The sequence below is a fragment of the Taurulus bubalis genome, assembly GCF_910589615.1.
Source record: "Taurulus bubalis genome assembly, chromosome: 17".
NCBI lineage: Eukaryota > Metazoa > Chordata > Actinopteri > Perciformes > Cottidae > Taurulus > Taurulus bubalis.
The window spans coordinates 12,988,187-13,060,275 of NC_136605.1; the positions used below are offsets into that span (position 1 = coordinate 12,988,187).

At 43.5% G+C, this 72,089-nt stretch overlaps 1 long non-coding RNA gene across 1 annotated transcript; it reads right to left on the reverse strand.

Moving 5' to 3' along the window:
- Positions 1-411: 411 nt before the first annotated feature.
- LOC306749307 lies at positions 412-52,425 on the reverse strand. Its single transcript, XR_013771179.1, has 4 exons — positions 51,883-52,425; positions 16,714-16,775; positions 3,275-3,339; positions 412-1,253 (listed from the first exon to the last, which is right to left on the reverse strand). It is a non-coding gene; the product is annotated as an uncharacterized lncRNA (long non-coding RNA).
- Between the last annotated feature and the right edge of the window lie 19,664 nt (positions 52,426-72,089).

A 72,089-nucleotide genomic window follows, 5' to 3' on the forward strand; every position in this document is an offset into this window, starting at 1 on the left:
TTACTGTGCAAAAAAGTTTTTTTGCACAATAAATTGTTATACCAATGAATTGACCTATTATTCACACTGCCGTTAGTGAAGTAAAACCTGTGATTCTCGATTACGATTCAGCACATCGACATTTAAATGTCACATTTTTCCACTTTCACTATATACTTCACTTTCACTTTGCTTCTCACTGCCTGAGCAGGAGAGAGAGAGAGAGAGAGAGAGAGAGAGAGAGAGAGAGAGAGAGAGAGAGAGAGAGAGATAAAAGAGTGATACAACTCCTGATAGACCTCCTCGGAGCAGATACTGGCCCAATTGGTAATGAAGCCAGAACAATTAATAATAATACACACCGTGAAAGCATTTTTCGGCTATTAACTCATAGATCTGCAGCTGCAATGACAAAATAAACTGACAGCAACGTAGACACACCTTTTGTTTTTATTTCTCTTACAGGGTTTCACAGACACAAAAACAATTATGAAGCTCTCAATCATGATCAGAACAAACAGCATGACAAGTCTATTAACCAAATCTACCGAGGCTGCCAATGAGATGTGGTGTCAGTAGTTGTATTCATAAGCACCTTGATTACAATGGATTCTTTGTGATCGCAATGGGAAGATGTCAAATGTCCATTGACAAAGTAATCCTTCTAAAAAAATGCATATTAATTCATTTTGCACAATAGGGAACATGTATTGTGCTCCTCAAGAAGATGCACTTTGTATGCGACTGCATTGGTGTAAGTGCTGTTTTCCGGCTGTAAAAATAATAGATCTTAAAAAAAAAAATGAAAATAACATCTGATTATTTTCCATTTACCGTTCCAGCATGTGTTGATACTGTATCCAGAATAACACAGTATATGTCACAACTGCAGCAAATGAGCAACTGCGTGAATAAACACTGAATATCAAAAGCAGATGTATATACAGGGGAATATTAATCCAGGTTCAATTTAGAAAGAGTCAAACAATGTGTAGATCCATTGTGGTAACGACGGTAATCGTAGAGTTGACTTTCCTACCGAGTGCCTCTCCAGACAGGGTTGACTGATCTGTTCCATAATATCTGAGCGACCGAATACAATCCACTGTCCTGCTGAGTTTATGTAACAGCTTCGCCGAGTCCGAGCTGCTGGCGCTGGATCCTGAGGGCCGGATTGTCAGTGATGGAGCTCGTGCTGTTCGCAGCCACGCCAGAAGCGAACATCTGCTGCAGGGGATGCTGGTCCGCGGTCCAAACCAGGATTTAGCCTGATCCTAGAAACAAAATACAGAAACTAATGATTCAAGGAGGCCAAAAAAACACTTGAACATTGACACATGTTTCCTCATGCCCTTACTTTTGGGATGGGCATGAGGTTTTAATTTTTTTCTGGCAACATTCCCTTTTAAATGTTAGAAGTAACTGTTAGGTGAAGTACTTAAAACAAGCAGAGATTCATAAAACACCCAGAATTGATCAACACAAAGTTCTTCCCCACCGATGCCTTCAGCAGGTTTGGCTGCTTTCACAAACTTTCCACTCAAAAAAAAAGGGGCTGGAGGATCCAAACTGGCATGAAGAAGATGCAGATGAACAGCCACATGCACGTTATTATCACATTACGAGTGGTGGCAAAAGGGTTTTTCTTCCATCAGCGAAGATACAAATCACCGAACTTTCTCACGTTGGAGCTTGAATACCAGAATTAAGATGTCAAACAAACCGAACATCGCTTCAGGCCCACAGAAAGTACTGATTCGAAATAAATGTTACATTTCAATGATTAAATAAATAAAAACAGACTTTTATCGAGAATATGTGTGTGAGAAGAAGATGAGAAACTTGTTTTACATCTGTTAAAACAGTGGGATGAACATGTTGTTGTCTAATGAGAGTGCTGTCGATCAGAGTAAAACAACTGATTTCTTCACCACAACAAGGTGAGAGAGGTAAGGTAATGCAGGTACGTGGCCTCTTGACAACCTGTAGCCTGCTTCACCCGTGCTTGTGCAACCACCCACAACATGTCATTACGTCGTCTGGCCCCAAACACACCATTCACTCAGCCAGAGTGGCGGGACCGGCCTGTCCCGCTTTGCCCGGGGAAGGAACAATGTGTCAGAGTAGACGCCCATCAATGTTTCTCGTCTTCTTTCTGCCTGTCTGCACCTCCGAGCCGGTTTACCTGCGACGAGTCACGTTCCACCGGCATACAGGATGTGGCCTGACTGGCGTAGCTCTTTCTTCATCTCCCTCCTCCTTCACTTCTCTCTTCATCCCCTGGGCCTCACACATCATCATCATCTCTCTAACTTGCTTCTCTAACCTAAGCCACAACCACTCTGTTGCTTTTTCTGTTGTTATATACCCTCATATTCTTCAGCTCCACCACTCAACAATCATCCTTTCACGTGATTTTCTCTATCGCTCCCTTAGCCCTCTATTCTGGTTTTTCCCTTCCCACGTTTCTCTCCTATGCCTCACCTTGGAGCAGAGCCAGTAGAGCAGCATCAGCACACAGAACCGGGTCCCAACCTGCCTTTGAGTCTCAGCCTGCCCGTGTACGCCGGTCTGTGCCTCGGGCCTGCGACTGAGGCCGGCCCCTATCGCCCTCCCTCATCAGCACATCTACTGTACCTGTCTGCTGGCACCCTGCCATTCATTCACACACACACACACACACACACACACACACACACACACACACACACACACACACACACACACACACCCCTCAGTTACCCAGAAAACCTGGAGGGGGGAAAAAAGAGCCCATGCAAGCCTACAATCTATAGAAAAAGACTACTCATGTCAGGGTCAAGCAAGTTTGACCTCCATGGAGAACACCCACGGCTACCCTGAGAAGCACACGTATACAGTACCACGCATTGAGCCTGCTGGCTGCCCCGCGCAAAGCCCATCAACAAGTTTCTTTGAAGGGCACCGACTCAGTGGTGGGCCATCAAAGCATATCTTCATTCATGTCCACTGAAAGGATCTGAGGCTCCTGAGAGACGCCGTGTTTGAAGTGATATCTCTGTGCCACTGCATTCTTTACCGTGCTGTCATGACTTGAGTTACACAATCAAAAAAAGCAAGAACATCGGCGTAAAGCCAGTGCCACCACCCTGATCATGTCTCGCATATATGTGAACTACTGCTATCTTTGTTTGAACAGTGGATGTGCCATACTCTGGTTGTTTATAGCAACTGGCAGTTCATAATAAGGCTGCACTGTGTGCGATCACATATTCCACTTGAAGATCAAACAAAACATAAAAACAGTCATCCTTACCTGTTGTATCTCTTGAGATCATGTTTCCATTACTCAGCCTCTTCTCTGTGCTCACCTGAGATCATCTGAAAAAGATTAAGGATAGGGAAATAAAATGATACAGAGAGGACCTCGTTCATGAGTAAACACATTCGACAGAAAACTGAGGAACCAGATGTAATTTGCTCTGCCCAAACTTGCAGCAATACTCAAACAAAATATTTATTTTTTCTACAGTAAGGGAGGGAGCAATCAGTTCGTTCCTCTGTTTTCACAGGCATGATGAGGTTACAGTGCAGTTGTTTTCAACCTTTTAGTCTCAAAACAAATTTGAGGATTCCTGAGATGATGAACAAAATAGGATAATGACAAGAAAATGCATGTGTAAGCAGTGATGATGGGCCATATATGCACAGTCCTTTAGTTTAATGGGACAAAAGACAAGTGGCTGGGGACCACTGGTCTAGAGCAGCGGTCCCCAGCCACTGGCCCGGTACCGATCCATGGGTCCCTTGGTACCGGGCCGCACAGGAAGAATGAATGAAAAGAATGTTGATTGATTATGTTTTATTTTGAAAAATGACCGGATACATCCGTCTGTGCGTCTGAGCCTCTTGAGACATGTCAAGAGGTCACGTGATATGTTACCCCAAAAATTAAACTTAAAAGTATAGTCAGAAAGGCAGAATCAAGGCAGAATATCCTGAGATCGCCAAAAAAGCTCTGAAACCCCTGCTTCCCTTTCCAACATCCTATCTTTGTAGACTGGAAATAAAGAACAGTCAGGTGTCGTTGTCTCCCGTCACCCCAAAATGGGACCGGCTCGTTGCAGAGAAACAAGCACAGGCTCCCACTAATTCGGCGTAATGGTAAATTGTATTTTTATGCACTTTATATTTGTGTTTATAATGTGTTCATCATTTTATTACGTCATATTTATCGCCCACACTGTGAAGGCCGGTCCGTGAAAATATTGTCTTACACAAAACCGGTCCGTGGCACAAAAAAGGTTGGGGAACGCTGATGCAGAGGACCAGCCGTTGGCAGCTGTATGGCCTAAACACGTGTCGCTCCACCATCAAAATCTAGGAAAAAAGCTTAAGTTATCACCCAACTGCCCCAACTACCTTCTTATAGCTATGTTTTTCGGCTCTTGGTCAAACAAACCTGGTTTTGTAATCACCACAAGACTCAATAACTTCTCCAGTATCTTTACAGATCATTAAAATAAGCCAGTAGTGACATAAATTGACTTAAAAGCTCTGCAGGAACTGGCAGGTCAGGAGAAGGGAGGCAGTCAAAGTGGCTTTTCCAAAGTACCATTTTAAATGACTTGAGCTAGTTATATTATACAAGGTTAACAAGTTCAAGTTGATATTGGATGAAGAAACTTCTCGCAATCACAGGTTTCTTCATACAGACATGTTTAGGACTGAAGCTGTGCTCTCTGGACCGATTACAGCTCCAGTCCCTCTTCATCCATTCACGGACAAAGGTGCTCTCTACTTCTGAGTTTCACTGTCCCAGACCTGTTACCGTGGCAACAAATGCACTGTTTCCGAGTGACACAAATCCTGAACTAAAGAACCTCCTTTCAGGTCGAAGGCTCCAGGAGTTGAGGGGAAAACAGCAATAACAGGACGGCGGGGAGAGAAACTGAATACCGGCAAATTGCTTCCCAAAGTTTCTGGGAGACACAGTAAAATGATTCTTTCTTTCCTCTCCCTTTTAAAATACCTTTCCCCGGCACCAGGCACTATAGGTAGTTGTGTGCTGTGCTGGTCCCATTTCTTTTCTATGCCTTCTTATATTTCCGTTTTCTCTAGCTATCGTACTGAGCTAAGTGAGTTATCATGTAGACCAGCAGGCCTGAGCAGCATGTGGCTAGGCTAAGCCTCCAGATGAGGTAATGTTTAGAGGGTTGGCGAGCCAGGGGAAGGGTTGGTCAGGTCTTGATTAGCTCAGGGGTATGGGGCTCTCTCGAATATTGGACACCCTTTTGTGTGGTGAGATTACCACCTTATGAAAAAATGCCCCTGCTGACACGTCTGATGGGATCAGAGCTTCCTGTCCGCTGCATCGTCCTGCTTATGAGTTCTCCACACACACACACACACACACACACACACACACACACACACACAAAGGAGAAAAAACACACAATCAAACACCAAAACTCACACACTCGTACCTCTCAAGGAAGACGCTGGGAGATCATACACACAACTCACGTGTTATGTGCAGGCTTGTGTGTTCAGTTCAACAAGCAAGTACACAAACACACCGACAAGCACACACACACGGCTGCAAACGTCACCTCCTAGGGCCCCCTCTCTTCCACTTGTGTAGCCTATATAATGACCACAACTGATGACCCCCAGATGGAAAACAACCTGACTTAATTAACAAGGCCAGATGACACACAAACACGCGCTCACTTGCTTGTACTGTGGTCGTCTCCTCCGGCCACCCTCCAATGAAAATCACATGATGGACCACGTCCAGCAGAGAATCTCCCCCCCGAAAAAAACATCAACAAACATTGTGAAAAAACCGAGAGGATTCAGAGGCAAAGCTTAAAGGGGATTTGATCCCAGCAGTCCTCTAGAGAGGGCTGAGGCTATAGGATGATTTCAATTATTTGATATAATTTCTGATGGTCCATTAGTTCAAAATAAAGCTCTGATTATGAGGGATGTGTATACAGAAAGTTACAAACAAAACCTGCATCAGAGTCTGAAGCAGAGCTGTACTTTTTCCAGATGTGTAATCGACTGTTAATAAGCAGTGGCCTTACGTTCATAAAACCTTTTCCCAAATAAAGCCAATTTAAAAAACGGAATAAATGCAGCATTTTGGTTTCAACCGGATAGCAAAGTTCAACACCTTTCTATTTCTACTGTTTAGGAGGCTGCACAAACAAACGCTCCTATTTCTGCCATGCACTTTGTGGAAGCAAATAAATATTTGTTGGTGTATACTCGCAAACATGCAAGCACACATGCATGCACACACACACACACACACACACACACACACACACACACACACACACACACACACACGGGACATGGCACAACCTTGCGCCAGTGGTCCTTTAAACCAGTCATGTGAAACGACCCGTTCATTTCTGCAAATCAGATTACATCTCCAAGCTGAGGTCTGCAAGTCCACACACACATTTAAAGCTTGGGGCTCACGTCCATGAAACACACACACACACACACACACACACACACACACACACACACACACACACAGCTTAATCAGACTCTGTCACACACTTTGTTCGCAAATTGCAAGTATCAGCCAAGGCCACGCTCAAAATGTAAAATTATAGGATATAGCAAATACAGCAGATATGAACTTTATGCTAAAGTGAGTGTAGCTAAGGACACAGATTCCCTTGAAGAACAAAACAATTTCTTTGTCAAGGAAAATCATAGAGCGCTGTGATAAGCCTCCTTTCAGCAGTGCTCGACTGCTGTTTGGCAGCCATGCTGTGGAATGAGCACATGTGGAAACATGTTTATAGTGTGTTTGGCAGGAATGCAAATGATAGATGATTCCCAAATGATTCAAGTCCTATTCAGGAGGTCAGGATCTATTGTATTTATTGTAATTATTCCATTGAGTTGGTAGATAAATAGGTACGTAAATTGTTGAATAAGCAGAGTAAGAGTGATACACATATTGAGCATGCAAAGGTTTCCATAATGTCTGCTTCTACTTTTAATGTCTCTTCACATTTTAGCTTCACTGATCGGATTTGCAATACAATGTAAAAGAAGTTGTTTGGCTGGCTGGCTGCTGGTGGACCGGTCGGCCTAATTAAACCCAGACAGTTGGAGGAAGTACAAGTCTCTGTCCCTACAGGATCTACATTAAGTCTCCACTCTGCTAATCAGAAAGCCCTTCAACTACATCAACATGTCCCTCTGGCCCAACAAACAACCAAATCTCATTTGTCTTCGTAACTTTTTAAGGAAGCTTAAATTACTTCTCTATCGGGTCTGGAAAATCAATCACGGCTGTCCTCTGCGTTCATCATAATCAGGGACATCCTAAACAGATCAGCTGTGTAGCTCATTGTCTGTTCTTCTTTTTGCCCTTGGTACCGTGGAGGTCAGAGGGTGGTAAGCTGTGGGTGGCAGGAAGTTGAGAGCGTTGAGCCTACAATGGGGTGTCAGGACTCTGTCAGTCAGCCCAACTCAAGTTCAGCTCAAGCGGGTTGATTCTATCTCCACAGTGACATCGGAGAAGTTTAGCGATGGAGACCGGCAGCGAGGCAAATGGAGGCGCAGAGGCACCGCTCCCTGGGTTAGATTGCACTGAATGCTCAGATAAGACGACAGGAAAGGGCGGCAGGGGGAGCTGGCTGGGGCTACTGTTACCCCAGGAAGCGCTCACTCATCCCTCAGATCACCTGTGGAGGTCAGGACCCGATTCAGTCACGCAGAGCCACCGGCCCGGAGGTGGACTCAATGTAAACGGCTGTACAGTTGGGTCCCTTCCACAGCAACTGTGTACAATCAGTTACTGTACTAGTGGTTTTACATGTTTTGGCCAAACATGCTGGCAACCTTTTTTCAAAGCACATCAAGTTATTAGATTCGGAATATAGGCATTAGTTTTCTATTTTTTTTTTAGTGCAGAAACATAACTTGCAGAGTGACTTGAAGCATAAATAATTGTAAATTGATTAAATGTGGGCTCTGGTAAAGATGATTATTTGACCATTATTTTTGACATTTATATGAGCCGAACAAGCGATCAATTCATTGATAAAAATAAACTGCTGGCGTAGTAAGCAACCGGATATGGAAATGCTGTGATGCAATTCAAGAGACATATGGTCAGTCCTGCAGCACACATTCCTGACAACACACACACGCACACACACACACACACATGCACACACACACACACACACACACACACACACACACACACACACACACACACACACACACACACACACGCACTAACGCACACACGCACCGGTAAAATAAACCATGCTGTAGTATCTTCATCTGGAGTGCATTTCCTGTCCTCTGGCTTGGCATATGCTAGTGGCTCCTTTACAACATAGCCACTCTCTGTTGTAGCTCCCCGCCTGCACAGAAACAGCAATCCAACCATTTGAAACAGAACTTTAGGGACAAGGACCACAACCTTCGACTTCTGTTCTGGGTGTTGAAAATGTAAAGTGATGAGATGCACTTCCCACATCTGGAAAAATCCTACATGGTGGATAATGTTGGTTTAGGGTATAGTTTTGACAAGCACCGTTTCCAGTTTTGCTTAATTCTCTCACCAAGAGGCAGAGAGGTGCAATCATCGGTGTCACACACTGACCCAAAACTCACTCGTGGAGTGGAAATTTAAGAGCATAATAAAGTAACATCAAGCAGCTCTTTAACAAGACAAATTTGACAGCACAACCCACCTCCCTTGGTGAGCATGCTGTGGAAAAAAACTAATTTGCGTGTCAAATTTTACAAGGTGAGAAATGAGAAGACACTTTAATTCAGGAGCACGACGGTGGTGATGAAACAAACAAAAATGTCACAAAATGATATCACCTTTTTAACCCGGCAGAGGTAGTAACCAGAAGTGGTCACGGGAGCTGTAAAGTGTTAGTTTTGGAGTGAAAGTAAACAGCCACTCCCATGGTGGGCCTGTACCCTACACAGAGTAAGCACATGTTTCCCATTGTGGTTAAAAGGGAAGGGGATTAAAGTGTAGTGCAGCCGGAGCCACAGCCATACACCCCATGGTGGGATCACAGTGCTCTCAGGTCTTTCAGTACTGCTGATGTAGCCCAGTTGGAAGTGGCTGGTGTGCAGGGAGAAGCAGTGGCCAGATCTATCAGATGGACTAGGCAGGGTCCTCTAGAGCCCAAATATGAGGCCTTCCTTTGGGGCTGTGGAGGCAGACATGTTACCATGTTGACAGAACCGCCTGACTGAGGCTTGCAGACACTCACACAAACACAGGCACGGTTAGGATTATGAGGAGGTGTTGAAACCGAGCGGATTTGGGTTTTCAGAGGCCCGATTTTGTCCCTATAAAAAAGAGATCACCTTCAAAACCTTTTTCTTAAAGACAAAAACAGAGGTAGAGAAAAACATTTTTGAGACTGAAACCTAAAGCAGAAAAAAATTGTGTTAATGTTCATTGGTTTTGGCTGCAAAATATGGGGTTTTCACCCCAGAGCGTCAGGGTCAAATAGGCCACATTCAGGTGCCACAGGGGACAGTTAAAGCAGGAGACTGTGACTGTGCAGCCAATTAAAGGACACTTTAAAAAAGGCAAATAGTGCAAGGGACATTGAGGAAGATATGCATAGTGGAGCATAACTGCACTTACCAAAAACTGCCAATTAACCAGCACCCCATGAAGCTCAGTTGTGACCGCTTCAGCTGGACAGCTTCCATGTGCAGCGAGAAAAAACACTTTCTGAGCAGCGTAACAAAGGAAGTGGAGGGAGGGTCAGACACTCTTTGAGGGTTTACTGGACTGGATTCAATTCAAAATTTGGACCCAAGTCATAAAAGTTCAAACTTGACTTGCACTTGACTGCTCCAAAACTGCCTAAAGACTTGCCTTGAGACTTGAAAACCAACTATTAAGAATCAAGTTTTGACCTTACATTAAAATGACTTCTTAGCTATGTAAACACCATGGATTGAAAATGAAAATGCAGCATCTTCGAATAGAACAGCAGAGAATATTATCTTTACATCCATGTCTGTCCAAAATGTCACTAAAATTGTGATAATTAGCATATGTATTCTTGAGTAACGGCCAAACATATGTTTTGTGAGGTCACAGTGACCTTTAACCAACATTTTATAATCAGTTAATCTTTCAGTGCAAGTAGAGGTTTGTGCCAAATATGAAAAAAGTTGCCCAAGACATTCCTGGGAAATCACGACAATGGTGCAAACGTGAGGTCACGGTGACCTCGATCTTTAGCCTCTCAGGTGGATGTTTGTGCCACCTTTGAAGACATTTACTCCAAGCGTTTCTGAGCTATCACGTTCACAAGAATGGACCAAACGGATGGACGAACAGACGGATGGACAAACAGACGGATGGACAAACCAAAAACATAATGCCAACGATACGGCTGTGGCCGGCGGCATCAAAAGCACAAAAGCAGTTACTAAACTAAACACATAGGTCATGTTACACATTTAAAACAGTCCATGTCAATGTCCGTGGCTTAACTCTTCTCAGTCATGCGACTATTGATGGTGCTTAATCACATTTTTAGTTGCCAGAGGTTACTCTTCGCTTTCTCCATTTTCAACTTGCAATTTTCTTATGGAGACTTGTGACTGGATGTGTCCTAAATGACACTAAATTACTACTTTGCCCCAAATCATGTCTAGTACACTTTGTGCCATCCAGTGAGATGTAGTTCTCACCCAGACAAGTTATTCCAGAAGGTTACGAAGTGTCATCCTTAAACTCTTGGCCTCAACACCCACACACTTTAAACAAAGATAATGTCTATGTCACTTACACTGGTGCATCTTCCTCTGTGTATGTTTGTGGGAGGAATTGGGGAGTAAGTTTTCGTGCAGATTTGCAGGACTTTCTCACCCACAAAAATAAGTACGGCATGTGCATAGTCGTGCTTTTGAAACTGGAAACAGATTTATGTAGTGTTAGGGATCAGCTCTTTAAAAGGTCACATTGAACAAGTTAGGTCTGCTCAGTAAGCTCTGCTCTCTCTCTGATCCAGGTGACTCAGGGCCAATAGTTTCACAAGACTCGGGACAGACACGTAAGCACTCCGACTACTTCATGACATCAGACATTTCTGATTCACAATGACGCCAAGCAGACATTCAGCGTCTTTGATTAATTAGTTCCTATCGGGCTTTTTTTGCGTTTCCTTAAAAAAAAAAACTTTCTGGAGCCCTGAATTTTAAGACCCGAATAGCCTTCAGCCGCAAGCTCAGCTGCAGAGCAGGATGCCCTGGCGTGGGAGAGGATATCTGTCCCAGTAACAGAGTGTTCCTATTGACACCGATTACATCATTACATGAGATGGAGTTAGAGGGGATATCTGTCAAACTGCCTTGATTACAAACATCCTTCAGCGACACATGTGAAATGGCACACACATTAAACACACATTGCATCGACGCACTAGAAGCACGACTTTGCATGCATGTGTGTGTGTGTGTGTGTGTGTGCGTGTGTGTGTGTGTGTGTGTGTGTGTGTGTGTGTGTGTGTGTGTGTGTGTGCATATTGTCCATGTACACATTAACAAAACACACACAACTCCTTGTGTAAATGCTGGGACTGCAACGGTGGAAAAAGGTGGGACGAGGACCACATCAAGTCTAATCCAGCCAGGGATTAGGAGCGGGCAAATATCACCAATAATAAACAAATGAGTAACGTTCTCGGTCTGTGTGGTTGCAAGGCCCGGGGCTCCAGCTAGAACCCGGCAAGATCTGGATCCAATCCCGGCTGTTTATCAGTGAGAGTAGAAACGGCCACTTGTGAAAACTCCATGACAAACCCATAATGGCGAACAGAGGAGTCCAAGCAATCGCTCCTCCCACTTTGCTTTACATCTCAGATCTGAGACTCAGCTTGATATTCAGACCAAAGGGGCCATTTTGTTACCACTACATTATTCACTGATATTGCCTTCTTGTTAGCAGTATGTTCTGTGAGGCGATTATCTGATTTTGCCATAAGCAATCTCCAGTGACTGACACATATCCAACTACTTATAACATAAAGCTTCTTCTTAGATAAATAATCATATGCTGCTTTTTTCTGTTTTCATGTAATTTTGAATTCAACATCTTTCGGTTCAGGAACCTTGTTCAAACAGAAAAGTTGATATCGGAATGGTAACTATTTTTTTTTCACCTTTTTCCTTAAATGTTACAGACTAAAAGATTAAATCGTAAAAATAATTAAGACAGATTCATAATCGAATCAAATTGGTAGCTCTAGATTAATATATTGGCCTTAATATGTTCCAATGTGACACAACTTGCCAATAACTTTGTTAAAAACGAGGGAAACAGACGATACTTTTATGTATCACTCCATGAGATTTAATATTTGAGTGTCTGGAAAGTCCTCATGCTTCAGGGCAGAAAGGATTTTATGACACAAGTCAACACAAGAAAGAAAGCAGAGCAGCACACCTGTTTAGCATTATTGACAAATATTGATTACTTGTCAAAGTGTCACCATGGAGATTATTGCAGAGGAATGTTGGACAGATAAAGTGGGTCATAAATTCCTTTAAGTAGTAACAGGGTCGGCACATTAGCGAGAGTGTGATACAACAGAGATCAAAAGTAAAGCAGTTTGTAATTTGGTCAGTGCAGTTTTCTGCAAAAAGGAAAAAGTGTGCAAGAGGTGAGAGGGCGTCCACTGGAAATGCAGACGCAGCATGTTTCCCTCCATCTGTTCTACCAGCTCCTTTGTCTTATGTGACATCAGATGAGATGCTCCAATAAGTCTCTACTTGGGTGAATGTTCGGAGGCCTTAATCTCACCGTGTGTGTGTGTGTTCAGAGCTATGTCTTCCCTTTGCTCTAATCCACCTATTTTGTTCCGCTCCACTGTTCAGATTCAAGGTGGAAAAGTGCCGAGACCACAACGTTTTGTCCTCTCCGTCTGTCTGGCCCACAGAGCTTTACCTGCTGAGCCCCGAGCCTCACCAAGCCTTCAGGACGCTGTTGCCTTAACCCTGTCCCCAAACATGTCCCTGGCATGCACAAAAGACATCTGGGGTGCGGCTGAGAGCTTTAGCAACAAAATAACTCTTTCAATCTGCACTCTGCATGGTTCTGACTGCAGGGCGCTGAGGTCGCCAATACCAAGAAGACTCTTACTGGACTTCCTCCTCCTTCTCCTCCACCCCTCTAATCCTGGCCTACATGACTGACTCCGGCTGAAAGCCCCACACGCCAGAGGTGGGAGCCAAAAGCACTGTGAGATTGAAAAAAAGACCACCTGCTCAACAAACTAAATTGCACTCACTCAAGGCAATGGGGTACAGAGAGAATGAAAAGGAGGGGAGCAAGAGGAGAAAAAAGAAGTAAGAATAAAAAGAAAGACAAGTCACTGCTCTCCCTCTGTGATCTAGGCAGACAAAAGAACAAATTGCATTTCTGCGTCATGGCACCCGAGGGTCAAAATCGGCATAGTGTCCCTCTCAGTGCTGTTTGTGTGCGAACATGCTGATAACGGTTCCATCAATTCCCACAAGAGAGCCAGAGAGGTGCACAGGCATATGTTTCAGCCTTTCATCTTGGCTTCTTTTGTATTCCGCTCCACTCTGTTGTCTCTCTCCTCTATTTGGCAGAATTGGCTGTTATTATTCCAAACAGCATTATCTTTATTAATGCCACAGGTCTCAGGACTGTGCACTCCCCGGGAGCTGGGGTCCGGAGAGAGCTGCAACCAATCTCCCTAGATAAAAGCTCAGCGGAGAGCTGTATGCAAGCCAGACGGCTCCAACAGGCCTTCATCCTCCCTCCTCATTCCCAGAGAGAGGTATAGGCCCTACAAAGACTAAGATGTGGCTTTAATCTTAGCACTTTCAGTCAGAAACATTTGAACTGAGATCAGCTTTCTGGGAGGCTATCAGAAGCCACCGGTCACAACAAACAAATCTTATTTCAGTAAATACATGAAATAATATTTTAAAATTGCAAAAAGAATATTATCCATAATGACCAAGTTTTAAAAACCTGGATATTGAGGGAAAGGCTCAAGTCATGAGCTGTTCCGGCTATAAGTCATGGAACTGTATCTTCTGGTGCTACAGTGTGCCCTCCTTTGCTACTATGGCTTATGTTGTTGGTGGCTCGTATGGACTTGGAGCTGAGGCAGTTTCCCGAAGTCAGCCATGCATGACGAGTTATTCTAAAGGTGGTGTGGAGAGCTGACGTGTGGCCGGGCCGGGCCAGGGCAGCGGCTGGGGTCTCGGCTTAGTGCCTCAAGCCCCTCGCTCCAGTGGTCACACAGCATCAGCTCCCGGCCCGAGCCCGGACACTGATTTATGGGACAGGGGGATTACCATCAAACCAGCCGTGAGGACCACCCAGATGGTGGCACAGGACGACAGCCGCACAAACAGACACAGGCGCACACATTCAAATATACTAAATATATTCGCACAAGCACTAACATTGACCTTTTTTTTTACACAGATACCCACAGAAATCCACAAACTTAAACAAACAGTGACTTGAAAGCAAGCAAAAGCGTTGCTACATAAGATGTTATTAAAGATTAAAACCCTCTGGAAATAAACAAGCATGAAAAGCTGCACATGCCATTTGTAATGACTCTGTTAACCACTCAAGTGCAGTGGGAGGGATTAGTTTGCTGAGGCTTCCTCATTACCACAAAGCGAGGGAGCCAACTTTGCTCATCGAGGTTCATATGTATCTACAGGATGTGCCTGGTTAGAAGTAATTCCTCTCAATCACGTCATACCTTTTCTCTTTTTTCTCACTTCAGTTTACAAAATGCATAATTAAAGAGTGACGACTTGTGTAATTTTCTATCTGAACTGATCCGGGTCCAAAACAAGAACGTTCCATGTAGTTACGGACGAACAGCTCAAACCCTGTCTTTCATCAAAACTTTTGTAAATTCTCTCAAGTTGGTGACAATGAACAATTGTTCTTTTGTTTGATAAAAAATGTCTGGACACATCTCACTTTCATTCTAAATGCATTCACCATCCTAATACTTTTCCACCGAGTCAAATTTTCTTCCAAGAACACGTGTGAATACACCGAGCAAGAGAGGAGAAGAAAAAAAGGAAGAAAAGCACATATTTCTCACTTGCCAGGGCGCAGTGCAGCTCAACCCCAAGGCACCAGTTGGATGAGCCGAACAATAAGAGTCAATGACAAATCGGACGTGGTGCATTCCTTGGGCAAACACCCACTTCATAAAGGGAGACGGGTAGGCAAACACTCACCTGCCCTAAGCTAATAACTCTTGCGAGGGCAAACACACACACACACACACACACACACACACAGACTTGAGCTTTGATATGTTGAGGCAATGATGGGAATCAAACTGCTCAAAATTGCATCAATATAGAGAAAATACGACACATTTCATCTTAGGGAGCTTTTTTTTGGGGACCAAAATCAAAGCAATGAGAAATGCAGGAGATCTGTGTCTCTTTGTAGTTGATACCGAGCTGTGTGACATGTGGAAATAGACTGGTACACATCTAGAATGTGTATGGCAGGCTTGCTAAGTTTAGAGTTTCTCTTAATTATTGAATTGCAAAACTAACCAGAAGATGAGATATTTTAACGAAGGCCAATGCATTTTATACTAAGCAGCACATTATAAACCAGATGCATGTACGAAGCCTCCTTGGTAGTGTCCATTTGTGATTTGTGTGCGTTTATGCGTGTGTGTCGTGAGATCATCAATGACTGCAATAACTTTTCAAATTAATTACTTAATTACTTTCTTTTTCCTCTTCGGCATTCTTTCCCAGGAGAGTAGAGCAAAGCTCGAGTGACAGCAGCGCTTCTCTCAGTGGGATGCACCCTCGACACTTCCTGACCATGTGACTTCCTTTCAGCTGCCTTTTGATTGGACGCTCACAGGCGACGAGAATGAAGAGAAGAGGGGGGCACTTGTGGCGGGGTGCTGGTTGGCAGCGGACACGAGAGAGAAAACAAATTCCTGCCCCATTGCCATGGAGATGAGTCAACAGCAGGGTTGTGGGGCACAGGCCGACCCGCTGTAGTTAACAATTCATCCCCGTATCCGGCTCCCAAATGATTGGGCAAACACGGAGTGCTGCGGAGTCAAAAGGGCCCAGAGGGGCTGAGAGAGGGGCATCACCCAGGGGTGACATGCTGACAGGCACACACTGGTCGGTAGAGGGTGGACCAGCTGAATGAGGGAGTAAGGGATAGGGGGCACCAGTAGGGAGGAAGGGGGGCTGATGGGATGTGGGAGAGGGGCTAAATACATTGAGTACTGCAGCTACAGCACAGTCCCAAAACAGTGCTGATGGCTGTGCTTCTAAGAAACTGTGTGATTAAATGCGTTAAAAAAAACATTATCAGGATGAAAACAATCTCTTTGGTACATCACAACAAATATATTCTTCATGTGAAAGCTAAATAATTCATATTTGTGACAAATGTCGTGAGATATAGTAGCCGAAAGAATAGTAACACTTAGAGTCTCTGGCATACATCCACTTTGTTACAGATAGTGAAAACATCCAACACACCTGAGCTGGTGTTTGACACATTTTCTTTGGAGAAAATAAGAACACAACATCACCTTATGGCCACTAAGCCGGGACACACGGGTAAGGCCACGGCCATAGTGTGCTCGTGGTGTTTCAGTTCTCTCCTGTAAACTTCTGCTGAGACTATTTGCAGTCTTTAGAAAAATATAGGCTACTCACCAGAAATTCCCTGGGAAGCAATTAAAGGTTGACATCTCATTCCAAGAACTTGGATTCCTTCACTGTGAAAAAAAAATCAAAAGAGGACAAACGTCACTTCATAAAACTACAGCATATAGTATTCCATTGCTATATCTGCTTCACTCCTAACTCCATTTGTCCAGCTGGGTTCATTTAGGTAAAACAGTGTTAGAGCATGTAATATGAGGCACGAATGGAAAATGGTTAAAAGTCTCAACCCACAGGACCAGGTTCCCAAACATTGACCACTTTACCGTGAAGCAGAGCGGCGCTTAACAATAATGGGTCAGGGGCAGAAATAACAGACGGGGCGGCAGGCAGATCTCATCAATGTCACATCATACAGAAGAAGCACCACAAATAATAAATGCTGTTCTTATAATAGGCTAGATGTAGTGTACGGTTCTCTCTCAGCCAGCATAGGCTGTCACTTAATGCACTGTCATGGTGGCAAAGCAAATCCCAATATGCAATTTGCCATCTTACTTTGAAAGTGTTGAAATGCCACCATTACAGCAGAGCATTCACTGGGCAGCGGTGTTGGGAGGGTGTGCAGAGAGGAACCGTTACTGGTTCTCACTGCGTACAAGATGTTCACAAACACTGCTTCAGCATGTCGTTCCTTTTAGTGGGAATTGGTATCTCCATAATAAGAATCTACCAAAGCAAACTTAGAAATGAAAAACAGCACTCATTTATAATGTGTCGGTCAGAGGAAAAAAAAGAGAGGTGAGAAAGGAACAAAAACAGAGGGAAAAAGTGCGATCGTGATAAAAATAGCAGATGTTGAGAGTCACTTCTCGAAAGGTGTGTCATTCAGGGAGTTTGGGACGAACCTTTGGCCGCGGCTGAGCTCTAAATTTAGCATATTTACTAAAATAAAAAGTGAGTTCAGGCGCTGGCACTGGAACTTTCTCCTCCCCGTTTATGACCTCAGTGGTGCAGCCAGCGTCACTCATGACGAAATACAAACCATATAAAACAACAAAAAAAGACCTCCTCAAATACTCTGAGCACACGAGGAAACAACCGCAATTTAATGTTCCCCGTAAATTATCTTATTATGGCGATCCAAGACCAGATCAACAGAATAATATGGTTTTGCACATTCTAAATTTAGAGCAGAGTTTGGGCACGAGTTATCTTTTACATAACAACTTTTAACAGAACAGTCTCTTGTTTGATATGCAGCAATGGAGAACTAAACAAACCTAACTTTCTATGAATGCACACTTGACTGTACACAAATGAAGGGAATAAAGGATGTATGAGAGCAGCTACTGTGTTTGTGAACTGTTCTCTACATGCTGATGAGGCTGTGTGTGGCGGGCTGAGGAGGATGCCCCTGGGCCAGGCTGAGCAGTAAGTGAAGCAGAAGTCCCATCTAAGCTCGAAAGCATGCGAGTATCAGGCCCGTAACTAAAACACAAGCATAAACACAGGCGATGTTAGGGATTACACGCTGCCATACCGCCGCAGGAAACCACAGACAGCACAGGTGGAACCGTCACCACGGACACATTCTTCCTCATCTCCGCTCTGCCAGTGGAGGTCTGACGGACAGCTCATCATCTCCCCTTGTTGGCTGTGTGAAACTTGTGTAAACATCTGCAGGCGCTTGTGTGTCTGTGTGTGTGTGTGGGTGTGTGCACACGTGTGGAGTGGGAGCCACAGGTGAGAAGGACACACACACACAGACACACACACAGAAGGATTAGAATGGCCTTATGTCATGTCAAAGAAGCCTTGCAGCACAATACCACACACTCGACAAATCTTTCCTTCAAGAAACTGTTTTATTGATTATATTTCGTATTATTCGTTTCACTTTCCTTTGAGAGTTGAATCTGATCAGATCCATCAATTTTGAAAATGATATCTGCTACTGTAGGAGCAATAAATAGGATGTTTTTAAATGTTTTCCTCGAGAATGATTGAGCGAGAGCAGCAGGGATGAAGGGAGAGACCGTACATTTCCTCAGTAAACAGCACCCTCTAGAGCAACACCATACATTCAGTCCTGCACCTCTCTCCTATTGTTGCAGCCTGTCTTTTCATAAACAGCAGAACATTATATGACTCATTAGTAACAATTACTTCATGTTGAAATCCCCCCAAAAAAAACTGTTGATTGTTAAAATGAGAAAATCAGACAAGCTCCCAGATTTATGGTTATTTATAGGCGGGTCGTCTTATTTCTGAGCCACATATGAAGGATTACAGAGGTGAGGTCGAAACACTCATTGTCCCAGTGTGAGTTGATAATGAGGCAGGCCATTATTAAGATGTTGGCTTTAATCGTGTGCAGGGTTATTAGGGGCGGTTTACTGTACACAGGAGAGATTAACACAGGCCACGCATGGCGTAAAGAGCTGAGGAGGCCAACGATAAGCCAGCTACCCACAACCGTGAAGCGGGCTGAGAAATATGAGCGCACAGTAGGACATGAAACCCAGCAGGACAAACCTCTCCCTCTCTCCCTCTCTGCCTCATTCGCCCTCACTCTCTGTTCGCGTCAAATCATGTTACACAACCACAAAGGAATGCCTTGTATATCAGAGACAGATTTAAAACAAGCGGAAAGAAAAAGCACATTAAAGAGAGGATCGCAGAGGGATCTATAGAAGCAGTGGGTGTTGTTTGGTTCCTTTCTGTTTGTATAAAAGGACAACATGGCGGGGAGCTTGGCAGTACTATAAAGACACACTGCAGTGACACACAAGTCCAGACGCATACGCACCGCACTACTTCACACATGCTTACATAAACTAAATCAGCCCGAGACGCCGTTGTGTGCACCAACCAGGGAGCACTACACGCTTCCTCTATATTTTTCCGTGCCATTAATAAAAATAGACATCTTACTGTTTCGATACATTTTGTTGGAATTTAGGGAGCACTTGGAAATCCATCACTTTATGAGCTTTCAAACTTTCCCACAGAATTCCCACCCTTTTATTTTCCGTGCCTTTGACCCAAATACATTAAAGCAGCACTCAATTAGGACGGCAAACTCGTATGCTACTTAAACACGACACACAGCACCCAAAACCCATATTAATACAACCCATGTTTAAAAAAAAAAGAAGTATATCCCTATAATGTAGACAATGGAAAGTCCTTCATTAAATACAATAAAAACAGAAAAAGTGTTAAAGCTGTGAACTGAGGCCAAAATTGAGCTGAATTTTCTCGGTTTCATCACACTTGTGTTTTATCAACCCTCCAAGGCTAAAGCACGGATTTGATCTTTGTCAACATTATGCTGGTCTGTGTTGCTTTATCTCATTCAGTTGCACAACTAATAAACCACAAAAACCGGAGATGGAAACGAACATTTCACAAGCATGGTCTGACTGCATTAGGAGAAGGTGTGTGTGTGTGTGTGTGTGTGTGTGTGTGTGTGTGTGTGTGTGTGTGTGTGTGTGTGTGTGTGTGTGTGTGTGTGTGTGTATAAAGTTAGCAGAAGGTCATAGTGGTGAAGTATTAGAGCGCTGTTTGCTCTCCTCCATGTACTCTTGGGGACCAGCCAGTTTGAGAGTTTGAACAGTGACGTGTGAAACCCGTAAAAACAGGACATAGCGCCGCTCTGTTTGCTTAAGAACACCCAAAGAATGAAGTGCCATTACAAAACAAATCCCTCAGCCTGCATTCCTCCTGTCCATCAAACCCTACCTGTTGAACAAGATATGACACAGAGCGGAAAAGGTAGTTACAAGAAGGTCTACTTCGTTGGGGAGGATTATGATCATTGTGGTGCAACAAAGTGTAATTAAGTCCAATTGTAAATTCTGTGGTTTAATATAAACCACAGAATTACAGTTGGACTTACCGTTATTAAACTTTGGTGCACCAAGCTAGAGCTGCATGCAATAATTAAAACTAAAATAAAAATTAACTATTGATTCAAACAACCTGTAGCATACATTATTCATGCATTACACGTTCTAAAATATGTTTGGATATCATAGTAAAATTATTAACTTTGGATTGTTAGTCAGATGGTCACCCTGAGCTCGGGGAAATTTAAATGGTTTTGTCACTAACCTTTCTGACATTTTCCACATTAATTAAGGAAAAAATCAAGGCAGTAATTAGTTCTTGTTTAATCCACCTTTTATTATTTTTATCTATTTAGATTAATCGATGAATTGTTTGGTTCATAACACATGACTGTGAAAATGTCATTCACAATTCAAGGTGACTGTCCAACAGTCCAAAATCACAAACACTATTTAATTAACTTTAATGCAAGATAAGGGGACGCAGCAAATAATCACATTAGAAAAGCTGACAATTGTTTTCTATTTTATGTTGAAAATGATCAATTATGAAAATAGCAGCCAATTACTTAATCATGAAAATACGTTTTGCACACTGCCATGAGTATCACGAGATTCCCCATAAATTGCATCTAAAGGTTTAGAAACACCAAAGGCAGTTCTGTCAACGGCTGCCTTCTGTCCAGTATCTGGTATATGAAGCATTTTAATGATGTTTTCAGCAAAGCTGCTGAACGTGGCCTTATGTAACATGTGATTCAGCCCATGAAAACAAAATGATGGATCCGATAGTAAAACTGGGGGTGACACTGGGTGGAAATCCATCAATTCCAACATATGAAAGGGGAAAGAGGCTCCACGAGATTCCAGCCCCCTCCCCTCCCTGCCATCATCCTCGTATCAGAGGAGCCATTGGGAGAACTCGATGTGATTTGTATGTGTGTTTTTGAAGAGGGGTGCTCATAAACAGCCATGAAAGGGGCCCCTCTATTCAGCCCGCGAGCAAAGATGCGCTTCATTGGGCCGGTCTTTTGTTTTCCGCTGTTCACAAAACCTTAAGCACAGAAAAAAAGGGGTTGATTCTCTCGATGTGTGCTGGCCCAAATGATGCCATTAGATTGGTGCCCGCTTTGGGTGAAAAAGGCTTCAGTAGCGCTTGAAGTGATTTAAAAGGTGCAGGAGAGAGCAGCCTGCAAATCCTGTTTGGGAATAACACTGGAGGAGAATGGGGAGGCAAAATGCCAAGCTCGTAATCATTCTATAGTATGCAAAAATGCTCTCAACTCCATGAGTGCCGTGGATGTTAAAACAAAAGATGCGGAACATTCCTTTGTCACGTGATGAGGGTCAATGTGCCGCGGTAGTGCGTGGGGTCAGGAAGTTCACCAAAGTTCCCACGCTGCCTCACACCATAAGATTACGGTTAAAGCCCGTAGCACTCTTCAGTATTGGCAAGGGGAATTTTGTTTCCGAAAAGGTTCAGCGCCCAAGTGCTCTCACAGGGATGAGCCATCAGAAAAAAAGGAATATACAGGACTTCCTCTTCACCATGACAAAGCTAACACACATAAAAAAAATATTCAGATGAAACTTTGCAAGACAGGGCAGGGCGTCAGGTACGCTCGTGATGTCACAATGGAACAATGACTAAACAGTACAGGTGTATCATCTATTAATACAGCTACTCTATAATGAAACATTGCAATCATGCAAGCAGTCACTATCGCGAGTGACAATGACAGCCTGCCAGTGGCATTGTGCCGGGCATGTCATCGTGGTGCCCGCTCGCCGACAGCAACCTAATAGGCATGAGAACCTCGCAGTGTCAACAAAAGGGACAGTGCCAAACAAAACCACTTGTTGTGAGTGAGAGGGCTCCTGAACAGGCTAGGTCCGGTTCCACTCTGCTCAGCCTTCATTTCCATTATTCCCATTTCCATTTTCTCCTTGACATCTCAGCCATCAGGATGAACATTTCCTGTTTGTTTTCTTTCACAAATGATGCGCCATTTTCAGCAGCCAACTACGCATACTCTCAGATGACCTTTTCAGGGTGTTCATTATTATTGTATTAGACTCTCTTTTGTTGTTGCTGTTGCCAAGTAAAGGACTGAAAATTATTACAACATTTAGGAATATTAAGCAGGGAGGTAACAGTTATGAGTGATTATCTTATAAGATTAGTGATTATATGATTATTGACCTGTAATTATAGTCTTGCAATTACTTGAGAGCTTCCTTCACTCCACAGGAGGTGATACAAACAATTGTGTGTGTAGAAAAACAATTATAAATGCAAAAGTGATGAACAATTATCATTCGAAATCGGTATACACAACAGGTGAGCTGACATGGAGTTGGTTGGAGAAATTCAGTTTGCCAGCTGTCTGGCCTGCAAAGACATCGCCTCTGATTGCACACGACGGGGTTGTCAAATGCACCGAATACCTCACTTATCAGCGCCTGTTAGTAACAGTTTGAGATAAAGTTTCTGCTGTAGACTACAGTCACCTCTGGGACGTATGGACAGTAACTTGATGTGGACAAACTGTTTTCTCCTCCACAGGCATTCATATCTACAGGAAAGGATACTAAATGAACCGACTCTTGAATTACACTTCAAGGGAGAAACTAATGCTGAGTCCTGCAAGGAAGCTTATTAAGCATTGAGCAGAAAGGCTGTGAGGAGACATTTGAACTCAACACAACAAATACTGTATGATATGTAAAAGATAATACAATGAAAAACACAATAAGCTACTCAGCTAAATCTACGTTGATGAGATTGACATGATGATTTTTTTTAATCTTCCGGAAAGGAAAACAACCACTCGACAGATTACAGTAATCAATCAACCTCATCGTAGAGTGTTGCCAAAATATTCCTGGAAAAAAAGGCCAGGACTGAACATGTTCTTTAAAATAAAAAAACATTGACAAATGTGTCCATCATTCTAACACTGAGATGAGCCTCTGGTATTGTAATTCCAAAATTAGGCATGACTTCCAACACGTCTTCAACAAAATAAATCATGCATCCCGGGTTTCTGTCAGGCGGCAACCTCCGGTTCTGCCAAGTGAAGCCAAAGGGGAAGTATCGTACAACTTGCATCTCTCTGCTGGCCAGCAGGGGGCGACTACCCCGGTTGCCAACATCTGATTGTATGGAAGTCTATGAGAAAATGACCCTACTTCTCACTTGCTCAGTATACATGGTAAACATTAGTTTATGGTCTCAATCGCCAGTTCCACGTTCCTTAGGAGGACACATTTACATAGTTAGTCAAATCCTAACTGATACAAGACAATATGTGGTTTCTCTCTCTCACGCCTGGGGGTAGATTATGTGTTTGGTCGTGTGTGTACGTTCAGGTGTGTGTGCACACCTGTCTGTCCATCCACCGCTAATCTCAAATACGACTGGACCCATCAGCCTAATACTGTTTGGGGCAGATTTATGACTATGTGCTCATGGACTTCTCATGGTTTCGGTGATTCAGACTATTCTGAAAAACACATTTTATTGACTGTTTTATACCGCCATTCACTGCTGACTCCTAACTCCTCTTAACTGGCTGGTATGAGGCCGCAAGTGATCAACAACATGTTTGAATTTGGAAACTTGTTGTTGATCCGCTACGGATCAGGAATCGTTCCAGTCCAGATTTGCACGCCTTGGCGAGTCGGAAATGTCAGTCCAGTTGTACTCCTGTTCTATTTGTCCATCAACCATGATGCATATGATTGTGTGTGTGTGTGTGTGTGTGTGTGGTTGAGTAAGAGAGAGAGAGAGAGAGAGAGAGAGAGAGAAAGAGAGAGAGAGAGAGAGAGAGAGAGAGAGAGAGAGAGAGAGAGAGAGAGAGACTGGCAGACAGCTGTTGGCGATCGGAGCAGAGGGAACGTTTTGCAGTGAAGTTGTCGAAAAAGAAAATGTGCAATGTAGGTTACAGTTTGCCCATGAATACATGTCTTGCTTCCCAGCTGCTGGACAAGAGTGAAGTGAGAGTCTGTGGGATTACAAACCGGTCTCTGGACCGATCCAGAGTGATCTCAGGCTAGGTTGCTACAAAGTGCCCTTTTCTGGTATTGTCAATGCTCCGGTGTGAAACTAGGTGAAACTATAACTGGTGTAGAACCTAAAGGCCATGATGTCAGTGGAAGTCTTTACCGGGATGCTTGATACGGCTCTTGTGGGCTCCTGCTGATAAGATTGAGGAGCAGGTCATTAGGAGACCCTCAGCCAACTGCTCGTCGGCTAACAATGCTGCCTCAGTCTCAGCTATCAGGACATCTCCCTACAGACCTCATGCGGGCTCGCCGGACAAAGGTAATCAGGACTGTCAGAATGCAACCAGCTCTTCTTGCAGGAAACCATTAACCGCCATCGCCACCCTATAACGCTTTTTTTTCCTACTGAACATACCGGATAGAAACTTGTGCATGAACACATTTTATGATTTTTATTTTTATTGGCTGGAAACACTACATTCTGATGGTAGCCGGGCACTTCTGCAAGGACTCACGTTGTGCTTTGTGTCAAGCAAACATTCCCCACTTGTCCTCTCTGAAGTGACCCTCCTTGCACAAGCATCACCGCAGACTCTCTGTCGAACCGGTTGGTGGAGAAATCACTGTTCGCTGCGATGCCCGTCGTCATGGATACGCCCAGGTGTTGCTCACAAGCCAATGCAAAGGAATCAGAAAGCCGAGGCGCTCGCTAATCCTCCTCCATACCAAAGTGTGTCAATAATCAGGAATGCACTGCCTAAACTAAAGTATTGTTCCCCTGCCAAGAAAATCACAAATATAAGCACTGACACTGCCTCTGGGCACGGCCGTCTCCGGGACTGGAAAAGAAATGAACTGAAGAGAAGCAACAAGATTCAGAGATGGAAGAGGGATGCTTTGAAACCTCTCCAGACAGCTTAATACTGTCTAAATCATAAAAAAAACTTGGGGGAGGGGGGGATGATCGTGTTGTCCTGTTGGGGATTGACGAAAGCTGAGTAGTCGCTTTTCTTTTCATACGGTCCGACAAAGTCAGAGCTCCCGAGAAGACCAGCTGCTGTCAACAGTTGGAAGGCTTTGAACTCGCACTAAGTCCTGAGACAGCAGGAAATATCCTCTTCACGTCTTTGAACTCAGCCCCATTAGAGATCAATTCAGAACATAAAATGTAATAGAAAAATAATCTCACAAGGATTTATACAGACGGCCTTTACAATAGCATCTGATCTTTGTGGACAAAAGCCACCAAACAGAAGTAGCGGTTACCTGCTGTTCATCCAGTATGGAGTACATTTGCTCCTGAGAACGGTATGCAGCCTTGTTCATAATGACCCTGGACTCTCTCAAAGCCATTTGTCTCCTGTGTCATTACTCTTATGCATCTTACTTTTAGGTTGGGTGAAGGCTGGCTGACATGTTAAAGAGACATCTTGACATAAAGTGGCAGCAACAACTGTCTTACACTAAACCACAGCTCATACTTTGAGATCAGAAATGCGTTCTGAGTCCATCATATGCAAGACAAGACAATAGCTTGACTGTTGTCTCTTCTGCTCTGTGTGTGTGTATGTGGGTGTGTGTGATTTTGAATGTATGTATGACAACACAGAGGAGCTCAGAAGCAGGCAAACGGATGCGGCCAGAGTGGTGAGACCATCGTGGAACGCCCCGGCACTGAAAAGGTCCTCCTGGGAGCTTTATTGTGTGGGGCGGCTAGCCGCAGCCAGTTCCATTTCCTCGAGATGCGAGGTCTCGCTGCAAGCCTCAACAATGAGCATCGTTGTCGGGCAGCACTATTATCTTTTTTGCACATTACTGCAAATGACAGGAGAGGGAAGTGTGTTGTAGAGCCCATTTAATGAGCTCCAGGTATGTGCTTGTCATAAAATGAGAAACTAATTCAAACATCTGCAGAGCTGAGCTCATGCGCCTTCATTTGAAAAGCTGCTTCTATACAGAAAATCATTTTAGCAGTTCTAGCACTGCAGAAAGGCAGTCAACTAAATTTGATCTCAAATATATTATCACAAAACACCTTAAACTGAAATCTTTGGGGACTAACGTGAATTTAAAACCGTGTGCAATTACACAGTTTTTCTTTGGCCCAAATTATGAACAAAATGCTTTTATGTTTGGGTTCACATTTTCAAGTGAAACAGGGCTTGAGGTTTTATGGACACACATGTTACTTTGGGCAGAATGCTGGTAGACCTTTTGGTAGTTTAGAGACTTTAACCATAGAAGTGGCTATGCTCATTGTGGACTTTAAACAAACATAAACAACAACAAACATCTTCCACTTAAGGTTGTATTTCCACAGCTGGTGTGTTTTAAGTGTCAATCCGACAATGCACACCACAACCAAGAGGACAGAGGCGCGCCTGCTTTCAGGAAGTCTTAAATCAATGGAATTTTTCTCATCTGTATAAAATAAAACTCAAAGGTTCCAGAGACGGATTGAATATCTCTACACTTGGCGCAAATGCACCCTGAAGATCACAGATCACGGATCATCTTGTTAAGTCAACATGTCAGAGACAATCAGACACTTACAATCAGAAGCACTTGACCCGCTGTGCTACATTAGAGCTCAAACTGAACTTGACCCTTCTGTCACCTGGTTTAAGAGCCTGCCTTTTCGACGGTGCTGGTTGGTTGAGGATACCATCTGACTCCAGACATGTAGAACTCGACCCTCCTCTCTTGGCAAGTGCTCACTCGTCCTGATGTCATGCGTCTAATTGCTCACAGTGCGTGGGATGTGAAGTCTGATATAAGGTACATTGTTGACTGTGTGCGCGGGCTTGTGTATGTCATCAGGAGCCAAGCTTACACTCGCCTGCAGCAACACACACACACACACACACACACACACACACACACACACACACACACACACACACACACACACACACACATGTCTTCACCCGCCACAACCTATCATTACCGCTGTCACGTAGCCACCTCCGCAGCGGCCCTCACAAGCCCTAACAACCACCGGCACACACGCCTGGAGGGCCAAACACTTAGTTCCCAGCCCTGTGCTTCACACACACACACACACACACACACACACACACACACACACACACACACACACACACACACACACACACACACCTATTCATATCCTGTAGCCTCAGCTTCTACCTTGCCCCTCCCATTCACTGTAAAGTATGTCTCCCTTTTCTATCTCCCAGACCACAAATACTTTAGTGCCATTTCATTTATTTCCTTTGTTATCATTTTCCACACCAGCTGAGTGAAACAGCACACAGACGACAGAGCCAGGTTGGCAGCTGCATCCAGGCTCCTCTAGTGACTAGACAAACAATAGGCCGCAGTATGTGTTCGAGAGCAAACACAGTACGGAGAAATGGATTCTGAGAAGTTAAACAGCGAAAAAATAACTTTCAGCCGAGCAGATTTCAATTCTACAAACCCGATATTTAACTGCTATGTCCTCCCCCCCTGCACGTTTCTTCTGTTTGCTTGAGCCGGGGCAACTTCCGAGTGTACACGGTTGAAAGAACACATAAGACCACTGAGCAAACATGCAGCTGACGTTGCACACCTGAGCACAGCCCGCCTGCCACACATGCGTGACCTTTACAAAAGCCGCCACCGTGACAAATCAGAAAGAAGAACAACTTTGGATGAGCCCAGGCTGCCAGGTGAGGGCAGCTCAGTACAAACAGACACTTAAGTCCGACTCAATTGAAAGAACAATGGGGGGCCAGTGGAACGTGCTACCCCAACGGACGTCTTTGAAAGAGACAAGAATCACTGTGGTGTTTGCCCTCTTTTGTCATGTTACAAGGTTGGCTTGGGCCTGTGCTTGCTCTGCACCCTTTTCTATTCAGCGAGGGCTTAGCATGTAGCAGGTTACTCTGAAAGGTGTGTGGAACCTGAAACCCACGGTCTTTAGAAGCAGACTCTGTAAATGGAGAATCCGGAAAAACAGCATGTCACATGCTGCAGGCTTAGTTTTCAAGAAACCAAATTCAGATTATTTAAAAAATCTGACACTTTTCTTTCGAGGACCATGAACATGAGCGGGTTTTTCTTTTAAATTAGCAAGTGCAGCATGCCGTGGAATGGCATGTGTGTATAAGATATGCATTACAGTTTGCAGAGCATGTAGAGTGTGAAGAAAGAAAAGAGAACTGACACCCTCTTCACTGGAAATGTGATTCTGCTTTCCTAAGGAAACATCGGTATTATCTCCAACATCTCTGGTTCTGCTGCATCAGTTTTGATTCCTTTTTTTGTATTTGCCCATTGTTAGTATAATAACATAGTGTAGGAGTGCAATACTAAATCAATGTAGTACTCTTTTAAATCCACAGTCAGGTTCCCATGGGTCCATTGCAACATACATCCATACTGGCTGTTTGTATGTAGATGCATGTGCAATGTGAGGCTCACCTCTTTTTGTCTACCTTGTTTCTGTGCCTATACAATTGTGTGTGTGCGTGCATTGCCGATGTGTGTTCATGTGCTTGTGTGGAATGAGATCATCAAAGCCCAGAATATACAGCAGAGAGGTCTGGGGAACATCATGGTTGAGATACGCCACAGAGCGCTGATGGTCTGTCCCCGCTTCATTTACATACAACAATATACAGGTCCACAGCCCACTCCCAAACACACATACACAGACCATTCACGGCACGCTAAACTCAATCTTACTCAGAGCGCGTCTGCGCGCCAGTGTGTGCATGTGTGCGTTTGCTTGTCAGCGGGCTGGAGAAAGGGCATGGTTCCCAAAAAACATGTCTTTTGAATTTAGTATGGTGAGAAAGTGTGTTTTGGAGGCTGAGAGCGAGATGGCACAATGGTTTTGTGTCTCAAAAATCAGTTAAGTACATCTATATTTCCCTTTGTTTCTGTAACTGGCATGCAGAGGACAAACTATTATGTATACGTATTCCTTCACCAATCTGCTGCTAAAGGCACAGTTAGAGGCACAGGGATTTCCATACGTGCCAATGTTGAGACCTTAAACATGGAGATGATTTCAAAACCACAGTAAGGGGTCTGGGGTCTTCACCCAGAAAAATTCAAGTATCAGAGACTAAATGCATGCAAGTTTCCTTAAAAATGTCCTTGAGAAACCAGAATTATTCTTTCCAAAATGTCTGAAATGTCTTTCTCCTCGTACTCTGCATCTCTCACCCGCTGAGGCAAGTGTATCTGTATTGTTGTCCGGCTGGAAACAGAAGACTTTAATGCTGCGTTCACACCAAACGCGGCGCGATAATTCGTGCCGCGTTTACGTGTCAGTTTACTTGCTCAACAATAAAAGTGTGTTCACACCAAATGGGGCGTGGCTTATCTGCGTAAAAGAGCTATAATTTCCGCAATCGACCATGGAAGAAATAACCATTATTTATGCGTTATACTTGTTGTGGAAGTCCCAAAAATGTCAGAATATCACACGCCCTCGTGTTTAGGTTCATAACACCATCCGTAGCCGCACACAGCTCGGTGAATTTCACCGACTCCTCCAGGAACTGCGTCTGGCTTATCTCCGTAAAAACAGTTACCGTTTCCGCCATCCACCATAGAAATAATCACTAGTTCTGCTTTAATTCTACGTACGTCGGAACATCAAACTCCATCTTGTCTGGGTTCATTATCCGTAGTCCCACAACAGCGTCTGAATCACGGTCGCTTCCAGCACTACTTCAGCAGCAGACCAGCAGCAGTTTGATTCAGCAACAGCTAGACGGCGGTGATGACGGGCAGAGATTTCGGCAGAGTTGGAAAACTTGTACTCGAGCGAGTGTGAACGTAGCATACGAGTCGTGGGGCTTATACACACTGGACAGTGCCAGACACCAACACCGATAACGAAAACAATAAAAATGTCATAAATTGGGAGAAATATGAGAGAATTGTGATCCCAGGAGGAAACTGGATGTGGGCAACCAAAACAGGAGTCTCCCTGGAAAATCTGGACGGTTGGCAAGTCTGGTGATTGCTGTGTGAAATATGCAGAGCTGTCTCCTGTGAGAGAGCTTGGGGAATGATCTAGCCTTAGTGTGTGTGTGTGTGTGTGTGTGTGTGTGTGTGTGTGTGTGTGTGTGTGTGTGTGTGTGTGTGTGTGTGTGTGTGTGTGTGTGTAAAGGCAGAGGGCTCAGGCATGATCAAACAAAGCACATCCAGGTACAGTATGCCATCTGTACTTACCCCCCCCGCCCAAAGAAAATGCACTCCTCCCGCCCATTCTCCATCTTGATGCAGAGTCCTCGCAGTATACAGAGTGTCAGAATGAAAGAGGCCTTGTCTAAGAGGTTAATCCTTGGGCGATTAGTCAACGCGTCTTGATTAAAAGCTGGCAATGCGGACACGCCCCCATCCTTCCACCCCACTCCCCCCAGTGGAAGTGGCAGCCCACAGGTGTCCATACATTGCGTCTCATTAGAAAAGAATGGATGGCGAGAGGTGGGTTGGGGGTTGGGGGTGACTTTTATACGAGACAGCTGAGAGGAACGAGGTTGGAGCAGGGCCTCAACAATCCCTCAAACTACTTGACAGCAGATGCAGGAATGCCAACACTGCAGCATTTTTTTGCGGAAAAAGTAGGAACCACGAAAAGAGAGAGAGAAAGACTGAGAAGTGAAAGAAGTGGCACATATACTTTCGACAGATTATCCCCTAATCAGTCGGTGTTTTCTGTAAACAGACGTTTTGAAGTGGAAGGATTGAGAGCAGAGACAGGTATTTCACCTAATCAGCCTCATACAGCATTGCTTTCCATCAACATAAATACCTCATCTTTTAGGGGTATTCCCATGCCAGGACATGCCAGCAATGACTACAATAACTTTGACGACACTGTGACTATTTGTGCTCCCTCTGAGCGTCCCAGTATGTGTACAAACTGACAAACATTAAAATGTTTTTGTTGAAACAAAAGTCTGATGCTATGTTTTTGAGTAAAAATAATTTAAAAAAAATTACTTTACAATTGTCAATCACATTAGTAAGAGTCACATAATGTGTGTATTAGTGAGGAGTGATGCGTTTTGAAGTGAAGGCCAAAGTTTAAGGCCCTTATTTTCAACACAAAAATGGAGAAATGGAAAGGGCATTAAAAATGAAAAACAATAAATACTTTAAAGATAAATCGTAATGATATTTCCCACCAGCTTATAATTAGTCACAAATACTGATCAGTTTAAGTGATTACTTTAAAACTGCGTAACTATCAGTGGCCTAATTCCTCCATTGTCATTGTGAGTTTAAGCTATTTTTCTTAATCTGTTCCTAGTTAACCCGTGGCAGCTTGAGTATCAGGAAATGACCTTTGGCCCTGGGGACAGACTACTGTACTTCCCCAATCACATCCATCGTGTGCCTAACCTGCAATGAAAGCTCCAAGCGGGAGGGAGGGGTGTGTCTTTGGAGACCGGACACAGAGAGGAATCGCTTACCACTTTCCCCAAGAGACCCCAATGGAGTTACACAGAGGGGGGATTCAAATAACAATGGCAAGAGGGAGGGACTGTATGTTTCCTGAGATCACATGTTGTTAGGAAGACCACATCACTTGCCAACCAGTCAGCCAGGCCGGCTGTATGCAGAGGTCCACAGGGTGAGAACACACATGGTTTGAGTTTGGCTCTGTGTAGGACCGGGAGGAAAGAAGGGGCCTGGTAAGAGGAACCCTCCAATCCTCACTTCCTGCTTCTGCTGGAAATGTGATATCTGTGCCCGTCGTCCCCATCAACACAGACCACAGTGTTCACCCGGCAGCCGAGGGGATGGCATGTTCATCCACAGGGCACCCCATCACACCGAATCAGCCTGTCAGCACCCTGAAACCCGGGTTGGTGTTCCCCTAACGAGCTGGTGGGGACAAAGACAATCCCATTCAATCACGTCGTCAATCCTCTTGTGCCTCAAAGGCAGGTTCGGTGACATTTCTCTCTGCAGTAACCCATTTTTAAACAGAGGTTGATCGTTAAATCCGTCGAAGTTAAAGGCACAGTTTGAGAAGAAGCACTACTTTGTCAGCAGCGACACAAACATACCTTAAGTAGCATAAGTAGAACACTAAACATACAATAGATAGATATTTATAGCTGATAATGAGAGCGGAAAGAGACGCCATACATGGTTGACGCATGGGGAGAGGCCATAATTATAGGCTTTTGCAACCGTCTTGATTACCTTTACTACCTGAAAGCCAAATCAGTGTCACTTAACTGCTCCTGCAGGAAAGAACTCCAGCTGACCTCGCCGTCCCTCCTTGACTGCGGAAGATGACTCAACTCAGAACACATCAGGTGACATTTGATCAGGTAAACATGCCACACTAGCAAAAACAATCGATAGGGCTCACATGTGTGCACCAAGGATCCACGTTTGAGCTGATGACTGTGAAACAGATAGATGGTGTGGGAAACACCATGGCTACTCGGGACAATTCTGTAAGAAATGAAGCAGCTTTTGGGCAACAACAATAGTTATGTGTGGCGCAGAGTGTGTACTGTTGTGTGTCCATGTGTGTTTGCCAAGGCCCTGTGCTCCATTGTTTATGCTCTGCTGTGTCTGGGTCAGCAGGGCTCTCGACTGAATTCTTGCCCCAGCATGCAGAAAGTTTTAACGGTGTTGTTGCATAAGGAGGAATGATTACATTATAAAAATACACCACACCATTTGTTCTGGTGAGAGCCCAAACCACACGATGACATACTGTAGGATCCTTTAACCCTGCTGCTGCACCTTAGGAGCTGACACGTCTTTGGGCGAGCACTCACCTGAAGTTATTTTCAGAAGAAGAACAGTATGGAGTGACTTCTAAGACAGCGGATGCTTCTTCAGCAAGACAAATGGGAATGAAAGACATCACAAGGGAGAATGTGTGCATAAGAAAGGCTTTGGTGAGCTTAATCTCTGCTTTTTGAATCATCCTCTGTCATGACCCCAGAATTGGCACGTTTATAATCTCAACAAACACATTATTAGCAGCTGATTTAAGGATGTCCACACTTCTCCTTCCTTTTTTCTGGAAGATGTGCCAGTCAGTGCAATTAGCTGATGTGGTGTGGTTGGGGTGGGGGAAAACATGCTCCTTGGTCTCGACGACACTATTCAGCTACACAGTGAGCCACTGTGGGAAAGGTGCCAGCCGAGAAGCCTAAATGCAAACTGTGGCTTTGGCAGCAAAGGTCACCAGCGCTGCTTCACACATACACAAACACGGCACGTCCAACTCGAGAGGGCTCCACAGCTTTTGCATACAACGTTGCTCCTTCTGTGTGAACCTTTCCCACACAAGTTTACCCTGGTTAGGAGCCAGTCGGTTACCTCGATCAGAACCTCGCCCTGTTTCTGCCCGTCTCCATTTCACTTTCTCTGTACTCTCCTTGTGTCTCATAACAAGACGGAGCATGCTCACTGTAAACCTCTTGGGGGGTGAAAGGGATTGGGAGATTAAATTTATTTTGAATTCCTTCCCCTAATGTGGCAATTACCCTCCCCCCCTCGCTCTCACCTCTTCTCTCCTCCCCGGCAGCAACAGCACAGAGCCTGTTCCAAAGCACATCTCGTTAATGTTTTGTACACAGAAAGCATTTCTTTCACCCCCAGACGTATCTCAAACTTCACAGCAGAAACTTACATTTAAAGGTGGATTAGATGTACGTCTATTGCTGCAAAAATGTGTGCTGAGAATGAATTCCTCAGTTTGAGAAGGATAAGAAAACATCCAACCGAAATCATTGAGAGTTCATTTATCAGTTAATGTTGTATAATACACACAGAACTACCGACTCTGGCTTTAGAATGGCTTTAAGGGTTGCAGACATGAATGTAAAATGCAATTATTAATGTGATGTAATGAGATCCTCGTTTGTTGCTAATTGATTTCTTGATGTGAGAGCCAAACACCTTTCATAATGACATTATACATATTGTTCCTTTGACTTGAAGTACTACTGCTGACGGAAAAAGCTCAGGGCTCCACGTTAAACTAGTCTTGTGCTTTTCTTAATGAGACAAAAGTAGATGGCTAAAAGCTTTAAAACCATCTTAATCACACATTTTTGCTGCGTCATAAGCCAGGTCCTTTGTGTCTAATCTTCGTAAGCAGATCAAAAACTGTGTGTGTGTGTGTGTGTGTGTGTGTGTGTGTGTGTGTGTGTGTGTGTGTGTGTGTGTGCGTGTGCGTGTGTGTGTTAGGTGTGCATGATGCAGCTGTGCCATGTTTTTTCTGCATCCAAGACAAAGGTCAGAAGTACCAAAGTTGCCAATGCTACAGTTACAAAAGTGTCCGATTGTGACGTCTGAAATCCCTGATCTAAACCACTTGTGTAACAAACCCAGGGATGTGAGATTCCTCGACTCAATTTTGTGCCACTTTTCAACACTCAGTGTCGAACCTCTCAAAGGCAACACAGACTCTCCTTTGGTAAATGAATCCCACCAAAAGGCTCCATTTCCCTCTTTTCTTTGGGTGGAGGGCCAGTCACCCCCCTTTTCACTGCTATTTCACACATTCAATGCATCCAAAAATGGTCTCGTTTTCTATCAACTAAGCTTCTTAATTGACCATTCTATATAGGGAGGGATTAGCAGATAAGAGGAGGGGGGGTAAAGAAAGAGAGAACTCAAAACAAAAAGAGGAAGTAAACGGTCAGTTGGAGGGGGAGGGTGGCAGGACACCAAAGGATTACCCCTGTCGTCTGTTCTGTGATCAAAATACATCTTCAGATGCGTGGGGAGACGGAGCAAAGACTTTGTGAAGCATCCAAGAAAAACGAGTGCTATCAGTCACTTCGGAGGCACCCCTCTCCAGGAGAGAACGGAGGAAGGCCCCTGCAGTGAGGATTCAGTGTTTCCTCCACCAGTAGCTACAGTTAAGACACTCCGAGGACCCGGAGCTCTTTCCAAAGGCATGCCTTCGATTTTCTCTCACAATGTTTGGCCCATATCTCTCCCGCTCTCTGTTTCTTCATGTTACTTTACACAGCTGCCCAGGGCCCAATCGTGTACTAAATATCCACGTCATGCTGCAAAGTTCTTTTCATTGTCTGCCGAGTTGCAAGCATGTTCTATGATTTTAAACAAGTACAAATTCAGGTTGTAAAAGAAGGTTCCATGCTGTGGCGAGATCTCCAAACTCTTTAGAGCAAAAGCTGGAGAACGACTAAGTGCAACGGGGACTGATATAGTCTATAACCTGTGAGTACACGCACACACACACACACACACACACACACACACACACACACACACACACACACACACACACACACACACACACACTGCCAGCTGTGCTACTGACGTAGGTGGAGTCTGAGTATCAGGCCAACACAGGCCTTTATAATCGTGCTAGATTTATAGGTGTGGTGCCTTGTGTTCTATATCTAATTACAGATTTTTACAATGATAGCATGCTAAGTGAAATGCAATACACGAGCGTATAAGAACCACTGCTCTGGCCTAGACTGAGCAGCCCATGAAGCCCTACCTTTTCATATAAAGTTTCAGCGAAAAGGGTTGATAAGCTTCCTCCTCAGGCGTGAAGAGGTATGTCACAGGCGGAAAAGCAGACAGGAACATTTTCTTTTATTTTTATTATCTTTCAGTCTGTCGTTTTCAGGCTTATCACTCCATTCCGTCAAAGCTCACCCTCTTCCCCCTGTTCTCTCGTTCTCTTCCCCTTTCTCTTAAAAGAGGTGCACTTTTATCTTGTATTTGACAAACAAAGGTGCCATTAAGTGGCATACCTTCTAACAATATTTCATTAAACAAGTATAAGTGGCCAAGTCTGACTCCAGGGAAATTCCAGCGGGGTATGACCGGGGCTGCTGGGTAGTGGGCGGGGCTCTGGTGGGGTGAAGCAGTGCGAGAGAGGATGAAAGTCGAGCTCCATCTCTTTTTTTACAGATTGGTACAGACACGGGGAAACTTGACACGTCGTTCATTTGTCCAATGCTTTCCGTGTATGCACATATCATATTAAAAAGTGCCAGGAGAGGAGTCAGAAGAAAGATGGGCTTTAGTCAACAATACCTGAGCTGTTGGTGCTGCAAAAAACGTCTCAACAAGGGGAGAAAAATATACTCACCAACTGTCTGTAAAGCTAGTGCAGTCAGTTGTCGCTATAATCTTCAATCTGACACCTGACGATCAGCAAATACTTATTATCAAAAGAGGCATATCATTTACTCTTGGACAAAGTAATGCTTTTTTTTTACATCTGCAATGAAATTCTCAGAAACTAAAACATGCTGTTGTATTTGTCAGCAGTTATAAACATCACAATACATAAATCTGTGTTTCATAGTCTCCTGGACTCTCACATTTGCAAAGCAGATGTCCTGATTCAAGCCAAGAACAAGGGAGACAAGACGAAGGACGTGCAAATGACTGCAGACGCATGGGTTCGTCAAAACAGCGATTTGTTCAACACTAAAACTGTTGCTTTTTAATACCAATACAGTGTCCCGCTGATTCAACACATAGGACACCAGATTGCACATTAAATAAAATATTGGATTCAGTCCAAGATGATTAGCAAAAAAAATGAAAAAGCGAAGCCCACCCGTGTTTGCTCACATACAAAAATGTGCCTCTCATGTCCAATCACGTATCATAGATCAGACTGTTTATGAGACAACCTGTAAAGACCAGAGGCAACGGCTCAGCCACATGTTTTACTGCTCCGTTTGAATAATCAGGTACAAGTAAAACAAACAGCTTCAGAAGGGATGTTTAGCAAGGAGCTCAGGATCCAACTCGGGGTAATAAGTGTTCATTAGTTTAAATGGCCTGGCTCCTGGAGCAAATGAAATGAAGTCCATGAGACCACATCCAGCTAATGTAAATAAACCAAAAATCTGCCCCACTGTCTGTCATGACACATTTCTCTCTCTCTCTTTCTTCACAGATTGCGTAAGAGTAAAGCAGGAACTGGGAGATTATACTGCCCTGACCAAAAGGTACAGTATGTATTCTAGAGTAATGAAAATATGTTTATAATAATAGAGCTTTAAATAACTAGAATTAATATCTCCAAGACAACAGCTACTCCTAACGTCCACTTGGATCTGCACCTTTTTTCCTTTTTCTTCTTGACTGTTTGCTATGCTGGGACTGAAAAGTGTTAAAACCAAAAAATCGGGGGAGTGAAGGATTGTTTAAACTTCAATAACCGTTTTAAAGAAGAAAAAAAAACATATCTCCAGTGACCCAATGGTTATGTTTTAAGCCTATGTTAGTCCATTAAGCAGACGCTGGTGTTTGGTGGCACATCTTGATTCCACCTGAGCCCAGGAGAGAGGCGGTGAGGCCGGCACAGTGGTCCAGATGGCCCCCCAACACAGGCCTGAACATAAACATGGCTTGGGTCTGGTTGAGGAGAGGGAGACCCCGTTTATTTATGGACATGTCTGGGTCTGGGACACAATTATAGATAGAGGAGGTGAGGGACAAAGGAAAAGGGCAGGAGGCGTCCAAACGTACACATGCGGATGGCTTCCAGTATGGTCAGACAGTAGAGCTGGCCCACCTACACAGTAGTAGCACAATATGAGTGTCTGTGTGTACAATACAATAAAAACAAAAAAAGTGTTAAAGCTGTGAACTGAGGCCAAAATTGAGCTGAATTTTCTCGGTTTCATCACAAAGCACGGATTTGATCGTTGTCAACATTATGCTGGTCTGTGTTGCTTTATCTCATTCAGTTGCACAACTAATAAACCACAAAAACCGGAGATGGAAACGAACATTTCACAAGCACGGTCTGACTGCATTAGGAGGTGTGTGTGTGTGTGTGTGTGTGTGTGTGTGTGTGTGTGTGTGTGTGTGTGTGTGTGTGTGTGTGTGTGTGTGTGTGTCAGATTATGGCCACATTCTCTTTCTTATCCACAGATTCAGTCCAATGTACAAACTACAAAAAATATATTTCTTAACTGGAAGGGGGAAGGCAACAACTCGCTGGATTTGAGGAACTAATTGACGTCAAACGCTCCACAAACCAGCCCATGCGGCCGGAGGTTCTGGCCGCAGGGCGGCAAAAGTAGAGCAAGGGTGTGAGGCCGGGGAATTCAAAGAATTTTCCCGTATGCTTACCGGTAAAAACCAAGCCCACTGTAGGTTTATGAAAGTATGGCTGAGCGAGGCCCTTTTCATCTTTGCTGCGCTCTCCGCAACTATATCGGTTCAATCTCGATTTTTACAATAGGGCTTTACAGCTTAATGGCCTGGCTACAGAAACCCAGACATCGTAAGGTGTTTTTATGGCTCTTGTAGCTCCTTTATGACTGGACCAAATGTCATTTATTTACTGTACAGCAGGTAGTTCTACAATACTACGGAATTAGACAGTTATTTCATTTTCATAATCACTGTTGGATCCCTGACGTAAACCTGAGACACTGTGGTACACCATTGGCCCTGGCACACACACACACACACGCACGCAATTTGCACACAAAGACCACAGATGAAAATAAGCTACATTGCCTCATAATCTCTGCAAGCTCATATGTTTTCTGTTCCCTTTCACAAAACAAGCATCTAAAAAGAAAACAAAGTTACATTGATCCATCCCTCATGGGAGCCTCTGCAAATCTGCAAGATGTTTGCTTGTGAAGAAAGAGAAATCAGCGCCACTTATTAGTCCCTTCCAACATGTTTTTAGTGAGGTTGAGCACAAACTAAGGTTAGGTACAAAACCCAACATCCACACCGTTTCTCTGTGACATTACCGGTTATCAGTCATCAATGTCACTGTGGCAGGGTCTGTCTTACTTCAGCGCCGTTACAACATCGCATACGGCAATAAAACGCAAGCTAGGTGATTAGCATGGCGGCCTGACACAGCATGCACACACACTCTTACGCACACACACACACACACACACACACACACACACACACACACACACACACACACACACACATATTGAAGTATAAACATTACACAATCACACCAAACATAAGAGCAGCTCCAGCTAATTAAGACCACGCTGCCTTTTAATGCCTGTTTATATCTGACTCTTAAATGAATGCGGCCCCCGGAGCTCCTTCCAAAACAGCTCAGTGGAAGAGCGGAGCCGAGGGAGGAGACGATAAGCGAGGTGGGAGGAAAATTACAGTAGGAAGGGGACTGGCAAGTCATTTTGCCTTGCAGTGCAAAAAACAAGGAGAAAATTGTTGAATTAAGAAATTTTGATCGGAAAAACGGTTTAGCAGGAGGATGATGTTTATATTATTTGAGCAAACATGTCCATTCGATGATTAAGAGAAATCTACGGTCGAGGCAATTTGAGAAAGCAAGATTATCAAACGTGTCGGGCTGTTCCAATTTCTTTGTTCTTCATGATTCAGTGAATCAGTGAACTCGAGTAAAGGAAAGGGAACTTTAATGCCTCTCAATCAGTACCATGTGGGGCTTTATTGGTGTGCTGCTGCCATTCTTGCTGGCTTGGCGGGCATGAAGGACACAGAGACCCAGGGGGCAGAGGGACTGGCCATCGCTCGCTCACATCGTTAAAGTCGATAAGCTGGCAGCTGGCAGGAGGGAAGCCTGCCATAAGTAACCACCAGGTCCCTGACCACCTCACTCACTTTTTCCAAAACCTTTTCACAATCTCCCCTTCGCCTTTTCTCCCCGGTTCGACTGGACTCGGCCCACCAGAGCACAGACCAGTCGGTCTGATGCAGGGAGCCGTTGGAAAAGTCCAACCTCACCTGGGTGACCTTTGACCTGTCCTCAATACGACCGGGCTCTCCGTCAAACCTCTAAATAACACTAAACCAGCTACTTAAACATACCTCCCTGGCTTTACTGGCCACACAGTGTACATAACGCACAATTAAAACATGAATTACCCATTTTTAATACGTGCAGATTTTTGGGACACATGGGTTTGGATTTCAAGTTGCAGCTTGTTTGGACTAGTTTATATCTGTGTGTGTGTGTGTGTGTGTGTGTGTGTGTGTGTGTGTGTGTGTGTGTGTGTGTGTGTGTGTGTGTGTGTGTGTGTGTAGGTGTGTGAGTAGGTGTGTGTGTGTGTGTGTGAGAGCAGGAGACAGATGTCTGGAAGAGGCTAGGCTGGCAAAGTTTACAGTGGAGGGGTGCAGGCTTTGTAAACGAATGGAAGAACACACACAAACATACGTACCCACCTCACACAAACTCCCCTCTTTACACCACACTGAAACCCAAGCTTACAACAGCCGTGCACCGCTGCTAATGTCATCCTCGTGTTTATAAGTTGGTGTTTGTGTGCGCACGCACACGTGTCTACTCCAGCTATGCTACAAGTCGAGCTCCAGACTCCCTCTCTGCAGCTGTCCACGCCACAACGCACGTGCACCCCATTTAGGCCGCTGCCGGTTGAGAGCTGCAGCCCCGGGAGCAGCATTCAGGGGAAGACGTGGTTATTCTTTTTCATTGCGCTACCCCTGGTTTCTAATTGAGGTATTGCCAATGTTACCCACAAAGTCACAGTGGAGGTTACCCAGTGGAAGGGTAAAACAGTGTTAAGTGGAGAGGGGTGGGGCTGCTATGTATACGTTAGGAAGGCCTGTGAGGAGCCACTGCCACTAACTGCACTCCATTAATTTCAACCACAGTGAGCTCAGACACAGAACCATACGGCATAGTTAGAGAGCGAGGCTCACCATGTAATGCTGTATTGCACTGCGGCAAAAATGTGGTTAACACAACAGCCAGCATGTGCATTCTGTGGTTTGAAATGTGAAAAAATGCAGCTCATGAACAAATGGTTTCCGAAAGCCTTGCTTGCCTGAAAAGTACAGAAAGCCAGAGTGGATGATTAACCCGGGACAGGAGACAGAAGTTTACCTGAGCCATCGACTTGACTGAGAAAACACTCAGACTTCCTCCTCCGTATCTCTCCCAAGCTCCACCTTGACTTTCTCACTTTTCCCGCCCTACTATGTCTCAACGTATGGTCTGCAATAAACAACAGCTTGGGAAAAACATGGACATCTCCCCTGAAGGCAAGTGAGCTCAAACAGTACCGGCCTGCCTGCCGTGGACACGTCTGGTCGGGTTCTTATAGCTCGGCTGGCTCGCGGGAGCTGTTATCAAAAGCTGTTGACGGATTGAGATGATCCATTATTACGAAGAGATGAGTACATCTGGAGAAGATAAGCAGCTGGAAGCAAGTGTTGCAAGCATTGACTCCTCTTGTGGGTTACTCTGAAAATGTACGAGATTTGACGCAGTTGCTATCGTCAACAAGCGCTCCTTAAAAGCAAGCTTGCACTTTCACTCACAATGAATAGAAAAGAAATTAAAAAAAGAACAGGAGCCGAGGGAAATGGTGGCCAACAGTTGATAAGCTCACAGTTTGGAATTGGATTTTGGTTTTGGTCCGAAAGGAAGGTAGATAAGAGAGATCCGGAGGAACTGCACACAGTGTATGAAACGTTTATGCAGAAGACTGTGCGTGCGTGCGTCCGTGCATGCGTTTGTGTGTGTGTGTGTGTGTGTGTGTGTGTGTGCGTGTGTGTGTGTGTGTGTGCACGCAACTTGGTAGCGCCGCTCTTCAAGGTGGCTAAAGTCCCCTTAGTGACAAACCCAAAAGGAGAAATCTGATTTGCTGTAGATTACGGACAAGTAGACATCCACCTGTACCGGTGCAAGAGGTGTGGCTATGTGTGTAAAGTACACAGACACTGAGCTGATACACAAATGCACTAAACCTATATCATAAACCGCCCATCTGTACATGCGCACACATGAAATAGTTTATGGATGCATGACCGCGTGCAAGGTTAAACTATTTATATCAAACAGGTTGCACAACACACAAGGGAACAATCCACATAGGATCACTTCTTCCCATGAGTCGCTTTCCCATGATCTGCCACTGACAGGAACCAGAATAACTACATACTCTAACATCTGATGTCCTGAAAGCAAATTGTTCAACGTTCAAAAATGTAGTGCAAGTGCACACGGCTGTTGCTCGCTCCGGACGGCCTGGTTGTCACAGCTCTTAACGGAAACGGTAATCAAAAGGAAATTAATTTAAAAGAGATTAATCAGGAGCAGATGAAGTGAACGTGTCATATTTCAACAGTGGTTTGAGTTTGCAAAGGTCTCATACAGATCTGTACTAGATAACTTGTGCTAGTTCAACAATAACGAACAATATTTATGAATACCGGAACAGGATGCGCCCAAGATATACCTAAAATATTAGGACACTCATACAGGACACCTGTGGGAACTTAACTGTAAGTGGCATTATACTCATGCTATTACTGTCACCCAATCATAAGCTGCCCCACCTGTTCCTTCAGCTTGTCATCTGTATCTTTCTTTTCATTCTCTGTGCCCTGCAATGCCGCAACACAGAGGAATTGAAGCCAACAAAGAGCCAATAAAGGACTTGCCAAGTTTCTGGATTACGATTCAAACCGCCAGACTGGCTGCCGATCATTTTTTTCATGAATATTTCGCTCTTCTGTTGTTTCTTGCCGAGCTACACTTCCATACACTTAACATTGTATCCTCAACTTTGCTGAAATTACTCTGAAATCCTTTTACTTTGAGCAATCAACATGAAGTGCCCCACAACAGTTGACTCAACAGCAATTCCACTTGTAAGGCCAGGAAAGGGTTTGGAGCGACAGATGTACAGTGAACAGTTGGCTTTATTGAAGTTCACGCTGGGTTTATCAGCATCGGTGCGCACAGAGGTTCACGGCAACTTTGATCTTCAAAGGGAGATGAGCTAGACTGAGGAGCAATAAGAAGATAATAATGCCAATCTACATCCATTACTCCGTAGATCACAGGGACCCCGACATGCAAGTAGCTTTTACTTTTCAGAGAGGGAGCCATGTTTCGTGTTACCACATTGCCATCTAGTGATTCAACTTGAGACTAACTTTGAGTCCACTGGAGAGACTTACAGACGTGCTGTGCTGACTGTTCCCTGCTCTAATAGGAGCTTAACCTTATTATATATATATATAAAAAAAAAGAAACTGTGAAAGAATTCAAGCAGAGCAACAGTTATTTTTTTCTACATTCTACAAATGTCTTTTGCATAGATAGATAGATTTTAAACAGTATGAGGTACAAGACATGTAAATGTGCGTATCAAATAATATTACATTTTTGATTTCTGAGAAAACAAAAGTAGAGAACTGCTCATTGTATTGTAGACCACGAGAGAACATCGTGGATCCATTCATAGCTTTATGCAAGAGCGACATCTTGTGGCTGATGTAGTGAACTGTAGCAGCATTCTATAAGAAGATTGTACGTTCACCCAGTTTCAAACCATGAAAATCTCAACACTATGTGTAAATTAGTTTTCAAGATTAAATCCTCCACCAGTGTTTTGGACAGTATCACAAATACGTTTTTAAAAGAGATATTCCCCAAAGTTGGTCCTTTTGTTTTTTGGGGGGATTATTCAGTTCTCTGACCTCTGATCTCTTTCGAAATGGTTTCAAGCGTGCACTTATTAAAATGCTGATGAACATTAAAACAAGTGATTTTTAAATTTGGCATGACTTATTTCTTCTTTGCTGGAGAAAGTAATTTCAACCCAATTCATCTATTTTATGAATAGCAATAATATTTTCTTCGTCATCTTTCATTTTCTTTTAATATTTTCAGTCAGGTTCTACAGCTCACGCAGCACAAAGGCAGCCCTTGTGACCGTCTTACTTTTAACCCCCACCAGAGGCTCAGTCCTCGTGCTTTTAGAGTCGAGAGCTGCTTTCAACACAATCGATCACTGTCCTCCTGCCCCGTCTGGAAACCTGCGTCGTTCTAAAGGGAACCCGTTACGTTCTCACCTCTCCAATAGAACCTTCTCTACTATTATAGAAAATGCTCCTTCCTCTTTTGCTCATTTGAATTGTGTTAGTTCCTCACGGGTCCATTTTGGGGCATCTGTTGATTTCTATATGCTCAGACAGATCATTTAGAACCATTGTTATGTGCATGACAACCTTATGTTGGCACCAGCAGAAAGCAGCCGCACCAGATTGTAACAGACACCAACAAATATGAACATATAACTTCTATGCGAGCCAAATGACTGCCTGTTATGTACCTTATTCATGTATTAATTAGCTTATTAATGTATCTATGTGCCTGGGCCGTCCTTGGATTGGTGGATGCTGGTTGGTCTTTGTTGTTTGAGGCAGACTGTGAAACAGCATTGAGATCAGACTGGCTACATCTTTAACACATTTTGAATCCTTTCTTAAAACTTAATTTATAGGAAAGCGTTTACATATGTTGCTTGGTTTGATTATCCATCTCTGGCTATTGTATACATGTTTTTCTCAGCTTTATTTTAATACGCCTGTGTTTGTTTTTGGTGTTATTCTGATCCCTCTGTTATTTGTATTTTATTGAATTTTATCATTGTTTTTGTTTTTCATTTTGCTTACTTTCTAACCATGTTAAGAAAAGTGCTATATAAACACAAAGTGATTACTATTATACTATTATTATTGTACACACCAAGAAAAGAATGAAGCTCTGTCGTTGTATGCAGTCAAGCCAAGAGCAGTTAAGCAAAAATATCTGCAACATGATTTGACCTAAAGTCTGTATTGTGTGATATTTACACACAATACAGACCTCTACCTGACAAAAACACGAGGACACCATGCCATAATTGACAATACTATATGTGATAACCAGAGCCCTATAATGTATAACAGTGTGTGTTATGGTAGTAATCCAGCAGTGGAGTCCTTCTGCATGTCTCCAAGGATCAAACACTGACCTCTAGTGGTCATTTATGATCAGAACATGCCGCTGTTGCTTATGTGGTATGTGTGTGGAAATGGTATCAAAATGTTAATATAATAACCTAAAAACATCCAACCATCCACCAAAAACATGAAAACAAATGCCATGCATTTCATAAACTAACCCACCTTACAATGGAAGACATAAATCTACCCAAAATATAGCTATTACAGTTTAGACTCTGAAAAGACTTAAATGTGTCAATTGTTTTTGAATGAAATATGTAGTTCATATTACGAGGTTAGTTTCATGAAATCTGAATACAAATCTGATACACAAGCTACTGCCAAGTGACCTAAATGTGTTAGTGAGAAGTGTAGACTGTATCAAGAGATCCTCACAACGGTGTGATGAGTTGTAAACGTTGTAGACAAACTGTATACTAGTATTCTGCTTCATCGTATAGATTGTTCTAACAATAGTGTTTAGTCAAAGTCAAAGTCAGTTCAATTCTTCCATTGTGCAAGCATACAGAAGATTTGAAATTGTGTTTCTCTTCTGTCCGACAAAGTAAACGTACTGTAATAAAGTGCAAAAACAGTTAAAGTTAAAAACTTTAACTGTCTGTGTCTGTCTCTAAGTCTGTGTTATAGCAGCAGTTTAGTAGCAGAGGACATGAGTCTAGATGTGGGAGTGGTGAGGGAGTGGGAGGGTGGCCAGAGAGTTCAGCTTGGTGAATGAAGCTGTTTGACAGCCTGGTGGTGCAAGCAATCAGCTTATATAGAGATGGCAACGACAGCTAAATACACCTTTTCTAATATTTTAAAATGCAATCGACACATTGAAATATTAACATGATCTGTGAATGATTAAATCAGCACATTTCCAATTAGTAATGATTAGACTTCCTTTTTAATTTAAATTGTTAGTCATTGCTCTATCACTCTATGATAAGTAGTACTGGGCGCATTTGGTACAATATAGGAATTTTGATTATATTCGTAATTTAGGCAAAACTTTGACTTAATATAAATACAGAACTTTTATTTTCTATATGACTGTGCACGATAAACATAACTGTGATTCTTGACAGTTATTTTTGTAAACACAAAGAGCTTCCTGCAAATACTTTATGTCCTAACTAAGGTTTTTGGCGCCACAGATCCTTAGTGGCCAACAGAGAGAATGCAGCCCACTAAACTCTCATTCTGTCACTGCCTACTTTTTCCACAAGGGTGCAGCAGAGTCTAACAAATACACAAAGGAAACCGAACACATCAACCATGGACTGCACTGTAACATAGCAGCTGTTCTCAATGAAATATTATACAGAGAGAAAAGATAAATCAATGTAAATTTGTCATAAAACCATTTTATGTAGCCCATTAGCTAGTCCTGACGTTTTAATCCTCCGCCCATTGAAGAGCAGGCATATCCCTCTCTTTCCCGCCGCCTGTTGAATGAGTGATGGCTTGTGATGACAGCCTGACGTCTGAACAGCCTCCAGACGTTTTAGCTGTCGTTACAGCGCTTTGGCTCTGCGTGCTTATCTGTTCCTCTGGTCGGAGACACCACCACCCCCACAACACGTATGTCAGAAGCTCAGGGATCACTGGAGGCAACCTGACGCACAGGCCTACTGGGAGAGCCTCAGACCTCACACTCTTCGGGGCCTATACTGCTTTTATCTGAAACGGTCATTCTTGTGCACACTTAATCCAACATTATTAAACTTTTCGTGGGGAAAGCAGTGTGAGTCCACCTCGTTCAAGCTCCCAAAGCAAATAAAAACAGACACAAATGAAAATCTGTCAGCGAGCTTTACACACATTTTCCACACAAGCACAGGACTTAACACACACACACACACACACAGGCGTTTGAGGAGCCTGGTGGTCCGCCGTGTCCCGGGGAGGTCACACAGGAAATTTCACGCCCCTCTTCACACTGAAAACGTCTCCTTTATCCTTCCCACTGAGAACCAAAGAAAAGGGAAGAGTGAAAGAAGGGATCCAATGAAGAAAGAAAAAAGAAAAAGGACCCAACTCCTGAATGAGGATGGCTAACTTGTGTAGGTGTGACTCGTTGAAACGCGGTGCCGTTGCTGTGGCGACCCACACCCAACAAAGTAAAGGACGTATATGGTCACAGGTTCGGTGGAATGTGACATTTGTGAGAGGGGAACACAAAGGAAGGAATTTTCCCTCCAAAATGAGAGCACGAAAATAAGAAGTGAGGTCACTTTGAGAGAAAACACGAGAAGGAATGTTTGGTATTTTAACCAAGATCATTGAAGATGGCAGGTCCAGAAGACACCTGAAGATCACCCACAATACACCTGGTATTTCAGGGGGAAAAACACCCACATGCTACCGAGTAACATTACTGTTTCACAATGGGGAAGAATAACCAAATTCCATGCACTTCTACACTGCAAACCTTATTCCAGTAGCCTGTTTTAGCATCTCTTTCTCACTACAGACTCAAAGTGTCTTCGTAGAGGCGGGTGCTGCGTGCAAACAGTCTGTGGCTGAGCAAAGTTTGAATGGCGTGCTGTCTGTCTGCAGCCGGGCCGACAGAGATGCCCCTGTGCCGCACTGTGTGTCTTTGCTGTTTGTGTTAAGGGGGAGAGAAAGAGCCCGGCCTCCACCCATCTTCCCTTCACCTTTCTGTGCTCTCCATCCCTCCACTGCTCTCTTTCGTCTGTATTCCTGCAGCGTGGCTGTGCGCTCTTACCCGGGAGGTCAAGGACAGGAGGGGTGACGGGATTTAAATGACAGTCAGAGAGAAGCGTGTCAGATGTTATTGCTCAATGGGGAATGGCGGGCCGGTTACGGCAGGGAGGTCTGAACGCCAGGTGCAGAGGGAGGTTCATCAAAGACGGCACGCTTTAAGTGCCAGACCCAGAGGCATCGTTGTGAAGAATCCCCACTCATGTTCACCACTTCCTCTAAAGCACCCTGCCACACTCTCACTTGAGCACAAGCTGTCCGTCTCTCTCAGCCTCCCACTTCCTGATAACTCCCAAAGCAGGATAAACACCCTCCTTCACACACTCACATACACGCACAAACACTAAGTCGTAGTTTCCCAGTAGGAAATCAGCAATCTGCTGCCATTAAACCCCAGCATTTAGACCCCCTCCTCTTCTATTGCTTTACCCCCCTGTTTAAACAGAGCATATCTCCCTCTGAGCATCATTACAGTGAGAAAGCCCCACACAGACTGTGGCAACAGGCCAGTGGAAAACACAAAATAGCTAATTAATTTGAAGGGGCGGTCTGGTGTTGTAGCATCACAGAGGTCTCTAGCTTTGTGTAGCATGACAGATATGCTACTCTGTTTTGTATTACTGAAGGCACCTCTGTTCAGCACTTTGAATACAAGTACAAGGTCTTAATGTCTAGTATTCAAAGCACTGCATTCCATTAATGCATTTCAAAATCTGAGGAGATGACTGCTCACAAAATGACATGTCTATAACTAGTTAATTTGCCCCCCACTTCTTACACATGTTCCTTCTAATCTATCACAGAACAGCGAAGAAAAAAAAAATCACAAATGGAGGGAAAGCGCTGAGAAAAAAAAAACTTTACACAGTGCTCCCAGCTTTTCAAAACCTCTCTCCTTCTCCCTCTCACACACACATAAACACATAGGCACAAACACATACACCTCGAAACAAAGGTGCCATTTTACTCAGGAAGGGTCAGCAGTTCTCTCCATCAGACAGAGGCTTGTTCTTGGTCAGAGGCTGCTGCCCAATCTCAGGCCACCCTCCACCGGCCCCCACCACCCTGGAGACAAGCTCCCCATTGTTCCTGCACTACTAATAAATGACAGTTCTCCTGTTCAGACAAACTTTAGAGCCCATTCTAAACATACACACACACACACACACACACACACACAAACACATACAGACAGACACACACAGACACAAGCTAACAGTGTGTAAGTGGTGCTCTATATGAAAGAATACACAACAGCTTTTTTTACGGCCTGATATTTCTCATTGAGCTCATTAAAAGGTTATCTGATACTAATGATCGTAGGATATTTTCCTGCGATTCGAGCCCTGTGCCCCCCCAGACCCGATGAGGTAATGCTTAGTGGCACATTGGCTACATAAACAGGGTGTAATTAATACGTAATAAAAGTTTATATTGCTTTCCACTTCCCTTTAAGCGGCCCACGATACCGGGGCACGGTTCACAGGAGGTCATGCCGCTCGGTCAGCGTTGTCACCTGCGTGCAAAGTCACACACTCGCACACACACCAGATACCGAGCTTGATCAAGGCCAAGGACCCGAGGTGAGCCTTGAGTTTGGACATGATAAATCACCACTCAACTTAAGCCCATAAACACACCATTAACGCGCTCGACCACAGCAACTCGATCTGTTTACCTTAACCACCGTGCTGGGGACTATGGCTCTGTGGCAGGCCTGCATTAGCATGCCTGGGGGCCTGCATTGGCCAGCATTAGCATTAGCTCTGGGCCACAACTCAGTGATGCTGCTCCAGCGCTGTCTCAACGCTGCATTAGGTCATTTTCCAGCACTTCCACACAGACTAGGTTATAACTTCAAGGAGCAGACTATAGAGCTCCATGGAATTACTGTATTACGCCACTGGTGTGGAAAGAGTGTGTGTCTGTTTAGTCTTCAGTGTATGTGCTACTGGATTTGTCCATGTAGCATTTTTAAGGTAACGTAAACTTATGTTAATCCTCCATCAGCTTGTGAAAAACTGCTAAAACTGAAGATGTGAGGAGATCATTATATTTGAATTGAAGAATAACAGAAAACAATGCAGCTGAATCTGAACTCAACTGAATTGCAAGTGATGAGAAAGTTCCTTGGAAATGTTGAGTGGAGTAAATACAGGGTTGTTAAGTGACTCTGACCCTGGTGTGTACATGGCTCTCTACTGCGGTTCACCACAAGCATATCATATGACAGCTCAGCCCTGTGAGAAAGAAAATTCCTGCTTTGCTATTCTCAGCCATGCACCAAGACATAAACAAAAGTATCCAAAGAGAGAGAAAAAATACTACATTTACTGAAATATCCTGGCTGCTTTGATGTCTGAGAGTCGGAGTGGGAGAAGCGGGTGTAAATGCGAGAGGCCGTGCATGGGTGCATCTGTGTTTGTGTGGCGCTTACACGGCACAGGGGTGATGTCGGCGGTGTGCAGGCCAGATACTGGGCGAGCAGGGTCACGTCAACAGACATGCTCCCGCTCCGCCGTTCAAACGACAAAAGGAGGAGGAGGAAGAAGAAGAGGCAGAAGTTGTGAGAAGAGGAGTAAAAAAAAGCCCCAGTGTTTAGTCAAGGCCTGCTCACTGACACAAAGTCTGTCTTTGTCTGCCTCCCAGGGTGCCAGATAAAGGAATTCTTGTGTGTCGGGGGCTCTGACCGAGTTTATTTGACACTTCAGCTCCTTTTGTGAAGCAAGTGTCCCACCGTCAATGCTGGCCATGAGAGTCACTTGGCATTAGACAGAGGGTCCCTCTTCAGTGGAGAAAGGGGGTCTTGTTTGGAGAAGATTTTTAATGGAGGGGGTGTGTGGGGGCTGCTGAGTTGGAGGGGAGGAGTCTGTATACAGACATATAGTGGGGCTCTGTCCCCTGCCCCAACAATAGATGGAATTCTTCATTGCTAAGGAAGTGGACGTTATTGGGGAGTGAGAGCTGAAGGGTAAGGGAAGAGGAAGAGGGAGCTGGAAACTTCATCCGATAACTTCCCCTGCTATAAATGCAATGCCATTATGTCACTGCGCGCTCATTAGAGATGGGAAACGCCAACAAGCAGAGCCGGTTACAAACACTTTCTCTCACATGAAGCTGACCATCAAGTGAGATCATGTGCACCTGCAGGTTCTACTCAAACGAAGCACCGACACACCATCCAAATATGTTTGTGTATTAGCCACAGCCTGCGTACACTGATGCACGCCATGTGTCAGGTAGCAGCAGCTTGCACCACTGACAGCTGCCTCACATGGCAGGCGAAGCTGCTGGAGACAGATTTACTCCCACCTGAATGGAGTCACTGTGGGAGAGGTGGGTGGACTACACGTCACTCTCTATGGTTACTGTATCCACACTGTTCATTGACTTTACTGCACCTGGTCTTTCCCAATCTATGACAAGCTCTGTGGACACCTGTGATGAACAAGGAGAATAACGGAGCAGTGCTCTCAGGTGAACCTAAATATATGGAGCAGGTCCCCCCCCCACACACACACACACACACACACACACACACACACAAACACACACACACACACACACACACACACAGAGGCAGAGTAGACTCTAACTTGATAAGAGATGCCCTGAGGAGTCCCATGAGAGAACAGTTTGAATGTTTGGGGTTATCAGGTAGTGAATATGTAATAATGTGTGTGGGGAGATGAAGACAGAACATTTGGTCCAAAGAGCCAAACGTTTTCATATCGTTTGTGAAATAACAGCCAGTGAAACTTAATTATTCCTAATTGGAACCACTTTTGATTTGAAAAATCACGTTTTTTTTACAACCCGACAAATTCAATGACAAAATAAATATCTGACGGGCATTAAGTAAACTCATAACATCTCTCTGACAAAAAGTTAAAAGTCGTACCTGCTGATGAGGGGATGCGTTCTGTCATTATCCAAACAGCTGGACATCTGCTGAGCACTTTCAAATTATATTCCAGGATATTCCTTTCCAAAATCCAGCGCAATGAATATCAATTTCCAAAACCATATCATGGTGTTGACCATCTGTGACACTTGGCCACACAAGTATCCCAAGAGACAAACTGCTTGTCCTGCAGAAGACATGGACACCGTTCATCCCGTGTAAGAGACAGTATTCCCTCATATCCGACAGGACGATGCACAGCTGGAGTGTTGGATCCACCAGATGTTGTCATCACAAAGCGTTACCGATGTTAATAATACTATGAACTCCTCCACGTGTGTCAATGCAGTAACGGCAGCATTTAATCCGTTTAATGCTCCCAAAGAATCCTTGAGTTACGTTGACTGCTGCTGGAGCAAATCAAGCAGATCGATCAGTGTGATTATTCCCAGTCAGCAATACAAGTAGCCGGTTCCTCCTTGTGATCCAGCGCGATGATGATGATGATGGTGATGATGGTCTCTGCTGGAGCTCCAACCAGCCGAGACGCTGCGCTCCCGTGAAGAGCCTGAGCCGCACTGAGCCATAGTTGGAGCACAGCAGCGCAGCACATGCTGCCCTCGGCCAACGTAAGCGCGAAAGGCATGCCGGTAGGTGGAGTTTAGTGGTGTTGCTGCCAAGTGTTTGCGAACAGGATTATGTTACCAGATTAAAACCTTTAAAAACAAATCATATTGAAGCAGTTAACAGTATATGGAATGATGTTATAGCATCACATGTAGTGTCAGTAAAGTATAGTTGAAAGTAAAGCATAATACGTTTTGTTTGGAAAATGTTTACTTACATTAAATCAACCCTGTTAATTGACCCATGCTACAGGCATTATGATCTAAGTTTTGAGGATATGTTGATATATGTTGATGATTTTTTTAAATTATGATGTTAAAATAATAATAATTAGTATTATTAAGACCCGGTATATTAAGTCATAAATATAGGCAGTTATATATTCTTGTTACAATCACACATCACACATCTGTCAGTTTGATCTCAGGTTTGCGTGTGAGCACTGAGTGAGTCATAATGATCTTCTGTCGCTGTGCACAGATACAGGGATGTCGGTACCTTGAATCACCTTCCCATGAATGAATCTCTTGTCTTTCTTACCTCACTTTCATGTTCTAACCACCTCCAGGCTTGCTTGTATTTCTGGGAGCGTAGCTCCTCTTAAACCTCAAAACCAGGAGTGGATAACTGGGAACGGAGTGCAGCCTCAAAGGCTAAAATTAGAACTGAACTGAGCCTTCAGTATATTAAGATTGTTGAAAGAAAAACTCAAGCTAAATTAGAGTTGTACTTGTTGAATGAGCATCGGAGCAAAACAAACTAATGTGACATTTTCTTAAGGGTTTGTCATTTCTTAGACTGTGAAGAGATCATTTGATTGTACGTCATTATAAATTCCACTATGATGAAGCCATTGTGAACATACAGTACTTTTTAATCAAGTGCGGCTGAAAGTGACCAAAATAAAGATCTGATATATGTTGAAGAAGATGGTCTACTCTGAATTAAGTGATCAAGAAATGTTGCATATTTTCATGAACCAATTGTTCCCCTTAGAATGATTCTTATTATCCGCCTATAATGTACATGCATGAATACATCAATACATTTAAACTGTCTTTACCCTCCACTGCACCACTGTAACTGATCTCCAATCACAAGCCAGTGTCTATTACACCTTCAGCAGGTGAAGATCCACTCCACCTTTTGCGTTCCTCTCGGTTTGGCCGCGCTCCAGTGCAATCCTGGAGTACCTGAATTGCACGCGATTCTGTCAATTGCAGGTACTTGATGGCTTTCTTGTGTGCTGGGGTTGAAAAGTTGCTGGAGGTTTGTGCACACAGCATTGCGTGACTAGAGCTGGGAAAGAAAACACAAAGACATTGTTAGCAGTGATCAAACCCCCTTTATAGTAACTCAACAGCATTCCTGTCTCGCATTCCGATGCCACCGCTGCTGTGTGAAGGTTTTTTTTCTTCCTTTTAAGAAAAAAGAAAGAAAAGTAAGGTTACACATATCTGGTTCACTGTGTTAAACTCCTTTCTTGCACTAAAATAAATTGTGCCCCCTTGATCAATGCTCATTAATCATTAATCAAGGCTGAATTATAGTATTATTAGAGGCAATTATCTTGTAGAGGTAATTAAGAGACAATGATCCCTTATCCAAAACAATGTGATGTTAACAATAGAGCCAGCAGTCTCCTCTGCTTTCATGCTTAGCAATCACTCCACCTTACAACAGAGCCAAATGAGATGGAAATACATTATTTCTGCATGTGTATTTGCTGCATAATGCATATGTGTGTGTGTGTGTGTGTGTGTGTGTGTGTGTGTGTGTGTGTGTGTGTGTGTGTGTGTGTTGTCCCTACTCTGTGCATCCTCCTCCTTCATATCCCCACTCACGCCAGCATGTGTTCTTAGGTATGTGCTAATGTGCACACAAATGTTTTCCAGATTGGTGTGACAGGGATAATCATATCCAGAGAGCACAAAACCATTTTGAACGCTGCTCACACAGATGGGAGGAAAATGAGGAATGCATCAGACAATCCAAGGGGAAACAAGGCTGACTGAGCGAAGAAAAGATTCAGACACTCTCATGCAGCATAAGCAGCTTATAGTGCACATATCAAAGTGCACAACATATGTGATGCAGCCGGATTTAAAAAACAAACAGTGCAGCTATGGAAAGCTACTGCGTCCAAAGAGCCCGTGCTAGCGGCACACTGATTACCGCGTGGTGGCGAAACCAATCTAATATTTACTGGTAGCAATGACCTCTACGCCTTCTGCTTTCAACATACAAAACATAGAGAGGAGGACAATGGAGTCAGTCATATCTCCAGTGTGTGCTCTGAGAGTGAGACTAGAGGACATTCATTACTGGCCCGGCTCAGACAGAGAGGGGCTTCAGAGCAGAGCTCTTGTGTTGGACTGTTTGGATGTCCTATCCCCTTGTATCTCTTTGACTACCTCCAACACAAGGCTCTATTCAACCAGACTGGGAACAAATGTTTCCTTATGTGGCTCTGAGTGCCCAAGCTCCAGCGACGGGATAGAGAGCAAGAGCCTATGAGACCGAGAGACTGAGGAGGTTACTAATGCTGACCACACCATTGCTATTTAACTACTCCGCCTATCTTATAGAATGATGTGAGCTGCGTTATTAGATGGAGGAGATGACGACGTCATAGAATCTAAGATGAAAAATGACAAGTATTTCCCAAAAGCAGCATGCTCTTTCGCTGGCATGGCCCCCACTGCAGGCGCACTAGCCTGACACACTTGGTTTCCCCTCCTTTTTTCCCCACTCGCCCACTTTTCAAGGGTGTTATTATTTTTACATCCGCCTGGGAATTAACTCAGTAAATATCAGCCAGGAAACCTGAGGTTGAGTTCCATGTTGGCAGCTCACGTAATTCCATGCAAGGCGAATATTCCGATATCCGTCAGGTTCTTTTGGCCTCTCCGTGGGAACGAGAAGAGTGAAGCTAAACAGAGGTCACGGCGAGGTTTCAGTGGGACTTGGGTGATGATTACTCATCTGAAAACTGTTAAAAAAGGCTTGTGCCTAAGACATAATGCAGCGTGTACCTCATTTCTATAGAATCAACCAGGATAAAGAGCTAATCCTCTTGTGCTATGAGACTGATAGGGTTGGACTACTTCCAGCACCTCAGGGAGTCAGATCTGTGAAGGAAGGCTCTCTCAAAGGGACCCCCCCACCCCACCCCCACCCCTACTTTGTTTTTCTTAACATCGGACTAAATGTTAAGATTTTGGTAAATTCACTTCCTTTATTCTGAGTGCCTGTCATACCTTTATCCCTTGCTCCCTTCAAGCCTTCCTCCTCTCGCCTTGCATTAAGATGTCAAGCTTTAACAGGGGTTCTAATGTTTATTTAAACATGTTTTCCCACTTAAGCAGAAATTAAATTAACTTTTGGTCTGGACTGGCTGTGCAGTACACTGACATGTGCATGACTCATTCCTCCTTCCTACCTAATACACACTCTTTCTTTGGACAAACACACTCTTCCTGGAGCCTTACTTATAGTGTGACCATGGGAATATTGTTTTTAACCTGCAGGTGCCTCGGTTTATTGGGCTTCTGTGTCAAAGAGTACACATTGTAAACATGAAATGTAAAGACCTAAATGTCAACAGAATGCAGCTAACCTTCTGCAGGAAATATCACGTAGTGAGTGTACAGCTCGGCCTGCACATTGTGTCTTTTATTTAAAAAATATATATGCGTTTGAGGGACATTCATTTGGGATTTATAACTCCCCAAAGGGCCCATGTGAAGGTTGGTTTCAGGTTAAAGTTTGAATAAGAGAAAAGGTGAATGTTCAGAGCCTTGTGCTGTCTTGGGGTCAAAATGACCCCTCAACACACATATATACATATACACTTGTACACGGGTCATTTTGACCCCAAGACAACACACAGGTTTTAAATAGTGAGTAATAAAATGAGTATCTGTAGTCAGCAGACGCTCTTCTAGGTGTGTGTGTGTGCGTGATCTCAGTGGCAGGCTGTGTGTAGGCAGCTGGGAGTGTGGCAGGGCTATGCGTGACTAGGAGAAATACACCTGTCTCTGTGCTCAGGTACGGAGGGGGAGCCGGCACGCAGGGGCCTGCCAGCCGAACAATGCTCCTATTGTACCTGCGCTCTGACTGCAGACGCTCACAGGAGAGGAAGCCCTGAGCTCAGTGTGTGTGTGTGTAGCTCTCTCTCTCTCTCTCTCTCTCTCTCTCTTTCTCTCTCTCTGCTCACACAAGACATACAAAGTCAAATTATTTATAGTACACATATTGTGCTGACCACAGACGCCCAGGGCTGAATCCCCAAAAACTCTGCCTTTTACACGCAAGCTGCCAATCAAAGCTGTGACTGACAGATTTTTCACCCAATCAAAGAGAAGAGACAAAGTACTAGCAAACGGGTGAAGGTTGTGTTTGGTTGTACGCTTAATTCTCTTGAAAACATTTTGCATGCACATCATTATTTGGTTAAATTCAACAAGATATTTCCTCGTTAAATGGCTCATTAAAACAAATGCTAAAAAACCCATATGTGGCTTTTGTTAAGTAATCCATTATCAGTCTTACACCAGCCCAACTTTTTGCAGGCTTTTTGTTCTCGGTACAGATAAAGCAACCTTGAGATGGAGAGCCCAGATACTGTAGATGTAGAGACAGCGGGAGACAGACAGTCAGACAGAGAACCCGAGAGAAGGCAAGAGAGAGGCCGCCCGTCTGTAAATCACTGGGGCTCTCTGTGGTTTCTACAACAAAGGCTGACTCTCATTTTGTCTTGATTTGTTAGCCAATTATGACAAAAAATGAGCAGGGCAACCGCAGAGAGGGTCGCTGATGAGAGGGAATGCCGAACATCTGCTTTGAGAAGTTTTGGTTTGGGGTTGAGCTTGAATAGACACAAGTACCTCTTCTGTCAAACAGAAACTCCAGCTGTTCAACAGATGGGGTCAGCTATTTGGTCCCATTTGGTGAGTAATGTGTAGCCACAAAGGAGTCCGAGCCTCTTTGAACCCATTATCTGGAAGTCACGAAAGCTTTCTACACCTCTTTCACAGAGTTTCACATGGGTAGCTGCAGTGAAGGTGCCTTCGTTACACGTGTGTGTGTGTACACGTGTGTGTGTGTGTGTGTGTGTGTTAACACCAGCGGTATCATACGTGAATAAGTGTGTATGTGTGTGTGTATGTGTTAACACCAGCGGTATCATACGTGAATAAGTGTGTGCGTGTGTGTGTGTGTGTGTGTGCTCACTGACTAACGCAATACAGTCTTCATAAAGGTAGTATTGTTAAGGTGCGTGCGAAGCTCATACTTTGGGTCCCCGCCCACCCCTGTAAACCACGGCCTTTTTTTCCTCTCCTTTTTTCCCTTGTACACCTTCCCCTTTCTTTTTGTTACAGGTAAACATTTGATGTCCGCACGCAATCCCCAGAGAGTCTCCTCCCCTTGTTCTCTCCTCGGCTCCCACTCGGTGTTACTCACACTCTCTCTCACACACACACAGACACACACATACACACATACACACACACAGACACGCTACCCTTCCCTCCCCATTCTTCTGACATTCCTCTCCTCACTGACTCAGCACCTGTTTCCTTTAGAGGTTATGCAGTTTCTTTCTCTGTTGCTGAGTGACAAACATTTGTAATGTACTTTGACCTGCAAGGAAAATAAGAAATAAATAATTTAAATGTGTCATGGTATGTAAGAAGAGAGTGTGTTTCATTTAATTAAATAAAGTAAACCGTGACCAAAACAGGACCAAAATAATGTGACCCGACCAAACCTCAGCACCCGATAACCCTGATGGGCTGAAACAACTGATAAATGAGATCAGAAACACAATAGACACAAATATATTGAAATATACAAACATACATCCAAGTAAAACATGGAGCCTTCATTAAATATGATATAGTTAAAATGTTCACAACATAATGATAGCAAAAGATGTATGTGATTTTAAAGGCTATGGGAAATGTGTTTCTCTGAGGGTGCCAAAGGTAAAAGACAGGTTTGAGTAAAAAACAAATGCAGTGGGTTGATTCTTGAAAAGTTGCAAAATGGAAATGTTGTAAGATATGGTCAAAAAATACACAATCTTATTATGAATCCTTATTTATGTGGCCTTCATTCAGCCTGTTTATGGTGTCATGTCACACACCAACAAGAGCACGTTTCAGTCCCTTCGGTAATCTGTAGTTTGCATGTGTTGTTGGACATGGAACCGCTTTCACTAAGACAATATGTGTGAATAGTATCCAAAATATTTATTGGTGCGTGTGAATGATTAGGATCTAACAGATGTTGAACACTGAGGGGAAGGTAATAAAACAAGCCTAAATCTGGTCTGCGAACTCCAGCTCTGTTACCAATGCCAATCTCAGTCACGCACATCCCTCAAACTGCACTCTGGCTCTGGGAGGCTGAGCCTGAAGGGAGGTCTGACTGGTTCTGACACATCACAGGCGATCATCATGTCCAAGCAGAGAAAAACATAAACCTCTCTGCCAATGTTACCAGCAGCACATATGACTTCAATCAGCCTCTAATGAGCGTATGGGCAAAGAAGGATCTGTTTTAGCTTTTTAGCAATTTCAAACACACCCACACCCACATACACATGGATGCATGTCTACACACATACTCTCGTGCTGCTATTGACAAACCCAGACCTGAGGGTTAAGTTAGTTGGTGGGTATTTCAGACAAATTAAGATTGCCAATGCTTACCAAATAAATTGCATTGTTCCTACATATAATGTATTGAAATGCAGTCAAATATATAGGCATAGATTTAAAGATACATTTATCAGCTTGCAGTTCATTTGAGTCTTTCCCATTCTCTTAATTAATGTGGAAAAGTCAGACTGTCAGAGAGGAGAAGAGAGTCTCATGCAGGCATAAAAGAAATTATTTCAATCCCTACATTGTTGTGTCTCCTATGATAATTGTGGCCGCTGCTCTCTTTCATCAGGGGCTTTTGGCTCCCTCCAAGCAGCCCAATTAGCATCCCTGCTGAGGTGGGGTGTATTATGCAAATACAAACAGTTACTGTACGAGTATGGGCCACCCCCATGGGTAATGCTATGTTAAATGAATATTAGATTTGTTGTGCCTACAACAAGTTACCTATTGTTGTGCCGGCCTTCTGCTGCTCTGGAAAAGCCATTCAAACAAGATAATCTGTCTGCGTCTCGTCATTGCAGTGCATGGTTTCCCTGTGCGCGGACGAAACGCTGAGACAAAGGGGCTGTTTGATTGGGAGTATGAAGCAATTGGTTTTGTGAGTATAAAGGGATACTTCTTACAGCCATGATACAGTCGCAAACACTCTGATCCAAATGAAGACAAGAGGAGCTCTCAATATCACCAAATCTTTATAATCCCCTACATTTTCTGGTGTTTCAAGTTTGCCATATTTCCATTTATCTTAAGCTTTCAACTCAACCTTGCTGTGTCTATTTTTTTCATGCTTAGTTAATCTTTGTCGCTCTCTGCCCTCATTGGGAAAAATTGCTTTTGTCCATCTGAAACCCAAGGATGTCTTGGATACAAGGTGGGACAGTTGGGTCGGGCTGTGAAAGAGCCGTATTGTCCTAAACACAAGGCAAGGTGTGCAGAGACAAAACAACAACGTGGCAAAATCACAATGAAATATGTGGTCTCCGTAATTTGTTTTTCACATGGTTGCTAAAGGAACCATTGTTCCTTTACATTTCCCGTATTAAGTGATTAAACAATCCATAAAACACAACAATGCATATGATGCCTTTTGGCATTTGGTAGGCTGACGTAATGTAGCATAAGGTAACATAATGTAAATTATTATATCTATTACATTTGTTATTGTTACATGTTTACCATATTGGTAACCATACTTTTCTTTTTTTACAGAGGCAGACGTTACAGGTTTGCTCCAATAGCCTTGCACAATAGCTTTGTTTTGACACTGCAACGTAGAATAATGTCATCCAGTCATGCAGGCAGAGACAGACAAGTTGGGGGAGTCGTAGTCCATCGCGTGTGTCACTTTCTCTCCGGTCATACCAGGTAGCTGTTTGTATACAATTTACCCGATACCACAGCCACCTAATGACAGGGCTGAGCTGGAATATAATGGTGGCTTCCTGGCACTCTTATACAAAGAAACAAACAGCACTGACAAAAGCAGCTTTGAAATGAACACAAGAGGCTCATCAACAAAAGCGTGAAAAATGTAGCCGTCTTTTTTACTTTGATGTATTCCGACTATTTGGAGGAAAGATCATGGACGTGTATGCATGCCATGTAGCAGAGTGCCGCCTGTGAGTGATTTGTAGATCAGTCTGGTTTTGTTTTGCTTCATTTGAATAAACAAAACATTATTGCATTTTTAAAAGGCATTCAGTGCTGTTGATGGCAGTAAACCACATGTATGGCTCATTTAATATATTTTTTTCAGTAGCTCTCGAAGCTGAAAAATCCCTAAACTCAGTGACATTTCTGGATGAACAAGTGTGTAAAGATAATCAACAGGAAATACCCAGGAATAAAAATGTAACCGAGTTCAGCCACAAGAGCCAATGTTTAGCAGAGATGATTTAGTATCAGGAAATAAAAAGCTGTTCCACCCACCAAACCAAGAGTGTTGGTATTCGGTTTGTCTGTGTGCAACACATACGTCAATGCTATTCATCGCTTGTTGTCAGACGCTAATGCCAGCTATTACCCACTTCAAAAGGAACAATAAATATAATATCTGACTTGCAAATCCAGTATGATTAGCAATAACTCTTAGATTGTCATTATTTCTCTTTTAGGTACCTAGCAACAGAGTGAGGTCACACTTCACAACATGTTGTTTGTAGCAGGGATCAGTTCAAAAGAACTGGTATGGGAACAGTGCTTAATATGTGAACACAAGCTCAGAGTCATTGTAGCCTCTCTTTGATGTGTGCAAATGGTATGATTGTGTCCAACTCCTCTTGCTTACGCCGACTCACTCAACTGGGAGTTTGCGTGACAGCCGAGGCAGCTTAATGCGTTCCCTCTCCAGACAAACAAAATTAAATACGACTGACTGACTGACGCTTTAGGGCTCAGGAGATGAAGCGCCGAGGAAAGACGCGTTTCTGGAACATTTTGTGGTTGTTATTAGCAGGTCCTTTGCTATAAAGAGCAGTAATTACGCCAGGCTTATCTCGTCTTTGTATTTAAGAAGTCAGAGCGATTACTGTGATACACCACACTTATTGTACACACAAGAATGCACACATGAGGAATGGATCATTACAATCCCATTTGAATCCACGAGTGGATGTAAATCCATCCCGCCTCTGGGCAGATAGTGCACTTTAAGCTCAGTTTGAAAAGGTATGAGTGTCTAACATTTATGTCACCACTACCTCTACATGATATGAGACTTCAGTTCCTCAGCTGGCACAGTGGAAGTTCATATCAGTAAATGGCAACTTTGAACATGCCCAATGTTGGTTTTGTGCTGCAGAGTTATTTGTGAGAACACAAGCTGCGAGCATACTAAAAAGCATACCAATTGTTTAAGATAAAGCTGAAGGGAACAAGTAATGCTATTGATAGTGGATTGTAAAAACAATAATGAAAGTCAGTGACATGTCTGGCTCGACAACAGCAGCAGTCTACTTTTAGTTGTGGATCTGTAGACAGCTCGAAACCGTTCAAGTCAAGTCTCTCAGATGGCTAAAGCTATGGAAAGTTACTCACTTTAAGAGAAATATTGTCTCAAGCCTACAGCAGTGCCAAAAGGGTTGCACTTACAGCAAGTATTTTATCTGGAATATTTAAGATAAATGAACAGCTAGTGACAGCGACTTTACAACATCTTTCACATCATGTGCAATACAGAGCCACAGCACATCATTCTGCACCCGTATCGTAGGACAATGTGGGTTTGAGTAAAAGCAAACCCATAAAAGGTTGGAACGTTTTTTCAGAACTATATCAACATTATAATCACTTTGTTTATTTAGTCAGAGGTGTAAACGGTGCATAGTTCCTGTGGTGGGATCACTGAATAGGTGGGGAACTCTTGAGCGAAAGCATGGTGGTCCGGCTGGATTGAAGTGAAGGAGCTAAAAGGATCTGAGGGCAAAGGGATGTGGGTGAGTTAAGTAGTATGTGGTGGTTTGTAGAGGGGTGATGTGTACTAAAGTGTGTGTGTTTTGGTGTGGTTGATGGGGGCTGAATGGTGCACTTGTTGTTAAAGGAGATTTTGCAATACACCCCTCGCTAGTGGCCCCTTCTGTCTTTTTATTGTGCAGATCACAGTATCTCTTCTCACGGGAAAGGAGAAACCAGATGGACCAGGATTAGTAAAAAAATTCTGTGATAAGATAACAAATAAAGATCCAGCCCATTCATAAGAAATAGTGAGACCCACCCCCATCCCTCTAAAGACAGCATACTCATATGAGCACACACAAAAGGTGCTGCTGCTGAATTTACATTCCTTCTCACCTCACTCCATTGACTGACATTTATAGCACCAACAATAGACTGTAAACCTCACAGTAGCCCTTTATGATGGCAAAGGATCTGTGCTTTTATTGGGGGTAACTGTGGAAATTACTGCCCATTCTTCTCCCCAGCACTATGATGTGTGATTTCTGCCTTCGACACAAAGTTCAGAGTCTGCTGCCAACACACTGAGGATGACGCAGAGGATCGGTTCACCTACTGAACACCGGTCAGAGTTGATTGCGGAGACAGCGAGGCAGTCAGGTGACCCACTGTGTCTCTGGAGTCACGCGGGCAACTGACAGATGCAGAACAACAAGGCAAGGCACACGGATTGTGATCTTGAATATGAATGCGAACAATTACATACAAACATATCAAATCTAGAACACAACACAAACCAAATTAAACAAATAGCATTTTTTTGTTAGAAATCACTTGGTCTATATCTATTGCTTTTACATTAATGTGGGACCTGAAAGAATTCCGTGTATATTTTGCAATAAGTGTTTTTTCTTTTAAATAGTTGTGCACCGGATCATAAAACCCACGGTTCAGATCGGATCAAAGATTGGATCAGCAAAAAAGAAAAAGGGAGCAAATATAACTTTTAGAGATCACTGATTGTGTATTTTTCTTCCCGCTGGTACACATTGATGATCATTGATGATCCAGATTGGCAAATACAGATCCCTTTGTTTTTTGATTATGAAGCTGGTCTACAAGGCTCAAGACAATGCTTTTTTTTTTGCCACGGTCCCAAAAAATGTATTTTAACCGCTCTAAAGACAGTTTAGTAACCTTCTTTCGTTGGCCGTTAGCAATGCTGCTAACCTTACTAGCTCTCCTCCTGTCAATTCACACACTGATTGGTTGAATATTGGCAGATAACGAGTTAAACTTTATTTCACACTATTCAACAACGCTACACCACTAGTAAACAGTAATATTATGCTACATAGATTGTTATGGTTTGATAATATCACACTTGTATGTAAACAGCGGTTAACTGACTCTTAGTTCCTCCCGGAAGCTGCTGCAAGTGTTGTTGAGCCTGCAGCTACTGATGAGTGAAAACAAATAAAGACACTGATTATTGTATCAGTGACAAATGATACTAAAATATAAACATTCATTTTAGAGGATTTGGAAAAAGAAGTGAAAGCACCAAAATCCCCTTGACTTAACGCAGCATGCATCCAAACAACACCTGTGTGAGTGTTTTCATGTGGAAAGACCAGCAGGTTACATATACACTCACCTAAAGGATTATTAGAAACACCTGTTCAATTTCTCATTAATGCAATTATCTAATCAACCAATCACATGGCAGTTGCTTCAATGCATTTAGGGGTGTGGTCCTGGTCAAGACAATCTCTTGAACTCCAAACTGAATGTCAGAATGGGAAAGAAAGGTGATTTAAGCAATTTTGAGCATAGCATGGTTGTTGGTGCCAGACGGGCCGGTCTGAGTATTTCACAATCTGTTACTCAGTTACTGGGATTTTCACGCACAACCATTTCTAGGGTTTACAAAGAATGGCGTGAAAAGGGAAAAACATCCAGTATGCGGCAGTCCTGTGGGCGAAAATGCCTTGTTGATGCTAGAGGTCAGAGGAGAATGGGCCGACTGATTCAAGCTGATAGAAGAGCAACTTTGACTGAAATAACCACTGGTTACAACCGAGGTATGCAGCAAAGCATTTGTGAAGCCACAACACGCACAACCTTGAGGCGGATGGGCTACAACAGCAGAAGACCCCACCGGGTACCACTCATCTCCACTACAAATAGGAACAAGAGGCTACAATTTGCAAGAGCTCACCAAAATTGGACAGTTGAAGACTGGAAAAATGTTGCCTGGTCTGATGAGTCTCGATTTCTGTTGAGACATTCAGATGGTAGAGTGAGAATTTGGTGTAAACAGAATGAGAACATGGATCCATCATGCCTTGTTACCACTGTGCAGGCTGGTGGTGGTGGTGTGATGGTGTGGGGGATGTTTTCTTGGCACACTTTAGGCCCCTTAGTGCCAATTGGGCATCGTTTAAATGCCATGGCCTACCTGAGCATTGTTTCTGACCATGTCCATCCCTTTATGGCCACCATGTACCTATCCTCTGATGGCTACTTCCAGCAGGATAATGCACCATGTCACAAAGCTCGAATCATTTCTAATTGGTTTCTTGAACATGGCAATGAGTTCACTGTACTAAAATGGCCCTCACAGTCACCAGATCTCAACCCAATAGAGCATCTTTGGGATGTGGTTTAACGAGAGCTTCGTGCCCTGGATGTGCATCCCACAAATCTCCATCAACTGCAAGATGCTATCCTATCAATATGGGCCAACATTTCTAAAGAACGCTTTCAGCACCTTGTTGAATCAATGCCATGTAGAATTAAGGCAGTTCTGAAGGCGAAAGGGGGTCAAACACAGTATTAGTATGGTGTTCCTAATAATCCTTTAGGTGAGTGTACGTGCCAAGCAGCACGTCTAAGTGTATCTAAACATATGAATATCACCCTGAGTGTGATGTGTGAAGCTGCATCCAGAGTCATTCCATTGTTGTGGAACAGCTCTGCCCTGAGGGCTGCAGCAGCGTGAGTGCGAGTTACGTGGTGCTCTGGAAACAAGAAAAGCGGCTCTGTTTTTGGATGGCTGTCTTGGCTTTGTATGAGCGCTTGCTGGCACACAGTCAAGATCCTGCCCCTAGAGAGGGAAGATTAATGACAGCTAGTCACGGAAAGGCTTTTCAGCAGCAGAGAGCAGAGGAATGGAGTGGGAGAGGGAAAAGATGGAGAGAAGGGAGGGAGGGGATAAAACAAAAGGTGAGGAACTGTTGTGTTGAAGTGGGAGTGAGAGGGAGTAGGTATGAGTAAAAGGTGTGTGACTGTGAGTGTTTGTGTAAAAACCACACACATCAATTGTCATAAACATTCATAATACTTGTAAAAACATAATGAATACAATGACTGGATGCATTATTCCTTGAATTTCTTCACACTAATCTAGCTAATGTCCACATGGCAGCTCTGACAGCCACTTAACTCACAAACCTCACCCTTCTCCTCCACCTGTGATTGCAGCTCAGCACCTCTGCCAAATCCTGGGGAGGGTGGGAGCTGGCTAATGACACAGGTTTTGTTTAGTTATGGTCTAGACGTTACACCTATCCCAGCTCTTCCCTGTCTTGTAATGACAACTAAACCGGCACTGCTGTGAATCCACACCGAGCACATTGTTTTCCCTCACTAAGTGTGATGCATACATACAGCGATTCCTTGCCATATCAAACGTTGTTTTAGCTACGATCATTTGTGCTGTAACAGAGGTTCTGCATGAGTTTTATCTTGCTGAACAATGTTTCTTCAGCGGGATTGAGAGATAAAGCAAAGAGAACAAAGGAAAGCTTGAGCAAGCGTTGCTCCTGAAGGGAAGTATAGCCTGGACCTCAGTGTACGATGACTGAGCCAAGAGTCAAAGAGAGTGCGTGCCACGAGCGCTGACCTCTCTCCTCGTCTTCCGGCCCAAACCCAAACCCAAACTCCCGGGCTTCAGGGCAGAGTGAGGTCATGGTGAACTCACTCTCCTCATCTCCTCTTTCATTGCCTGACCGCACAGCTGATGACTTCACTCATTTTGGAGTTCCTAACAAACTTCAGTCTTTGTATCACAGATGACAAATGAACCCGAGCAAAGTTTGCCTGATGGGAGCAAAGATTCCTCAAATTGAAGGAGAGGACGAGAGCATGTGTGTGTGTGTGTGTGTGTGTGTGTGTGTGTGTGTGTGTGTGTGTGTGTGTGTGTGTGTGTGTGTGTGTGTGTGTGTGTGTTTGCTTTTCCAAGGTGCCAGACATTTTTTACCACAAGAATTAAGGGAAAACATCTACATCCCTCAAGACAGTTTGTGGAAATCTCAACAACATCATATTGGACAATTCTGCAGAACACAATTGACCGCCAACGCTTAGCGACAATGCAGGGAATCGTCAACTGACAATGAGGTGGCGGCAGAATTAATGTGGTCGACATTTTTCAGACCAGCAATCATTGCTGCCTTACTTAAATATTGAATCATGACAGATGCTTTTTTTCTTTTTCTAACTTTTAATACCAAGAGGGAGCTGAACAAAGTTTGCCATGTGGGGCTGAAGTTTGAAAATTAAAAAAAAAACAGGCGTTATAAAGAAGTGAGAGCACCCGACTGATGTAGTTCGCACCTCATATATGCCTGAAACTATGATGTTGTGGGCAGCGTAACATGTCATCTTTTTTTGGTTGTATTTTTGGTCACCTATGAATTTAAGTCCAATAGTCTCTTTAGACTGAGTGTTTGGGCTCTACCAACTCCTCAGGGAAATATCTGGCTCTTTATCTGCTAAGTGCTGCACTATGTTAGCTGCCAACTGTATCCGCTTTTTGGTACTGAGCAGGTAGTGTACAGTGGATTTTGTTCAAAGAAAACAGCTGCCTGCTTTGGCTGAAAACAACGCTATAAAAGCGGTGCGAGTGAACTAAAAATGTACCACTATTGATGTCTTTTGGAGGTTTTCAGAAATTCCAATGTTTTGTAAGCGGGTTGCTTTTTTTTAAAGTTGGAAACACTCTGCGGAGAGAGTGTAATCTATTACTGCCATCACCATGTTAGGAGTGCAGTTTTAACAAAACTCTGTAAGAAAGACATCTTTGGTAATATTCCCATTGGTGCACCTGGAGGAAATTAACTTGGCTAACCAAAACAGTGAAACCCAACGGTACCTTTCAGCACTGTTTTATCTGGCACACTAAATCATGCGCTCCACCGCTGTGATATATTGTTATCAGTGCTTGGATGAATCTAATAATGGTTATCTTGAGAAGATGCATTGGTCTATATCGATGTTTTTCAGTACTATATCAGAACTTAAAACTGTCTTTACATACTTTTGAGCCAACTCCTACTTACTTCCTATAACCTTTCCATGGCATTTTACCCAAACACCTGCCCCCCCCCCCAATTCTACCAACATGAATCGGGTGAGAGAAAAGTGGAGGCAGGGAGAGAGAGGAAAGAAGGGAGGGGTGCTATTGTTGGCACACTCCTGCAGTTATGTAGGCGGGGGAATGTGTGTGAGGTGGAGAGTGGGATTAAAGGGAATAAATATTATTCTTTCACAGAACTGCTTTGAATCAGTGTTGAACGGCATATTTAAACTGTTTGGATCTGATGAGATCATTCAGGGGAAAATGCTGCTATGGAGACCCAGAAAGAAATTTAAAAAATATTATGTGGGAAGAGGAAAAGATAGAAAAGGCAACAGTAATGGAGGGAAGGTGCATAGGCATTAGAGTATACCCGTAAAACTGCAATTAATCATTGGAGTGGCCTTGAATTACAAAACTCATGCTCAGCCATATGGGAAATATCAAATTGTTAATCTAAACCAGCATGAATATAACTTATCAATAACAATATAAATTCCAAATATGTCTAACTCCGAGACAGTTAAAGACGTTCATTTTCGACACCTCTCTTTATCCACTTAAAACCCACCTGCCAATCAGCAACAAACATACTTCGCATACCGAAAAGGAGTGAAAACTAAACAGGGAGAGGTGGAGAAAAAATATCTGAAAGAAAGAAAAATATAGTTTGTGTCAGTTAAAGTGCTGCTTTTATTTGACAAACAATGTTAGCAATGGACTTCACATGACAACATTCACAACCTGGATTCATTTTTATAAAACATTTATTATTTTGATTGATGGACCATTGTTGACTAAAAGAAGATAAATTCACAAAGAATGGAAATATTCAGAATTTATGATCACTTCAAAGGTAGGGGGTCTCCACCTCTTTTGGTCTCTCTTGTTTGCCATTAGGGCTGCACAGAGTTTAAAGCTTCACAGCTCATTCCCTGACATCCAAAATGTCATTATTGATAACTTACAGAACCATTTCATGCAATAGTTCAACTTCTTTTTTGCAATCTCTCGCACAGCAAGCGACGCTGTGCTCTATTGGGAAAAAAAGGTGGATATGATTATTTCTGTAATTCACAACATGTTTTTAACAAGATGATCTGCTTTAATCCATACTTGTAAGTCTTTCAAAAACAATATTTTCACTCCGGTCAAATAACGGTGTGCCCTCAGGCTTGCCGCACACAAAGGGAGGCTCAGTCTGTATTAACGGAATGGTCCAACAGCAATACAATGGCACCATAAATTACATTTGTATGACCACACAAATGTGGCATTTGGTTTATCCCTATTTCCCATCAAGTCATGTAAATCATGGTGGTTCAGGGAGACCTGCCACAACAGCGAGGCAAAAGGGACTTGCTGTCTAAATGGGCCTCGGCTTTTAATGAATCTTTTGACGTCAATGGACTTCAATAAAAGTCGCTTCATGGTGAGCAACTAAAAGAGGAAATACCTAGACAGATACTGGCCAAAGGAATGTCTAGAGGGAAATCTGTACGGGAGCTTTTTAAATTAAGCGGCGTAGTTCAAGAATATGGGACCAACAAAAGAAGATGTAGTGATGCCAGTTACCATAGCTTTATCATATCATAGCTTTATAGCTTTACCATAGCTTTATCATAGCTATCGCACTGAATGTGCTTTGCTTTACCATAGCTTTACCACAGTTTTGCCATAACTTTACCATAGCTGTATCATAGCTTCATCATAGCTTTACCTTTATCATAGCTTTACCATAGCTTTACCACAGCTTTATCATAGCTTTATTCTAGCTTTACCATAGATTTACCATAGATTTATCATAGATTTAAGGATTTCACCCATGAGTTCATGGACAGTCAAAGTGATGCAGGATGTTGTGCAGTGACAACATCCTGGTATCTTCATCTATTTGCCCGGTGGGCAATCTAAAATGAGTCCAGAAGGGGTTGTCCCTTAGGGGGTGGGGGGGCAACACTGTTTTGGGGTACATACAGTACAGATACATATAAACAGCAGACAGAGGAATAAAAGAAAGCCAAACAACCACTGCTGCCATTATGACCCTTCAACTGTTCATCAAATAAAATCTCACCATTATATCAGTACAAGTGGCTCTTAAAGTGACAGTCCACCACTACATCCCCAAATCTTTCTATGAGATTAGCCACACTGTAGAGGTTGTTGATGTTATAGGCTGAAGTGGTTATGGGGGCGATGCAGTCCCCAGAGTCCCACAGCAAGGACGAGAGACGATAGTTGGTCCTGGGTTGCAGGGCACAGAGAGGGCAGTGTCTAGGGGAGAGAAGAACTCTGATAGACGGGCACAAAGGGACCATTGGTTTGGCACGAGATGCAGCGAGAATTCAGTTGGAGTTCCGTGGGAAGAGTTGGGCTCAATGAGATAGATCTCTCTCCCTCACGCTCCCTTTTCTCAATGGTTTTTTGGACAGAGAAGATGATATTGAGACATCAGCACAGCCCTCCCAAGCAACCCTCAATAATTCAGAGCAGGCATTAGTTAACTCTAACATGAAATGCGCACCATTACATTACTGCTAGCAGGGGACAAATTCAAGGTAATAATCACACAATTTAAAAAAGAAAATGAGCAATACTTCTGGAAAACATTATCTGTAATTATTAACATGCACTATTAATTGAGATTTGTTCATTATCTGTAATGTTGGACGGACATAACAGAAAAGAATAAAAGCACACAGGGAAATAATGAGACTTGTGTTAATGATCCACCATCAATACCAGGAAAAGATTATTTCTGCCAAATCCCAATTCAAAAAAAGATTCCCCATAGCCAAAATCCCCCATTCATTTTATCTGTATCAAAACCAAAGCCAACACATGTTGCAATCCAAGGCATACACCAATTCCCATGAAATAAAAGCATCTGATCCAAAACTATTACAGAAATCCCATTGTTCTTCATGATACAACGCTGACCCTCCACTATCGAGCTCTATTGGGAAACTCTGCACTCCTGTTAAACTCAGTACCAAAATACACACATGCACACACTTGTGGATGTCCTAAGCAGATGTAGGGGGGTGGAGGGCAATGGACAGTGAAAAAAACACTAGTGTGCATGGGACGTTGAAACTAGAAAAACAACTCTAATAGTGTTGGTGAAGGCTTTTTTCTGGTTGCCCTAAAGACTTTTTCTTTGATAGAGTATATGTTTACTTACATGTATCCAATTTTCACTCCTCTGCCCACCTCAATATGTTCTCACTAGCTTCTTCAATAGTCTCACTGGATGTATGGATGCCATGAAGAGCGTGTCTATTTGAGGTTGTGTGATCGCATCGCTGCTTCACACAATCCCCACTGGACTCTGCTGCCACCTGTGGCATCTAAGAACCAGATATGCCAAGTTTCCACTGCAGATAGGGCTCCCTCACTGTAGTTGGGATTCTCAGCTGATCGTGACGACGCGCAAAATAGGCCGAACATCATCTCAAGGATACTCGAAAAAAATGTCAATGGCAACCAAACAGGGATTGTATCCTGTCAATTGTACCGTGTCAATTGTACCCATGTAGCGTACGTGGTGCGTCAGGTGCACTGTACCCATAGTTGTACAGGCATTTTATATCTGGGTCGAAAGAACAAACAAATAAAAACACCCTTGTTTGGCTATTAAAAAAAACTGATCAATCAGTGGTCTGCAGTGGTTGAATTCCAGTCTTTGGGCTCAAGAATGGAGTTGATCTATTGGTACTGTAGTGACTGATCTCCGTCTAGTCACTCAGCTGGGCGTAGGAGAAGTTCCTGTTTCTTACTCGCTTTTTTAGATGAAGCAGTTTGTATATCATTGGGTGAGGTTCCCATTTAATTATATATTCATGGTTATACAACTTGTACATTCTTGGTCTCCTGAAGTGTTGCTTGCGGTAAAAACCGTGTGCTCCCCGTCACCCATGCATCATTACCCACCTGGCTGTTGCACCTGTGCCCCATATATAAACTACCACAATAAAATACACACTACCAAATAAAATACACAGACATAACTAATGGCTCCTACAGGTACCATCCACAACTTGTCCTAATGGAAACACCAAAGAAATGAAATATATTGGGTTCTACTGAACTGAACTTACTGCTTGGTAGAAACGCGGCTGGGTCCAGAGGGAGCTATTCCAATC